This window comes from Silene latifolia, chromosome Y, assembly GCF_048544455.1.
Source record: "Silene latifolia isolate original U9 population chromosome Y, ASM4854445v1, whole genome shotgun sequence".
Lineage (NCBI taxonomy): Eukaryota > Viridiplantae > Streptophyta > Magnoliopsida > Caryophyllales > Caryophyllaceae > Silene > Silene latifolia.
Genome location: NC_133538.1, coordinates 174,196,619 through 174,268,707, shown reverse-complemented (window position 1 = coordinate 174,268,707; position 72,089 = coordinate 174,196,619). Strand labels below are relative to the sequence as shown.

The 72,089-nt window shown below is 37.6% G+C and overlaps 3 protein-coding genes across 3 annotated transcripts; all 3 read right to left on the bottom strand.

Annotated features, from left to right (window-relative positions):
* Positions 1-39,949: 39,949 nt before the first annotated feature.
* Positions 39,950-40,687, bottom strand: LOC141629462 (uncharacterized). Its single transcript, XM_074442461.1, has one exon. It carries the CDS (start codon positions 40,685-40,687, stop codon positions 39,950-39,952), a length of 738 nt encoding a protein of 245 aa, XP_074298562.1.
* Positions 40,688-46,690: 6,003 nt separating this feature from the next.
* On the bottom strand, positions 46,691-50,466 carry LOC141629461 (uncharacterized). Its single transcript, XM_074442460.1, has 6 exons — positions 49,887-50,466; positions 49,609-49,748; positions 48,964-49,446; positions 48,264-48,396; positions 47,030-47,227; positions 46,691-46,890 (listed from the first exon to the last, which is right to left on the bottom strand). Exons 1-6 carry the CDS (start codon positions 50,464-50,466, stop codon positions 46,691-46,693), a joined length of 1,734 nt encoding a protein of 577 aa, XP_074298561.1.
* Positions 50,467-53,778: 3,312 nt separating this feature from the next.
* On the bottom strand, positions 53,779-57,835 carry LOC141629460 (uncharacterized). The gene is made up of 8 exons (XM_074442459.1): positions 57,772-57,835; positions 56,552-57,027; positions 56,088-56,365; positions 55,302-55,809; positions 54,703-55,232; positions 54,384-54,480; positions 54,238-54,299; positions 53,779-54,100 (listed from the first exon to the last, which is right to left on the bottom strand). Exons 1-8 carry the CDS (start codon positions 57,833-57,835, stop codon positions 53,779-53,781), a joined length of 2,337 nt encoding a protein of 778 aa, XP_074298560.1.
* Between the last annotated feature and the right edge of the window lie 14,254 nt (positions 57,836-72,089).

Here is a 72,089-nt window from a genome sequence, read left to right as displayed (position 1 = left end):
GAACTTCGAACACTACTGGCTCTTTGAGAGGTGTCTTGTTCGGGATATCTTTAGCTTTCTCCACACGATACGGGCGTCCGGATCTAGTCAAATGGTTTGACTCTAGGGCATCTTGCCTCACCTTTAAGATTTCTTCTTGGGTGTGAGGAATTGTCGCACCTTTGACGAGGTAAACATCATCCTCGTCATCAGTCCAAACGCCATTGATTTCATTGCCGCTTCGGAGTATGTAAGGAGTAAAATCGACAACAAAATCCCCGAATGTAATCTCGTTTCTCGAGCTTGGTAGGAATTCGGAGCAATCTACGAATATTCTTCCGACGAAAACCCCTTTTAGACGACATGGGCGAATCAAGTGAGAGTAATCGACACTATCTTCGGTAGAGACAAAGTTAGTGTGGTCGCCAAACGGATTGGTGACGTTATTGGGCTTTATGGCCGGGATTGGGAGCGCCCGCGTTCTCAATCATATCTTGAATTTCGTGCTTTAGTCTAAAGCACCTTTCGAGATCGTGTCCCTTCCCTTGATGAAAGGCACAGAGGCATTCGGTTTGTACCATTTGCCTTGTTGTTCAACAGGTGGATCCGGAGTTGGACCAATGGGCTTCAACTTTCCTTGGGCCATGAGCCTTTGGAGAGCATAGGCGTAAGTGCACCCGATATCGGTGAATACCCTCGGAGCTTGGCGCGGAGGCCTTTTTACTTGTCCATCTAAGAGATTGACAGTTTCAACAAAGTGTGGCTGCGGGTGCTTTTGCTTTAGATGACGAAGCCCCTTGGTATCCCTTTGGCTTCTCGGCTTGAAGAATTCGGACATCGTCCTCTACCTTTATCCCGATCCTTATCAATTCTTTGAAAGAACCAAAATTTTGGTATTTTAGAGCATTACGGTAAACAGGTCGTAAATTCTTCACGAACTTATCTACCATTTCGACTTCATCAGGCTTCTTAGCTAGTTTTACGCTTTTCAGCGCCACCTTGCGAGGAATTCAAGTAAAGCCCTCTTTTTCCTTCGTGTCATCACTTCCAAAGTCCTTATGTTGGTTTGAATCTCAACATTGTCAGCATAGTGCTTACAGAACTCCACCGTAATATCTTAGAAAGTGGGGAAGTTCTTGAGGTCAAGATTATAGAACCACGCCTTTGGGTGTTCACCCAGAGATTGGGCGAAAATTTGGAGAGCATATCGCAGGTACTCCCTTCGAGTGCTAAGTACCCTTTATAGGCCTTAACATGGTGGATGGATCTTGGTGCCTTTGAACTTTGGGATGTCGGTGAGTACCATGTTCGTGGGCAACTTATCCTGAATCGGGGCATAGGCCCTAGCATTCTCATAGTGAATGTTCTTCCCCCGGGAGAGTTTCAAACGGTCTTCGATGAACTTGAACCGTTTCTCCGGATCGGTCAGAGGTGGAGGGGAATCTTCCCCGCCTTAGATTCGATTGCGTCCATTCGGGTCATCATGAGGTTCACGGCCTCAGTGAGCTTGTTAACAGCATCTTCCATTGCTTGACGTCGGGTTTTTGGCGGCCTTTCTACAAGAAAACCCCGTACTGAGTCAATATTTAAAGTAAGAGCCCCTGCACACTTAAGGACACGACCCCTACTTGACTCAAACAAAGACTCGACTTGAGATTGACTAAATAAGGGTTCGACTCACGGTTGGATCTAGACACCGGTTCATTTTAGACTCGACAAAACGACATGACTCAAACTGTCATAACTCGATTCTAAACTGGACTTGGTGTGACTAAACCCGTGATTGGGCTAACATAGCCCATGGGTTCATATGAAACGTCCATAATGGCCTAGCTTGGACGCTTCTGTGGACTATCCTAGACCAAATGGTCGACCAACATGACTCAAAGCCCAAGAGGTGAGCTTGGGTGACCCAACAAGGTCGTGTTCTAGACTCTTAGAACGAAACACACCCGGCCTAACACGGCCATGACCCGGACACGACTCGACGCATTTCATGCTTGGTTGAGGTTCGAGAGGCATTTTGGATTGGTTTTGAAAAAAACGAAAGATTGATTCGAAAATGAGATTTGAAAAGGGGCGACATGCCTACTATAAAAGCTCATTTTGGGTCGAAAATTCTAGTCCTATTTGGGCAGCATTCCGCGTTTTTAAAACCATGCTATTTTGAAAGTAAGTTGTTCAAAAGTTCGATTTTGAAAAGGACATGGGAAATTTCGAAAAAGACTCGGGAAAACAAATTGCACATTGTCATTCTCATGTTGTAAGGATGTATGCTCCTAGACATCTCTAAGTCTCGGCAAGTCTTCTATAAGAAGGTCTATGCCCTCCATCCTTTTGCGGTCTTATAGAGCAAGGTGTCTTAAGGTAGAGTACCTAGAAGATCGTCCCCACCATCAAGAACCACGCAAGGTGAAGTGGAAGCGAGCAATGTGCAGCTTCCTAGCATAGTGGGACGTCGCCCCCCACGCATCACGAAGAAACGCTGGGACGGCCCGGGCAAGTCCTTAAGGGTTTATGCATGAATCGTAGCACTATGAGTAATGTTTTACTTTCCAACACTTTCTTTTCAAGTTTCACCTCGGAGGAAAAGACCCTAGAAACAAAGTGTAACTAGTCCTCTTTTCCCAGTGAGTCGCCAAACCGTGGACAAGGCCCTCGGAGGCTGCGTCCGCGGGATCCACACTAGGCATAATCGACTCGAGGTTCTTTCGAATCGAATTAAGACATATTAGAGTCGCCACCAAGTTTTTTGGGAACTTGGAACCGTTCAAGTCAACTTTACACCTTTCATCGAAAAGCATAAAGCCAATCGACTACGAGTGATTAAAGATAAAGACTTGTACCCTATATCACTTGATTTGAATGACTCTCGTAATCCAATGGTATTTAGACGGATCCACAAACCAAAGATCTTGAGTAAGGGGTGAGGGTACGTGTTAGGAAGCCCATAACACCTAACCCCGCCCGTCGATAACGGCCTCTACTAAGTCAAGTGTCGGATTTCAAACAAGGTCATAGCTACTACGATGTATGATATGCAAACGTTGTTTTAACCCTATCATGTGACAACAATTTCTATGTCGTTTTAGATGCAACTAAACTAACTTTGTCAAAGTTGTAATTTAGCATGTGGGTTGATTGATCTAACAACATACAAAACAAAGCAAGCAAGGCTTAAGGGGGAATGGGGGAGCCGTTGGGATCTACCTATTACAAACCAGGCATTTCATGCCGACGCAACGATAAATTAAAGATACAACTCGATCTAAATACAACGCTATACACACGACGCAATACACGGCCATTCGGCCTAGAAAACCGTGCACAAAGGGGTGACTCACGGCCTACATGACACACGGCCTTGGGTCACTCCTCGTAATGCGTGCTTTCACTTAATCTCATCGAATTAGGCATAAGGCTACGCATCAAAGCATGCATTAGCATAAACCAGGCCATGTTGCTTTAAACAACATGCGGTTTACTACGCTCCTACAAGCATTGGGGAACAACCGTCTAACCAAACAAGACAAAGGTTTTTTGAAGAGGTTTTGACTCAATAAAAGTAAAACAAGCTCAAAAATTAAAACTCGATAAACAAATTACAAATTACAAGCAACGAAACAACGAGGAACCAAAGGTATAAAAAAACGAAGCAAGAAAGACAAAGAAGACGGCCAAGCTCACGGCCCAAACCACGACCACCCTCACGGCCAAGACAAGGCTATCCTAGTTCCTAGGTTAGGTTCATTGGTTAGATCGAATGATTGCGAAACGGATTAGAAAACGAGTTAGAAAACAAGTTATAAAACAGGTTGATCGATTGAGAAGAAACGCGCGAGTGTGTATTCTACACGGCCTAAAGGGTCCAATTAGGTCACAATATCATAAGATTAATGCTTACTCGTCGAGTGTTAATAGGAAGGTGCTAATCACGCACTCCTATGCTAGCGAGAAATCAAGTGATAAGAAAGATGTATTCAATTAGGTTATAGAATTGTTAATCGATTTTAAAAGCTATGTCGATGCCACCTAACATGTCTAATTAGGTTATTAAAATGATCGAATGTCGTCTAAATACGTCATATGTTAACAATCAGAGGTTAAACTAACATACAACGGATCCTAGGGTGTGTCGAGTTGGCCGAAATAACAAAGGGGTCAAAAGCGAAGAGCGAAGTTAGAAATTCGTTTTATTTATGCCCTACCTTGAACACGAGGATATGTAAATGAGACGGGGGTGTACGACCGACTGAAGTAGCGGTTTATTTTCCCATCTCAAGTCAACGCGGGTGTTCATGGTGGTACTTTAACTCATACTCGGACTAAACTAGTTTCATAGTTAATTAAACAATCGATAAACAAAAACGATAAACGAATAAAACAAACTATAAAAGAACAAGCATAAAAAACGAAATAAAAAGGGAGAAAGAGGAGGATTTGATGCACCCTCAACCTACATGTATCGTTGACACCGTCTTGGGTCGTAATCGATGGTAGATTTTATCTCGAGAGGCCGTCGTCGACGAAGAAACAAAGCAAACACGCGTTTTTTGACAAATCTGGACAGCAACTTTCAAACGATGATTACTCCCTCGTTTCACGACGAAAATTCGATAAAAGAAAAGATGTTTTGAAAACTAGAAAGAGAGGAGAACAGAGATCTTAAAGCAACCCCTGCTCGTTTTGAGTTATTGGGCACGAAAGACGAGCACAAACAGAACTGGACAGACAAGAACAAACACAAAAAAAGAGTGTATAACACTCTGTTTTTTGAGGGATTTCGTGTACTCTCAAGGGCAATTTGGCTCGTAAATCTTTGTCTAATGTGTAGATGGATGTTATGTGGTTAATTAGGAACAAGAAAATCGAGTTTTGATGGAGGTTTGAGGGAGGAACGAATTGTTTTTCGAGGAAGACACACAAACAGTTTCAGTTTGTATGTCGGTTTTGTGGAGGGATTTTGAGAGGCAATTAGGGTTTGTTTCTGAGGTTTAAAGCTTGTGAGTGATGGTAGGATGTGGGGAGAACTTAGAGGAATGAATGTATGGTGAAGGGGTGGTATTTATAAGGAGTTAAAGTAGGGTAAAAGAGAGGGAGAGGCAGTCGGGCCTGCTCACGCATAGCTGCTGTCCAGCAGCTTTTGTGAGGGTTTGAGAGGGGTTTTCTTGGTGATTAAGCTAGGGTAATATGGGTAGGATACTAGGGTATGGGTTAGGGTTAATGGGTACGGGTTTTGGTGGTATTTGGAGCGGGTTTTGGGCTCGGGATTCATCACGCAAAACAGGGGGGCTGTTTGTATGCGCGGGCTGGTTGGGGGGTGTTTGGGGATGGAATTTGGGCCGTGGATAGGGGGTTCGAACAAGGGTGGATGGGTAGAGGCTTAGGTTGGTTAGTGTACTCGATATTCGTGCCAACTCGTAAAGAAAACGGGCCCAAAAACCGAGCTAAAATCGAGCTCAAAAACATGCTTCTAAAACGAGTTTTCTTCGCTTTAAAAATCGATTTTTCAAATCAATTAACACATTAAAATAAATGATTTTTCAAATCAAATATATTCATAAATTGATTTTTCAAATCAATTATTTATTTTATTTTCAATAAAATAAACTTGGGAAAATAAATTCCAAATAAAATAAAATAAATTGAATTCACCTAAAAAACCATAATTTAAATATCATTTAAAATAATAAAATGAAATCACTAAAAAAACATTAATTTAAATATCATTTAAATTAATAAAATACTTCATCGACGACGCCCATTCTACATCGTAAAACGAACCCAAATAATGACAATGACAACTAAAGAATACATGTGTCCTATCATCATCGGGTGTTTGTCGGGTTCTCTATAAATTCCAATATCGACGGATACGGGTATCTACAGTTGGAAAATTCGACTTTTGAGGAGATTGTTTGTGTCTGACCCTTAACCCTGGTTTTGAGAGGATGTGATGTTAGAAAGACCTAGGTAATGTGATGAGACATACTTAGTGATTCTTATACCTAGTTCCTTGACAAAGTGAGTATAATCGATTGGTGGATTCTTTGTGTTAGGAATGAGTTGCCTATGTAATTAAAGTTATAGAACTTGGCTTTGTTGTTTATGTTTGGGATTTGAAAGCTTAGTAGGTAGAGCGTCGTCACCTTAGGAGTAAACATGAGATAAGTTTAGAATATGAATTTGGAAGAAAACCCATTTTTAGATGTTAACAATCCCGTATAGATTTGGAATGTGATTTGGTGTTAGTTGTTCCTTGAGAACTTTGTTGAGAAGTCTTTGTCAATTCATTCTTTGGTTTTTAAAACATTGAGGTTGGGTCGAGTGCTTGAGATAAAGAGATGCTTTTATACTTGAGTGGTAGATTTGATTTAGGGAAATCCTAATATGTGATAAGATAGGTGGAAGAAGTATCTAACTGATTTATCACCCCTTAAGCGAGCGTTTATTTTACCTTAACCCTTGTTTGGGATTTGGTCGTTTTGTCATGAAGGTACAATACCCTAATAGGCGTGACCTTCTTAGAGAGAACCTTAAGTTTTAGGAAGCGTATGGATTAAGCCTTAAAAATCCTCTTTCGTACCATTAATCGTTTTCCTCCCTTTCGTTCATACATTGGTTGGATTTGATTCTTAAGTATAAAAGTTTACTCGTTATTTCCTTGTCTTGAATACCTTCCTAATTCTAATATCTCTTCTTTTGGTTGGTAACTAGTTATCTTTATGATTCGACTTTTTTAGTCTCACATCTTGACATGTTCATATATCCCTTTTTAAATTTCCTATCATTTCCTGACCTGGTTATTACCCTTTGTTTCCTTAGTGGAGTGATGACATTGTTGTTTGATATTTGAGTATCTGGCGTTTCCTTGTTGTCTAATTTCCCTTTCTCCTTGATCATAAGCGTTACCGTTCATACCTCATTTCCTCGCTTCATCTTGATCCTCCTTTAAGTTTGACACTCGTATCTTGTGAAACTCTATCTTTGACATCCTTGTAATTTTGACTTCAATTTTTACCCTATGAAAGTCATTATAGCTCTCTTGTTGGTTAAGTTTGAGCTCTCTTAACATACTTTGTTTTTATGCTATCTAAGTTACTTTCCTTTTTGTACAACTTCTAAACTTTCAAGCTACCAATTTCGATTCATTCTTAAAAGTTTATGTCACTTCTGCAAACCTAACCTATTTTTAAAGATTTGAAAATGAAAAATTGATTTAATTCCATATTTGTTCCTTGAGTATAGACTTCTTTATCATGATTTTAATCGCTAAACCCGAGATTTCTTTAAATTTTATCCAATTTCTGTTAACTTTGATCTATTTATGACTTCTTTGTCAAAGTTTAATGTTACATTTTCAGGGATTTGACCCCCATTTGGGTTTAAAAGTGAAACCTTTATTTCTATTTTGGCTTTTTGCAAAAGAAAATTTGAGTAGATTACCTTTCTCTTATTTTGATTTTAACATTGATCGGATGTTAGAACTAGTTATTGGAGACGTTTGATAACTTGTTCTACGCTTGTCGGCGAATAGTTTTTGTTTTAAATTTGTCTCTGACTTGGAAAGTTAGCGTTCTTATGTGCACGACAAGAGCAATTCCGTTCCATGAATGAGACTTATATTTTTGAAAACTCTTCATTAATGTTTTTGAAGGTATTTTGATTTTTTGATTTATACAAATGATTTGCCTTTTGACCTTATCTTTGATTTGGAATGTGATGTTCTTGAATACGTAACGAGAACACTTCCGTTCCTCTGATGAGAGTCTGGTTCTGTCGGAAAAATTTTATTTGAAACTTTTGAAAGAATTTTGATTCTTACGATAAATAACCTTTAAAATGTTTTGGTTACCGATTCCAATTCCAGTTTTATTTTTATAACCTTTCATTTATACTTTCAAGTTTCGAGGACGAAACTTTTTAAAAGATGGGGTGATTGTAACACCCCGTATTTTATTAAGTTGGATAAAATTCTTTTAATTGCTATTTTGAATTTAATTACATCATTTAACGATTTATATATATATGCTTAGCTAATTAATTAATTTCATCATAATTCGATACGTTAATTTTAATAATCATTAATAAGTTTATTTAAAGTTAGTTGGAGTTTATTGAAGTTAGTTCGAGTTTATTTATTTAATAATTTCCGTTTCTTTACGAGTCCTTATGAAAGTTGTTTTAAGTGAACCGAGATGGATTTTGGGAACAAAACCGTCCAATTAGCTATTTTGAGCTTATTTCACTAAATTAGCAATTTTTATTAATATCCGTTAGTTTTGTAAAAATCGCTAATAATTCCGATTCAAGCTGATATTGTATTATTTACGTTAACTAGCTGAGTTTACTTTATTTTCACTCATTAAATTTATTTATTATTGATTCCGTTTTATTACTGAAACTTTTACTAAAACCGATTTTATTAACTCGAGACGGTTTTAAAAACGAGCGAAATTACTTAACGATGAAGAAAGATACGTATAATAAATAGCTAGCAAGCAAGCACGTCACTCATTCTTTCTTTTTCCCACGTCTCTTTTCTTCTTCTTCGTCCTTCTTCGTCCTTCTGTTTGTTCCTTCTTCAACTTTTGTCTATAATCCGTCCTGGTGCTCCGTTTGTCATCCGTTTTCAACTATTTTTGTTCCATAGCGCTCCTTTCGTCGTTCTCGTCAATCCGTTGTAAGTAAAATTCATTTTCGTCATGTATTTTTACAAACCCAATTTATACTTTCAGCTTTATTTATTATAAGACGGTTGTAGATGCTGAAATAGGCGGTCTTGTAGAAGATTTGTTGGTCATAAATGATTAGTTCAATCGGAAAAAGGTAACAATGATAGGTTAATCGATATTACTTATAAAATATGTTTATTTCGAATGCTGGTTAGTCTGTTTTATAGTTGAGACGGTGTATAATTATATATAGGGATCATTATGGATGTTAATTAGTCCGTTGTATAGTTGAGACGGTGTATCGATATGTGAAGATGATTGAGACGGTGTATCTTGACTGTAGGGATCATTTGGGATGCTAGCTAGTAAGTGGTATATTTAAGACGGTGTATCTTTGACATGTATGGATTGTTTTGGGATGCTATTTGGGATAAAGATGATTGTGTTAGAATAATAAAAGGAATTACGGATGGTTGCCATGTTAGGTGTAACTAATTTATAAATGGAAGAGGAGGTGGGATATGTGAGACGAAAGAGATCATGATGGATATATAAAGCTTTATACGTTGAATTGCAGAGAGATATTCATAGCCCTTGTACCGTCAGTTGATTAATGGCTTTGAGGTTCAGATTTAGACTATGGATTTGGGGTATTGTATATTAAATCGTGTTCCTGGCTGTAGCTTGGCAGTGGCCTAGGCAGTGGCCTAGCTAAGTCACGAATTTGAGGCCATGTGTAGTTGGTGGTTAGGCCGAGTTTGAGGTTGTCATAATAACTTTTGAGCCGTGTCTATAAATTGTTTTGACGCTAGTTTGGTTTATTTAAAATATAATTAAATTAATTTAAGTCTCATATTTTATATAAAGATAATTCGTTAATATCGTCCTTTCACATAATTATTTTAGGTGCCTCATATGTGGTTGAAGATGAAGAGTAATTTTGGGTTTTAGAAGCTTTCTCAAGTTATTACTTGTCTCTTTGCTAGCGTAAGGTAACTATTCCGAGTTACTCGACGAATTAATGTCACATTAGTAGTTAATGTGTGCCTGTTGTTTGTTAAGTGTTTAGGTGATTGATAATGTGTTACTTTCGTTTTTCACATGATAGAAATTAGAAATAGCATGAGAATAATATTGCGATAAAATTTGTAATTTGGGCGAAAGCAGGCCAAGACTACGAAAGTGGGCAGATTGACCGAACGAGTTTGGTCAAACTAGGTTTAAACCGGTCAGCCTCGATTTGACCGATGACCCGTCGCGGGACTCGGGTCGAGGGTTTGTCTTTGAGGTGAGATTGGTTGTTATTGGAAGTTTTATGTTATGCCTTGATATTTGTAATTATCATTTCAAATGTTGGTTGTTGGATGCTTTGGATGCCCTATGCTTGAGTCTTCTTGCCTTGTTGCCATTTTAGCTTGTTCTCATGAATTATGAGATTAACGGTTAGCTGGAATTTGGGTTATTATTGATATTGGAGATATTGTTGGATTGTCAGCTGAATATGCTCTTGCGTAGCCTTTCATATACTAGGGTGTGTATGATCTTTTGTGTGTACAAGTTTGGACTCTTTGCCCCTTTTATGGTTAATTAGGTGTCCTACTTGTCTTGTGTGGTGTGGGCTAAAGTATTCAAGCTGGGACTAGGTCCTAGGTGAGTATTTCGGCCTTCATCATAGATAGGTCATTATAGTCTTTGACGAGTGTATGTTCACTGCTTAATAGCCTCTGTGTTCCTGACTTGGTGGGTTTATATCCAAGTTGGGGCATGACCTCGTTACTTATTTTGAGAGTAAGTGGTCAGCTTAAGTACTAGCCAACCCTTTGGTGGACTCCTTAGGGTACTCATGTGGTTTTATCATGAGTCTTGGGTGCGGTGGTTTTATCCGCATTTCTCTAGGTCCTGTGAGTCTAGGATTAGGGTTGAGTCGTGTTTTGGCCATGTTTTATTCATATTAACCTCTGAGCCAAAATACTAGCTTCCCTACCTCGTGGTATAGACTCGAGTTACAAAGTGACTATTGACTGTACTAGTAACTTATGCCTGTCTCTAGAGATATTGTCCTTTCTTGTTTGATGATTCTATGAATCATAGAAGGTGAGATGCAAGCCGGCTATGGTTGATAGAGTTTGGATTCCTGGATGTTATGTGATTCACATGATAGTGTAGTATGAGTCGGTCTAGTATTCGCATGCTAGGACTATGTGTTGTTATATTGTTGTTCACATGATAAGCACGATTGTCTAGCATCTATATGCTAAGGCTATGTGTTATTCATATTCATATTCTTATGTTTACATGATATATTAATTATGACATTTCGTGGCTGGGAGAACTCGGAGTTACTCCCCACTGACTGTGGCTTTCGTATTTGTATAAAATGCGAATGACAGGTAGGTGATGCATATATGGGGTACATGGACGAGCTAGCGAGCAAAGTAACCTTGGAACCTAGATTGGCTTTATTTTATTGTGACCCTTATACACTTTTTATGTCACATACATTTTAGGGACATATGTCTCCCTTTCTCATATTTGGGTTGTATAGCTTTGTTTCGCGACTTTAGCGATGTTTCATTCATGAGATTTATTTTGGACCTTGCATGTTTGACACCTTCCAATTGGATATCTTTATAACAGGTTCAGGTTTTAAAAATTACAGGTTTTTACTAGAATGAACCTATTACAAACATATCCATGCAGTTTTTATTTAGAAATTACGTGTTTACTTTTCCGCGATATTTGAGGGTGTCACATCTCCGATAATGAGCTTTGGCTTGATTTAGTGGATGGCTTCAATAAGGGGGGGGGGGGGTATGGAACCGGAACGACAAGATAACTCTTCTACGACTGAGCTACTTCGGGAACCCCTCAAAGCCAAACATATATGCCGAGTATCGTGTCTCAACTTCAAACTACACTTGAGACCGAAAGAGAAGAAAGGAAGGCGGAAAGGGAAGCAAGGGAGGCCGCAAGGGATGAAGAATTGAAGAGAATGAAGGAGCAAATGGAGTTGATGACCACTTATTTCTCGTCTTGCAACCCGAGATGGTGTCCACAAAATCAAGACCCTAAAGATCCTTCCGGAGGAGGTGGTAGTGGAGCGGGATCTGCTTTGCCGTGTCATTGACTCATTTGTTGGTTGTTTATCCTTTTAGTTGTCGGATGTTTTTGTTAGATGCATGGGACTTTTTTATCCTTTGTTTAGTTAGACTTGGACACGTACCATCTTGTTGCGTTGGTTGTAATAACTTGAATTCAGATTTCATTTGTATGAAATGTGACGTTGTTGGCCATCCTGTGCGTTGTGTATGCTGCTGGGTTGTAATTTTAATTGCAGGTTCAAATTGTAGCAATTTGGCTCGAGCTAAATGAAAATTTCAGGTCCAATCAATACAAAAATAGCGACTGAAATCGGCTCATTAGCGACCGAAATCAGTCGCTAAAATGGCGACTACAACGGCCTGTCGCCAAATTGGCGACCAAAATAGCGACCACCCCCGTCGCAAACCCCCTGATCATATTTTTTTGTTTTTGCAACATAGCGACGAATTTGGCGACAGAACACATGCGTTGCCAAAATAGCGACCAAAATAGCGACCACAATCCGTCGCTATTTTGGGGACTAACCAGGTACCCGTCGCCATTTTGACGACTACTTTCCGTCGCTATTTTGGTCGCTAATTTGGCGACTACACTTTTATCTGTCGCCATTTTAGTCACTTAAATCCGTCGCCCGAGTGAATTTAGGCGACTAAGCGTTGCGACGACCCCTTGGCGACTGATTGTAGTCGCCCGAGAACTTTTAGCGACTATTTTCTGTCGCGTAATTCAGTCGCCCGAGAGCAGATTTCTTGTAGTGGTTCAACCAACCAAGGTTATAGTAACCTTAGTCATAACATTAACTCCAGATGCGAGGTTATAGTAACCTTGACTACAACTTCAATACATATATAACTTGAAATGATACTTACCTCAACCATAACCTTGACACGAAACTTCAAGGTTATACTAGTTTCAACCATAACCTTGAGCCATAATCTCAGGGTACGTTAGTTCCAATTATAACCTTAACTCGTATTCTAAAGTTATAGTAGTTTCAACCATAGCCTTGATTCATATTTCTAAGTTTATACCTCAAACAACCATAACTTAAGTCATAACGTAAAGTTGTATTAGCTTTAGCCATAACTTTGAGTCATATTCTCAAGGTTATACTAACTTCAGCTATAACCCTACTTACCACTCTTGGCCGCCCACTCAAGCCGCCTCTAGGGTTTCACTCATGAACCCTAGCCGCGTACAAGACACCCATATTAACACATAAACATTGTACGGCAAGCAATTTAGGCATCAATACATAAACAACATATGAAACATAATTAATCATGATGATAAACAATCTAAGAAGTACCAATTATTCAAATCAATCATTAAATCCTGTAAATTACATCAATTGGCATAAACACAATTAAAAGAGAAACACCTAGTTACCTTTTTAGCAAATAAATTTTAGAGATCGTCTTCCACGAGATAGATGTCCTCGCCAGGTGCAACTTCCATGCCTTTCACGAATTAACCACATGCCAAAGATAACGAATCTAATTAATATACTTACTATATAAATATATTAAATAAACGCGTAACCTACGAAACTTACGGCAAAAATTGGTATATCCAAGGAATAAAATCAACAAAGACACGGACGACGATGAAGAACGAAGAATAAAGGAGGCGAAAAGGGAGCACGAATCCCAAAGGTGAGAGGGATCTCACATCACCAAGAGGATAGAAGAGAGGAGAGAATTAGGTTTAGGGTTTTGTGAAAGTTATGAGAAAAAGGAAGCAAGAGTTTGGTTTCCCTTCTTATTTATACGAAAAGCTTATGGGTTTATTCCAAGCTCAGGCCCAAAACTCAACCCATTCACTCTATATACACGTGAAACCTAAGAAAAGAGCGGGTCTTCACCCGTTACGAACCCAACGAGCAAAACGACAAGAGACGGATATTTTACCGGAAAAAAATAAAATACGAAATATGGGAAAATAAAATAAAGAAATATTAAACGGAAATTAGGGGTGTTACATCAATATTTTCTGAAGGTACTCTGGTGGAAGGTAATTCTGATTTAAATCTCGATTTACAACCAATATATGACGATTACATCGATGATGAGCAACTGGATGTTGTGAGCTTCAAAGTTACAACTCCTATAAGTTTTTATGCTATCGATTTTCAAGAAGAAGAGCGTTATCAATATCCACTTGATAAATCCATTGATATTAAGCTATATGGAGGGAATTATTATTTCTTCTTGGATTCTGTTCTTATGGATGCTCAAGATGATCTTGCTATACCAAGCAAGTTTGGTTTTGAATTTGGTAAACTTATGCAAAGACGGCGGTGGGGTGGAAAGCACGAAAAAGGAAAGCATAAGAGAGAAAGGCACGAACACAAGAGGATTTTCACTTATGATGCGCGCTGCAACTACATAACTAACAAGGTGGATCGGATAAGCTAAAAATCATAGAAGATGATGAACTAAAGGAGAGATCACAAGTGTGCAAAAACAAGTTTGTCTTCTCTTTAAGCGTTCTTACCTCCAAGTTTTCCATATTTGTTTTTGATCCCGATGGCATCACATATCTTCAAAATTTGAGGTCAAATTTTCAAATAAAGGAGAGAATGATGCGGGAGCATTAGAGGATAATGAGGATGAAGTTTTACTTAGTCAAAATGTGTCCCAAATCAACGAAGAGGAGCTGATTGCCTAGTTTCCTAATTGCTCTTAGTTTCCTAATAAGTGTAAGAGAGTTCGCTTTCCTAATCTTAGATAAACTAGTTATTGTTATTTCCTAATTAGTTTGGGAAAGTTTTTTTTATTTCCTAATTAGTTTAGGAAAGTTTATTTCTTTCTACTAAGGTTAGGAGGTAATATTAGTAGTATAAATAGGGACTCTTGTAATCTTTATTATTCAGATTATATTGGAGTTTGAGAACTAATACAAGAGTTTGTTGTTGTGTACTTATTGCTTGCAAGTTATAAGTTATTTATTTCTTCCTTGCGAGGTTGAGATTTTAGTGTGATTTGATCCTTGCGAGGTGAGACCCACTATTCGTGCATGTCTTCGAATTTCTTGTGAGGAAGGAAAGTTTATTCACGTCATATCTTTACTTTTTTCGTTAATCTACATACAAAATCAAACAAAAACACAATTTATTCCGCTGCAACTTTATTTTTCTAAAATCAAACTTAATAATTCAAGTAGTTTTACATCAATTTGGTACAACTTGTGGTTATTTTATATCAGGATGTCTTGTTGTGAGTTGAAGGGGCAGAGAGAGACCCGCTAATTGTCTTCTGTCGGATATGTACTAGGATTAGTTTAAATAAAGGTCTTGTTTTAGTCACCTCCTTATTCGGGACGAGTAAAGGTTCGGTTTGGGGATATTTGATGCGGTTCAAATAAGCGCACTTTTAACCTTATTTTGAGCCCCGTTTCGCATGCTTTTTCGCAGATTTTAGGGTCATTTTGGCGTTTTTAACTTCTATTTGATTTTCGATAAGATTTTAGCCCATTTGTAGGAAAGGAAGCAAAATAGGCGAAAATCACGCATTTATGGAGCATTTAGGAGCTAAATTGACGGTATTAATGACCAAGTATGAAGAGGAGACGGAAACTAAAAGGCCGTTGCAAGATTTTGAGGCTAATGAAGTCAGTCCCCACAGCTTAGAGCCATCCCCCACAGATTATGGGGCAGTAATTGAAGAAGGGAGGAATTACCAGAGGAGTCCGGGCGAGCACCAGACCAACCCGGGCGAATAACACTCCAGCCCGGGCAGGACACTGTTTTCTTGCCTTGGGATTATAAGTATATTTACTTAATTAGCTTTGTAACCTTGTGATTAGTATAAATACCCCACATTCAATTAGGGTTTATATACATTATTATAGGGATAATTAGGAACAACTACTTTAATTAAAATGTTAATCTTTCTACAATAATTCTTAGATCTAGTCTTTGTATTGAAGAATTCTTGGGTTGTATTTGAAGAGGGTGACAATTCTTCATTAATCAAAGGGATTCTTCTATTTTTATTCATCATTATTGTTCATCTCCTTAAAGTTTTGTATCATTCCTTAATCTCTACTTTATTTTTTTGTTAATCCTTGTTATTTACTTACTTTGTTCATCATGTTTAATATTGCTATGAAGCTTGACAACAATATTTCCATGATCAACATGGGGGATTAGGGGGAATGATTAAAGGGTAGATCCATACTTCATGAGTTAGTTTGGTTGATTAAATTGCTGTTGTAAGTTCTAGCTTTATTGCACATGTTATATTTGATGAAATGCTTGATTGACAACATAGTATGATTCTCGACCTATTCAACAAAACCCGTAAGATCGGAAGTCTTAGGGATTGTTAGACCATGAATTAAGTTAGTGGGAAGACCGCGTGTACGCATATGCTAACCTGACTCGACCTATGACCGCAAGACCAAAAGTTCCGGCTCTACTATACCATGACTTTGACCAAGCCAAACTCATACTCTTTGGATTTACCATTTGATCAACCTTATGAACTCATGACACCCTAGTGCTTTTCTCTTATTGATTTCATCCTTATTTACTTTACTTGCTCTTGTTTTCATTAGTTTACATTTTATTTCAATTGTTTTAGTTTTAGTTGTTCCACTCATCTCACACCAATCCATTTGTGACACCCTTGACACTATTACAAGCACCTTACTAAACATTGAAATTCACTTGAATTAAGAGTTAACTGTCCTTTGGGTTCGACATCTACTTACTACTTGCTAAGTTGTTTGTCGAGTTACAAATATTGTTTGATAGAATTTAACGACCTGTCAGAAGTTCATTAATAAAATACCCAACCTTGTCTGTTGTAAACAATGACCTCTACTTAGTCAAACAATGGCCAATTTAATCAAACTAGTATTTGTTGATATGCAACCATTCATGTTAACCCTATCATGTGACAAACAATTCTATGTCGTGTTTAAGGCAAATTGACTTTTTTCAAAGTTATTTAACATGTGAGACCATTTACTAAACTAGCAAACAAACAAGCAAAGAGAAGGAGAAAAAACTTTTTACTCAAGCGCGGTAGACAAACATGGGTTAGATTACAATAATAATTGTAATAAAAACCGTAAACAAGCAAGCGTAGTCAAAGCACAAAAGCAATGAAATATAGGACACTAGGCCGAGACTTATATTAATCATATCCGAATTAATTAATTTAACATGTGAAAACTTGAACCAATTTAAATCATACAAAAATGTATAATCCAAATTAAGAAAATAAGCATCATGCTCAAACATACATCCTATGATTCATGCCAATATGCAGAGTTAGAATTAAACAAATTCCTTATTTAATCTAAATTAAACATAAATTGACAATTAACATTGCAAACATGCCAAAGGTGTACACTTTAATTATAAGACATACTAATTAGACATAAAAAGCATGTTATAATTTCATATCTCAAGCATTAACATAAAATTAAACATGGATCTAATCATACAAAAAATACGCCTAGCATATTTAACGATAAACATACGAAAACAATTCATATGACAACATAAACCGTCTAAGTCCTATCAGAAGACAAAATTACAACACACAAAGGCCATCCATCGGCCATCAATCATCATACTTATTCTCATTCGCCTCCATAATTATCGACAACAAAATAAAAATTGCATAAATAGCATAATCGATAGGATAAATATGAAAAAAATGATAATTAAAACGATAAATTGAATAGGGAAAAGGAGTGTTTTTTGGCACCCTCAACTTACATGTATCTCTAACAATATTCCTAGAATATCAGGAAGTAAGCTTTAGGGTACGTGTACGATGGTTTTCAAGCAATTTCGAAATCAACGAACACGAACAAAGGGTGTTTCACGCAACAAACTTCAAACGGGTATTCAGACTTCAATTCTTGACCAAAACACATTTTGAAAAATGTTTTGGAATCAAGGGACAACAAATTTTTTATCTTTAACAAAAGATCTGACTCAAAATGCTTTTAAAACAATTAAAACTGTGACATTGTACTGCTGGACAAAATGCGAGACCACAAGAGAAAGAGAGTGAAATTAACGCTCTAATTATCGTATAATCTGTTGCAACAAAACATGATTAAACCAAGGGAACTACCTAGATTGTCTATATCAAATTTCATGAATTATGGTGGTGATTTGTGGTGGTTGCGAAGGCTATTTTCGAAGGCTACACTGGTGCTCTGTTTCTCTGAGTTCGGGTGTTTCGAGGAAGAAGATGAGGTTATTATTGCTTTTATATGTGCGTAAGGCTATGGATGAATTAGTATATCATAGTAGGGGATTAGGGAAGCTTATATAAGCTTAGGGAACTAGGGTTTCGAGTTGTTTAGAGAATAGGAAACTTAGAGACGGTTTTTGGAAAGATATTTCACTCAAATCATTTCTCTAACTTTTCTAATATTTTCTGGCTGTCAAGGGAAGGGTAAAATATATGGGATATATGTTTCATGATGGGCAAGGAGAAGAGTGTCGGTTTGGGGTGCTTGGACCTCAAGAAACGAGCTTTAAAACTCGCCAAAACAAGGCACGGGAAAGGGCTCGGGGCAGCCTTGTTCGTGGCTCGTGGGGGCTTGGATCATGGCTTAGGCTTGACTAGGTATGAACTAGGGTCATGGGCTAGGTGTAGTAAATAAGCTAGGCTATATTGGTGTTGGGTTGGGTGGTTGGGTTTGAGTCGTGTTTGGCTTAGGAAGAAGGAAGAAATTTGGGTGCTTGGGTAGGGGTTCGAGCCTGGGATAATAGGAGAAGGTAACGGGTTCTAAATTACCTTGAGAATCGTGCCAAACATGGCCAAAACTCACTTCAAAATCGCATTGCAAACGGGCTCAAAAATCGCTTTAAAAACTCGTGCTTTCGAATTTAACTAAAGCGATAAATAAAAAACCATCACAAAAAAAACCACATTTTTTATTTTTCAAATCAAAATAAACTTATTTAAATTAAAATTCAAATTAAAACTTTTAAAACAATTTATAACGATAAATCATGAAAAAAAAGCTCGAAACACGAATTAAATTCAAAATGAATGAAATAAATTTTATTTACCTCAAAAATCATTAAAATGTTAACAAATGAAATAAAAACTTTTATTTCATAAATTATCAAAACATAAATGTAGAGAAATAAATAACTATTTTTTCAAAACATTTCAAAAATGTCAATTTAAATAACTATTTAAATTAACTAAAACCGTCAACGTAACCTTGCTTGACATCCATATGACGCATCCGTTTTAAGAGTATCATCATTTCAGCATACATGTGTCCTATCATCATCGAGTGTTTGGCGGGAATTGTATATATGCCAGTATTGACAAATACGGGTATCTACAGAGCCCTGAGATAGCGAGTCATTGTTCACTCAATCAAACACATTTATAATCCAACTAAGAACTAGAAAGTGGTAAGTCGGAGTCAATCCATATGACGGTGTGCTTTGGTTTCTATGTCTATGTATCTCAATTTATGGAAGTGTCACAATTGTGAAGGTTTTAAGTTTATCATTATATAAACTAATGAAACAAAAGAACAATAACTTGAATGTAAACAAAGGCGATAAAAATCAAAACAAAGCACTAGGTTGTCATGGGTTTATAGGAGTAATCAAAGATCTCTACACATGTGAGTCTAAATTGGGTCAATGTTATAGTCAGACTATGGATCGAGGATCTCGATCTTACGGCCCTACCTAGGTTGAGTCTGGTTAACTCTCGCGTACGTCCGTTCTACCCACCAACATAGTGCATGGTCTAACAACTCTTAAGGCTCTCGATCTTATAGGAATGTTGAATAGATAAAGATTCATACAAGTTTGTCAAACAAGTATTTCATCAAACACTTAATATGCATAGTTTAAACCACAACAATTAATCCATTTGGAAGACTCAACAAGCATGAATTCTACCCTTTAATCATCCCTTACTCTCCTATTAACCCTAGCAAGATTACTACTCACTAGTTATCATGAGAACTATACTAATAGCAATAACAAACAAAAAGACTATATAAATAGACGAAGGATTATTATTTGGGGGACTCACTGTAGATTAGATTAGAACAATTTCATATTTATCTTTATAGGGTGTTTCTTGTTGTAATTATATAGGGTGTTTGACAAATCGAACTTGGATAACTTGATGATCACGTAATATATCGTTTTCCTTAGAAAGTATTTCTACCCTATTACGTCTTTGGGTTACAAGAAATCTTCCGTGGGATAATACACCAAATTTCCCTCTTGTTCTAAGGCAAAAACAAGAGAAAACTTTATGAAGTTTTTATTTGTTTGTTATGCAAAAATCTGAATAATAAAGTTTGTTTTATTATTTTTCTAACCTTTTCTCATGCATTTCTTGTATATATATACACTAATGCAATGCATTCAAAAAGAGAAAGGTAGTTATCATCCAAAAGGAACATAAAGATAAGTATGAAACAATGTAACACGGTTTATAGCAATTAATTACAAAACCCGATAAACATCACTCACCCCTATCGAGGTTAGTGTCCCCGATCGGGGACGTAGCTTTCCCAATTTATGTAAATTAAACTTGTTGAATTTTGGCTAAGCATCATCAACTCCGAAGGGGGTTAGCAACCCCAATAGGGGTTAGCCAACTCTTCATATTCGAGCTTTATAATTCATGCCCAAATACTTATCGAGGTCCATATAACATCGACTAATTTGCATTGTAACTTTATTCTTTAAAACCGCACATTCAAACTCGTTTATATGAGCGTGTACTCCACACTCTCTAACTCATATTATAACGGTCAAACTTGCTTTGATTTTTGGACAAATCCCGATTGCATTCAAATGATATCGTGATTAACTTAAATCACCAACATTCCTCCCCCATTTAAATGCAATCCTTGATTCAAAACAACAAACCAAACCAAATTTATACATAAAACGAAAATGTCACGAAGATTGAATTTTCATCTTAGTGAATTATACATTCTGCATTCGAGTATCGGGGTGTCTCAATGGATTGAACCCTTCAAAGTCATTTGAATACATGAAGATAAAACACATATAAATTTATTACAACTTCATAAGCTTATTAACCGACACTATATTACATGGCCTAGTGTCCCTATCCATTCACGAGTGCTTAAAAGCCAAGCCCGAGCTTCTTGAAGCGGCCAACTTGACACTCACATAGGTAGACTCTTTTCCTCATGCTCCTACAAAAGCAATTTTTCAAAAGATCCATTAAGAAGAGAAACTTCATCCTAACATATCATGTAGGTCTAAGCACATACCTTTGGCATTATCTAAACTTGTGCTTCAACTTTAAATAATAGGCTTTCCACATTGAATTCTACCTCTAATGTCATATTAGAGGGGAATTGGGTGTCCTACCACCATAAGTTAAAATGGCTTTAAACCCATCCCGATCATTGACTTGTACACCAATTCCCTAGCCAATCCCTTGGTTAAATGATCAACTAGATTTTGTTGAGATCTCACGAAACTAACCGATATCACCCCTTGAGTGATCAACTCTCGTACCGCGCTATGTCTAACGCTTAGGTGTCGCGACTTACCATTATATACTTAAATATATGCCTTAGCCAAAGTAGGTTCATTATCACAAAGAATAGCAATTGGTGATATAGGTTTAGGCCACAACGGAATCTCATAAATTAAATTCCGTAACCATTCCGCCTCTTTTCCGGCTGAAGCCAAGGCTATGAATTCCGACTCCATTGTCGAACTTGTAATGCAAGTTTGCTTCTTAGAAGCCCACGAAATGGCACCTCCACCAAGCAAGAATACCCATCCACTTGTAGAAGAATGATCTTCCACATTGGAGATCCAACTTGCATCCGAATATCCTTCTATTACCGATGGATGTCCCATATATGTCAAACCATAGTTCATGGTTTTCTTTAAGTATTGCAATACACGTTTACCGCCACCCAATGATGAGTACTTGGGTTACTTGTGTATCTACTTTATCTCCTACTGCATAGCAATATCCGGTCTTGTACTCGTCATTGCATACATTAAACAGCCAATTACTTACGAGTACTCAAGTTGTGAAATTGCATCACCCGTATTGGGCATAAGTTTCACTCCTGGATACATAGGGGTACTAACCGGAGAACAATTATCACACTTAAATCTTTAAGTACATTTTCAATGTAATGAGATTGAGATAATGAAATTCCTTTGTTCTTCCTTATAATCTTTATACCAAGTATAACATCCGCCTCCCCCATGTCTTTCATTTCGAAACTTCATGATAAAAAGGCCTTTGTGAGGCCTACTTGATTTTGGTCGGTATCAAATATCATCATATCATCTACATATAGACAAATTATAACACCATTTCCGGCATCATCAAATTTACTATATACACACTTGTCGGATTGGTTTAGCTAATAACCATTTGACAAAACCACTTCATCAAATTTATTATGCCATTGCTTAGGAGCTTGTTTGAGTCCATAAAAGGATTTAACAAGCTTACACACCTTATGCTCATTTCCCGGCATAACAAATCCTTCCGGTTATCTCATATATATTTCCTCATCTAAGTCCCCATTTAAGAATGTGGTCTTAATATCCATTTGATGGATCACTAAATTATTAATTGCCGCTAGTGCAATCAATAATCTAATAGTAAAAATTTGAGCAACTGAAGCATAGGTATCAAAACAATCAATACCTTCCTTTTGTCTAAAACCTTGGATTACAAACCTTGCTTTGAACTTGTCGATTGAGCCATCGACTTTCATCTTCTTTTTGAAGATCCATTTGCAGCCCAAAGGTTTGCATCCATGAGGTAGATCCGTTAGGACCCAAGTATTATTTCCCATGATGGAATCCATCTCATCATTTATGGCTTCCTTCCAAAAGGCAACATCTTGAGACTTCATAGCCTCACCAAATGTCTTAGGATCTTCATCAACATGGTAGCAATACTCATATTGACATCCTATCTCCTCTCTTGATCCTTCTACCAAATGGGTTTGAAAATCTGGACCAAAAGACTTTCTTTTCCTAATCCTTGTACCTCTACGGAGTTCGGGTGACTCATCTTGAGATTCAACATTTATGCTTTCCTCATTTATTCCATTATTTAATGAAACAATGTCCTTTGGTCTCGGTAATGAAGAAAATATATTTTCATAAAATATTGCATCTCTAGATTCAATTACGGTATTTACCGCAATTGATCTATTAGAATCTATAACATAGAACCTATATGCCTTGCAATGCATACCATATCCTATTAAGATGCATTCAATGCCTTTTCCACCCAATGTTCTAATTTTGGGTTCCGGTAATCTTACTACCACCCGACATCCCCAAACTCGAATATAATTCAAGTTTGGTGTCTTCTTGTACCAAAGTTCATATGGGGTTACGTTATTGTTCCTTTTGTTAGGAACTCTATTTAATAAATAACAAGCTGTCAACATAGCTTCACCCCAAAATCCATCACTCAAACCCGAGTAGGATAACATAGAATTAACCATCTCCTTTAGAGTACGATTTTTCCTCTCCGCTATACCATTTAATTGTGGTGTATGTGGTGGAGTAACCTCATGCACAATGCCACATGAGTTAAAGAACATAGGATCATAATACTCTCTACCTCGATCGGTGCGCAATCTTTTGATCATAATAGATTGTTGTAATTCGACCTCACTTTTAAATATTTTAAACTTTTCAAGGGCCTCATCTTTAGTTTTCAAAAGATATATATATAACAAAATCTAGAGTAATCATCTATGAAAGTTACAACATAGTTTTTATTCCCTAAAGATGGTGAAGATTTAAAATCACACAAATCACTATGAATTAAATCCAAGACAAGTGAACAACTATGAATAGTCTTAAAAGGTTGTCTTGTAATTTTATTCATCATGCAAGTTTTACACTTTTGAACATTAGAATCAAAAGGTGGAATTAAACCAAGTTTAGACATATTAATCATCCTTTTAAAGTGAACATGTCCAAGTCTAGTATGCCAAAGATATGGAACATTTTCATTATGACAAACTGTTGGGCCCAGAATTACCCTGCCTGACTCGACAAGAATCAGGCAATGTCCAAGGCCAAAATCTGAACAAGACATACTTAAAGCCAGACATTTGGACTGCCTGGACAGGCACCAAGCAGGAGAGAAACTTAGGATAAACAACTACTAGGCCTGGCCTGAAAAGACACCAGATCAGGCACAAGGGTAGTATCATCAAAGCTGGATAGGATCAGGCCATATAAACAAAATCCTTATAAATAAGGAAGACATATTCAAAGGAAGAACATAGAGGAAAGGATCAAGGACAACGGCTGGAATGAAGAATGGGTCAATCAACCACTTTCGGGTAAATAGGCATGAGTCATATATACCAGGAAACCCTAAACAAACTTGAGGAGATCGTTTTGAAGCTACTATAAATAGAAGAGAAGACTAGAGAAGAGACAGAGATACTCACCCACTCGTATACCCACACTACTACTCTCATTTCTATATTCAACATATAATTGAGCAACACTCTTAGCCTGTCACGCCTGACATACAAATTCCCTGCCAGGCTACTTAAAATCATAGTGAAAATCCCTCCTGGCTTGGTGCCCGTGGTTTTTTCCCTTATTCCCAGTGTTTTTCCACGTATAAATCTTTGTGTCTTTACTTTTTGTTCATTTTTTTATTTAGAAACATCAATCAGGCGAGTTAAATTGAGTTAGATCAGCCCTCAAATCTTCCCTAGCAGGACGTTCTTATTCAGTAAAATCCTGCTAAAATGATTGGCGCCCACCGTGGGGCATCTAGCTCAAAAATAATCAAAACCCAAAACCAAACAGCAGAAAAATTCAAAAAATGATTGGAGACAGCATTGAACAACAATGTGCCGCCGCCCATGTGATTGTTGGAAATGGAGCAGCAAACAGAAAATTGTCTGGTCAAGTCAAGTCGCAAAACTAAAGGAATCAGAGTCCAGCTTGAAAGTTAGGCTAGGAGACAAAGCTTCAGGATCAAAATTGAAGGTTCAACCTGGCACGCCATTCTCCTCAATCATCAGGAACATTGATTTCTCCAACTTTGGTACTCCTACTCCATCAAAGTCCAGAGCAGGATAAGATACAGACTCAGAAGAAATTCCTAATGAAGAAGCTGTACCAGATCAAACCAACACAGCAATCATGATGGCCATGCTCCAGGAAATTCATAAACTCCATGAAAAATTCGAAAAGATCCCTGGAGTACCCACTCCCCTTGAAGAGACAAATCCAGAAAGCTATGCTGACTCACCCTTTGTGGATGAGATAGCAAGGATAGATTTGCCAAAGAAATTTGTGGTTCTTTCGATGAGAATCTATGATGGGACTACAGATCCACAAAATCATGTAGCCTACTACAAACAAAGGATGTTGGCAGCTTCTATCCCCAGTGAACTATGACAAGTCTGCATGTGCAAGGGATTTGGAACAACCCTGAATGGGCCTGCCCTACAATGGTACATAAACTTGCCAAATGGAAGCATCAAATCCTTTGCTGACCTGGTCAACTCCTTCAACCATCAGTTTGCCAACAGTAGGGAACTTGAGAAGAGATCCAGTGATCTGTACAGAATCAAGCAAAATCCTGGTGAATCAATTAGATCCTACATAACGAGATTTAACAAAGAAAAGGTGTAAATCCCCATATGTGATGTTGGAACAGCCGTGGAAGTTTTCAGGCAAGGGCTACCCCTGGACAGTGACTTCTACGATGCAATGACTATGAAGCCCTGTCATACCTTTGAAGATGTCCAGGCATTAGCCATAGGCTATATTCGGCTGGAAGAAGATAAGGGCTTCAAAGTAGACAACACTGACAATAACTCAGGATATGACAAAGTCAACAGAAAAAGTTCCAACCACAGAGGGAGCAGTTCCAGGCCATCTCCTTATACAAGGCCTGACAGATCTGAAGTCAACTATATGCACAAGAACAACGAGGTAATTCGTATACTTATCCCCTTATCCAAGAATATAACTTCCCTGTTGATATTGCAGGATTGATCAAAAGACTTGACAACATGGGAGACATTTTCAAACGGCCAAAGAGGACAGAGAACCCCAACTCAAGGAAAGACACTACAAGATGGTGTGAATTCCACTTGGACATAGGGGACACAACAGAAGAATGTTTGGGATTGCGCAGGTAAGTAGCCTACCTACTAAAGAAGGGATATCTGAAAGACCTGATGCCATCAAAAAACAGAGAAGATGATGGAGTAAGAAATAATCAAGAAAGGCGACAACGTGACCTGCCCCCAGCACCACCCATCTATGAGGTCAAATTCATCAATGGAGGATCAGGGATCTATGGCCTGACCAGTTCAGCTGCAAAGAAAATTGCCAGGGAGTCAAAAATGAAATCTCCTTTTAAATCTAGAAATTTACCTCAAATTACTTTTGATGACACTGATATGCAGGGAATTCCTGACCTACACCATGATAGCCTGGTTATCATCATGCAAATAGGAACTGCACGTGTGCTGCGAATTCTAGTAGATGGAGGCAGCTCAGTAAACCTGATCATGCTTTACGTCCTTAAAGCAATGAAGATTGATGAAAGCCAAATCATAAAGAAATTAAATGTCCTAGTGGGATTCAGTGGAGAGACAAAGAACACGCTAGGAGAAATATATCTGCCAACATATGTGGAAGGAGTCTCCTCGTATGAGAGATTTGGAGTCTTGGACTGCCTGTCATCCTACAATGCTATCCTAGGAAGACCATGGATCCATAATGTCAAGGCTATACCTTCCACCTACCACCAATGTGTCAAGATACCGACAGAATAGGGAGTAGCAACCATAAAAGGTGAACAAAAATCTGCCCAGGAATGTTACACTGAATCGTTGAAACCTTCTAAGACAGGTAAGTCTCTCGCCTAGCAACTATAGTACCCTGCCAGGACCACTTATGTGGCAGAAACCAAAATGGAAACAGATCAAGTTGTTTTAGACCCTGAGTATCCTGACAGGCATGTACTAGCGGGATCTGATGTCCCTGACAATATCAGACCAGAATTAGTAAGCTTTCTTAAGAGTAAATCTTCATGTTTTGCCTGGTCTCATCTTGATATGACTGGTATAGATGCTAGCATCATCACACATAAACTCAACATTGACAAATCTTATAAGCCTGTGCAACAGAAAAGAAGAAAATTTGCCTCTGAACGCAATACCATTATTAATGAAGAAGTAGACAAATTGCTAGACAAGGGAATGATAAGAGAGGTCATGTACCCTGAGTGGCTGGCAAATGTGGTGGTAGTACAAAAGAAGAATGACAAGTGGAGACTTTGTGTAGACTACACAGACCTCAACAAAGCCTACCCAAAAGACCCATTCCCACTCCCTCATATAGATGCAATGGTAGACGCCACAGCAGGACACGAACTCCTAACATTTATGGATGCCTCAAGTGGATTCAACGGATCAAGATGCACCCATCGACCGGGAACACCGCATTCATCACGAGAAAAGAGGCATATACTGCTACACAGCAATGCTCTTTGGCCTGAAGAATGCAGGGGCAACATACCAACGCCTGGTCGACATGATGTTTAAAGATCAAATAGGGGATACAATGGAGGTCTATATTGATGACATGGTGGTCAAATAAAAAAAAGGCTGAAGATCATGTCAGGGATCTAGAAGTAGCTTTCAAGATCCTGGAAGAATTTAATATGAAGCTCAACCCTTCCAAATGCCATTTTGGAGTTTCTTCAGGCAAATTTCTGGGATACATGGTAACCAAAAGAGGAATAGAAGCCAGCCCAGAATAGATAAAAGCCATCCTGGAACTAGAATCTCCCAAATCAGTCAAAGACATCTAAAAGTTAACAAGAAGAGTTGCAGCCCTGAACAGATTTATATCCAGATCATCAGAAAGATGCAGACCCTTCTATGACCTCCTCGGGAAGAACAAGCCATTCAAATGGTTGCCTGAACACTAAGCAGCCTTTTAGGACTTAAAAGCATAACTGACCACCCCTCCACTATTGGCTAAACCAAACAAAGGAGAACCCTTGGCGGTTTACCTATCTGTCACTGACACAGCAGTGAGTGGAGTTCTAACTAAAGAAATTGAGGGCCAACAGCACCCTGTCTACTATGTAAGTAAAAGTCTCCTGGATGCAGAAATAAGGTATGGTTTACTTGAAAAATATGTACTTGCTTTAATTATATCTTGCACCAAACTTAGACCTTACTTTGAAAGTCACCCAATAATTTTCAGGACTAACATGCCTATCAAATCTGTCCTGAGAAAACCTGAGCTCTCAGGCAGAATGGCAAAATGGTCAGTACAACTAAGCACGTATGACATAACCTTTGAACCTATGACAACAATTAAATCTCAGGCATTAGCAGACTTTGTGGCTGAATTCAGTCCCAACCTAGAACCAGACCTCATAAAAGAGGTCAACCATCTAGACACCCGCAAATCAGGCCAGGAATGGACCTTACACGTAGATGGAGCAACAAATATGAGAGGAACTGGCCAAGGACTAGTATTGAAATCACCACAGGGATACCTAATTGCTCAGGCTATTAGTTGTGAGTTCAAAGCAACAAACAATGAAGCTGAATATGAAGCCCTGATAGCTGGACTAAAGGTATGTATAGAACTTGGTGTGACAAATCTCAAGGTAAAAACTGACTCCCTTTTAATTTCTAATCAAGTCAAAGGAATATATGCTGCAAAGGATTCAAAAATGATTCTCTATTTAGACTACGTCAAAAACCTTTGCAAAAAATGTAGTTCATTTGACATTGATGAAATACCAAGAGACCTGAACACCCAGGCTGATGCTCTGGCTAGCCTGGGACACTACTACAAATGAGCACTTAGGCCACGGCTAAATTCGTGGCGCAAGTGCTAAATTTCCGTGACTAAATCATTTTGCCACGGGAATACCTTCCGTGGAGCAAGTGGCCGTGGCAAAGAGATAGCCACGGAAAAAACAAGAACGTGGCTATTATTGAATTTTTGGCCACAGACTGTCTCGTGGCTAATAAATCCCGTGGGCAAATAAATTTCTCGTGGCGAAAAAATAATTCCCGTGGCAAACAATATATATGAAAATTAAATAAATAAATCGTAAAATAATTTATTTATTTTTCACAATGGGTATTTTATCATATACGGAACCGTGACAATCTAGGTAATTGTTTCGCTAGTTAACTTGATTCATTTGAACATTATTTCGTTTCATGAGTCATGCATTCGTGACATCAGAGAGGCTTCCCGGGAGGTCACCCATCCCAATACTACTCTCACCTAAGCACGCTTAACCGTAGAGTTCTTTTGATGTGCCACCGAAATTGAATGTTACCTTGTTGATATAATTAGCACTTTGAATCCTTTTAAGTTTATTTTTTTATTTCAAATCTTACCTTTAGTACTATTTAATTACATAAATTTTACGTGTTTTACAAATTTTTGCGGGAAAAACATTATTTGGCCGAAACAACTAAATTTTCGACATTAACCTCTTGATTAATGATTTTGACATCATTTTTTTTGCCCAAGTCAATAAAACATTTTCTCCAAAAAGTAAAATTAATTATGTTTTCCTAACATTATTTTATTTATTTTGTTGATCGACATACTTATTTTCATTTCTCATGTACTCAATTTTTCGTATATTTTTCTACGCAAATTATATTGTATAACCGTCGTATTTGCGATATGAAAAATGAGACCATTTTTTGGTAAAATAATGACCGCTTTTTATAACTAAATGTCATTTTTCCCCAAAGTGATCACTATTAACCAAAAAGTAGTCACTTTTTTACCCAAAAAACACGAAAAAGACTATTGTACAAAAGAATCGCTTATTTTCCTAAACTGAATTCTCTTTGTTATGATTTATCGTTTCTTTTCTCAAATTTTCACATTATTTACACATGTGACTTTATATTATTATAATTTATATGTTTTTCCGTGTGATGCGCTCATTTTCAGTGAAAAAAAGTTTCCAAATTTTTTTTCTCAACAACTTAAATTTTACGTAAATTTTTCATGGTACCCTCGAATTTTGATAGATTACACATGGTACCCTTTGTAAAAGTTTTTGTATATGGTACCCCTGTATTTACGTTTTTCAGTCCCAGAATACCCTTTGACAAACTTCCGTCATAACGCCGCTACTCATATGCCTTGTGACGCCTTTTTTTTGTTATGTAATACACTATCAATTCATCATCAAATAATACCTAAATCATTATTTTATCTAATAAACTAACATTTAGTACCTAAATAATATAACAATAACAACATAACATACTCAATTACTAATCAAATTACTTATAGGAGTAACGACGTTATGACGGAATTTCCCCAAAGAGTATTCTGGGAATGAAAAAGATAAACATAAGAGCAACATATGTAGAAACTTAAAATAAGGGGTACCATGTGTAATATGGCGAAGTTCGAGGGTACCATGGGAAATTTCCGTAAATTTTATATCAAATTCAAATTTTTCTATAAATATCATACAAATAAAGTTGGACAGCAAATTTTGAATGAAATAGTTTAACAATATATTAATTTTAGATTTCTCAAAGATAGATGGTAAATAACTTTTTTATTCAATTTGATATGCTATATCTTTAAATATGATACGATCATTTAAGATTGTTATTCAAGATTATAAAGTTTAATTTAAATAAGTAAAAGAAATTCACGACTTTAATAAACAGAGTTATATATTAAAACAAAATTTTTAAATTATCAATATTTTGAAAAACCTACAAAACATAAATGTGATTTGTAAAAAAATCAAAAAATTAGACGATAAACTTTTCTTAGCTTGCATATAAGTTTATAAAATTTTAAAATTTCTTATTAAAGTAAATAAAACAATAAAAATTTTTAATTAAATTAATCAAAGTGTTTCTAAAATTTTATATTCAAATATATTTTCATAATATTATATTTGATTAAATTTCATTCAGATTTAAGTTGGAAAAGATACTCGCCACGGGTGTATGTTTGTTCGTGGCTAAAAAATTATTTGCCATGGAACATTTCGTGACTAAATAAAATTTTGCCACGGGAGTGACATAGCCCGTGGCTAAAATGATTACTTGCCACGGGTGTAGCCTAATTCGTGGCGGAAGTGACTTTTTGCCACGGAAAAAGTTATCCCGTGGCATAAATTTTTTTCCAAAATAATGAATAAGTTTTTCCCGTGGCTAAGCAAATTTTAGCCACGAATTATGAATTCCCGTGGCATAATTCGTGGTGCAAGTGATGATTTGTTGTAGTGGGATCAAATTTCAGCCCTGCCGTATTTGATAAAATACCCATTGTCCACCTGTTGGAACCAACCATAGAAAAATCTGATCAAACTTGTCCTATCCATGAGGACACAACTTCTTGGACCAAACCATACAATGATTGGTTCTTACAAGGAATACTCCCTAATGATAAGAACGAAGGAAGGGCCCTAAAAATCAAAGCCCCTACCTATACCATTATCAATAACATGTTGTTCAAAAAGTCACAGGCTGGACCTTATCTGCGCTACCTGGAACCTCATGAAGCTAAACAGGTCATAGAGGATATACACGATGGATATTGTGGAAATCACAAAGGCGCCAGAAGCCTGGCTAGTAAAGTTCTAAGAACAGGCTACTTTTGGCCAACCCTGAGAGCTTACTGCATAACCTACAGCTCCAAATATGAAGCCTGTCAAATCCACTCCCCTTATATCCACCAACCTTCAGAGCTACTACAGTCAATCTCAGCTCCCTGGCCATTCATGAAATGGGGCATGGACATAATAGGCAAATTACCTCAGGCACCTGGACAGAAAGTTTTCATGCTAGCAATGACTGACTACTTTTCCAAATGGATAGAAGTAGATTCATACAGGCAAGTCAAAGAGAAGGATGTCATATCATTCATTAAACGTAATATCATATGTAGATATTGGATACCTTCAGAAATAGTCTGTGATAATGGTACACAGTTTGTGGAAAAGAGGACAACAACTTTATGTGCACAATGGAATATTAACCTGGTAACATCCACACCAGGCTACCCAAAAGCCAATGGTCAGGCAGAGTCTAGTAACAAAGTAGTAATTAACTGCCTGAAGAAGAAGTTAAAAAAAAAAAAAAAAGGCACATGGGCTGAAGAACTCCTCTTTGTCCTCTGGGCCGATAGAACTACACCTAAAACAGCTACAAACCAAACTCCCTACCCCCTAGTCTATGGCCGTGAAGCAGTAATCCCAGCAGAAATTCATGTACCAACCACCAGAAGCAGCCTGAATACCATAGAGGAAATCATGCCACTATTACAAGACACCCTGATCCTAACTGAAGAACTGAGAGATGCAGCCAAAATCAGGATAGCCTCCTACCAGCAAACAGTAGCCAGAAGTTACAATAAGAATGTCAACATTAGGGTGTTTAGGGAAGGAGACCTGGTCCTAAGAAAAGTCTTCCCTAACACCAAGGACAAAAATGCTGGCAAGCTAGCTCCCACATGGCAAGGGCCATACCTAATTGACTCAAAAGTAGGACAAGGAGCTTACAGACTGTAAACTTTGGATGGAGAAATGATCCCCAAATCTTGGAACATTTCCCACCTAAAGTTATTTCATGTCTAAATTAAGGTAAATCTATCAACTCTATATGTGCCTGACTAAGTTTTATATATAGCAAACCCCAAAATAAAATCATGCGACCTTAGCAAATTATGTTTTCCTGCTACCTGCTATCTTGCCTGGATATTTGCCTATTTTCTTTTACACAAACTCTATCATGTCTGCCTATTTAAATCCTAATATGTTGAATTCTTAAAACTTGTTTTACGCCATTTTTGCATTAGTTATACATTACACACAGGCTTAAAAAAATATTCAGGATTGAGGGCCACTCCACCCAACCTGAACAGCATCCCAAAAATGCTTTCTTCAAAAACTAGGCACCTGCCTGCTTGACACAAAGAACACACATAAAAAACTGAGCTCAGTACAAAAAAATAAAAGACAAGTATGATGGTGGAATAGACCAAACCACTTGTCTAACAAGCCCTCCTGACAGGCTGAGGGCCATAAGCCCTCCTGACTGGAAACTGCCCCTTCGTTTTAGAAGCCCTCCTGACAGGCAACAAAGTCATCATTTCCTAAATATGGAATGAGGGCCATAAGCCCTCCTGACATGCATCATTCTAACAAAACACATCAAAATGCATTATTTACAGGTATAAATAAAGTCGCTCAAAGGAATCAAGAGAAAAGAGGATTCAATTTATACCAATACAATGAAGTTGTCCAGGGAAAACCCCTCCTGGATAGAGCAAAACATTCTCAAAAATAAAAAAACAAAAAACAAAATGTTTGTCCAGGGAACATCCCTCCCTGGATGGGCCAAAACAAGAAAACAACTACTTCAAAAATACAAACCAGAAACAACTAGCCTGCCCTGGAAGCAGTATCAGAGCTGATCCTCTCACCAACAGGCTCTTCCTCTTCCTCATCATCCTCCCCATCACCAGCCTCACTGTAATACTCCGTATTTATAAGTCTCTGGGTACTCTATCGAGTAGGCCTTACTCTGTCGAGTAAGGGTGAGTTGCGTTTTAAAATAGTTTCTGACCTGTTGGGTGCTCGATCGAGTAACTATGATACTCGATCGAGTAAGGGGGTACTTGATCGAGTACCTTAGCTACTCGATCGAGTAGCCGGATTTCGGGGAGTTATTTCTCGGGTTTTGTTAATTATGAGATTAAGGTATATAATCTTTTCCGTCATTGTTCTAAACACTTTTCAAAACCTAAATTATTGTCAAGAGAGAAAGCAAAGTACGTTCATCACGTTAATCGCATTGTTAGCAAATCCCGGAGTTTGGAAAGTCGGATTTCACCTTTCTTTATACCGTTGTGATCCTTGCGTCAAGGGTAAGACCTATATACCATTTTTATAATGTTTCTTTAAAGTTGGTTAAACCCTAATTTGGGAATTCGGGGTTTTGTAGTATGTTATGCTTGGTAGTGATTATATGTTTTTATGTTAGGAGGAGGATTCGTAGAGGAAGCTTTTTGATATCAGCTGTGAGATCGTCTAATTGTTGTGCTTTCCAGGTAGGGTTTCCCTACTCAGTATTAGTTATATAATGTGTGGTGATTATGCTGTAATTAGTGCTTGTTGATTGGTTTCGTGACGGTTGTTGATTGATTGTTGTTGATGGATGTGATTGTTTGTCTATGGTTCTCGAGATGCGTTCTCGGCTATGTGGAGTCACTTGCGGGAGTGGCTTCACGCCCTAGTTTCGCTCTTCGTGGAACCCGCCACAAAAGGGGATGTGCACATTAATGGGACAGGGTTATCGCTCGGTATGATGAGCGGGGCTTAGGTGGGAAAGGCTGCGGTCCCCCGGGCGGTGGTCCAGTGGACGATCGGAGACGGAGTTGATTGGAGTGGGTGATTGTGTGTGATTTATTTAAGCTGTGTTGTTTCTTTGTCAGACCGTTGATTATATAAATTGTGTCAAGAGCATCGACCCGGTTTATTGTTTCTAAAACTGCGGTGATCCATTCGGGGATGGTGAGCGGATATTGAGCTTGAGTATGAGATGAGAAATCTTGGGATAGTTTGGGATGTGCCACGATATGATGATGGAAGTCTTCCGCTGTAGCTTAGTAGTTTTCATAACATTTCGATTAGATCGATAATGCATGATCGGTTTAAGAACATGTATTTGTACTTTTGGTTTTGGTTTCGAGATTGTAACCTTTCACTAAGTATTTCTATTTAAACGTTGTTTCTTTATTGTTTATTTGATTATCATTGCCTCGGGTAACCGAGATGGTAACATCCTTATACCTGGGTGGTCCTAGTAAGGCACTTGGAGTATAGGGGTGTTACACTTACCACCCTTTTCCTTGGACGGAGGAGAATCTACCACCTCATCCGCATGCAGCTTGCAAAGCTCAAGGTAAGTGGCATTAAGTTTAGCTATCTTCTGGTCAGGATCTCAGAAAGGCCTGACTTCAACAGGCTCCTTCATAGCATCCACACGACCCCTACCAAAGAAGTAAAGAGCAACATCCTTATACCTGCCCTGTACCAAATCCCTCTCAACAGCCAATTCCTCATTTACCTTTAGTTGCTCCTGCATAGCCTGCTTCTCAGCCTTTAACTCCTCCTGGACAATATCAAATTTAGCCTGAAGAGCTTTCAGAGCATCTTGAGCAGAATTCAACTTGGATGACTCCACCACCAACCGAGCCTTCCCGCCTCATTGTCCTCTTTCAAACAATGATTCTCAGCCTTTGTTGCTTCCAACTCAGCCTTAAACTTCACAGCATCTTTCTTTAGAATTTGCACCTCCCAATCCAAGGTATCTTTGAGGTTGTTAATAGAATCCAGCTGGCAGGCACCCCTCAACATATCATTTACATTATGACAAGAAATATATCCCCATTTAAGCCACATAAAACAAAAAATAAATACCAACACAAAAACAGACAAAAAGGAAAATACCTCCTAAAGCATAGTGATCAGATTGGCAGCATAATCCCTGGTGCGGTACATGGCAGCCAAAGCACGAGCAGAAGAATCCTCTGCCTGATACTTATAATAAGGATCATCAACCATAAAGGATTGAGCCTGGATCTGTTCCTTAGCAAACTGAACCTCATCCAGCCGAGCCCTAACCTCATAACCTCATGAACCCCTCCTGACGATTCATCTACCCTTTTTCTCTTTTCAGCCCGACCAGCCTCATCCACAACCTTCTCAGGGGATACCATCTGTACCTCCTGAACAAGTTCTTGAATTTGCACCGCACTATCACTCCCCGTAGCCTCGCTACTCTTGGATTCTCCCCTGTAATCTGAGAAATGCATGCCTTCACCAGGGATAAACCAAAACTAACTATCCTAGTAGAAGCCCTAGTAGTTGCACGACGAGATTCTACATCAGTAATATAAACACAGGATCAAACAAAAAAAAATCTACAAAACAAAGGCAACAAAACTTACTGCCTGATAAAGAAGCCCCTGAAGCTTTAGCATCCTTCATAGGTTTGTAAGTGCTCAGTTTAGCTTTCTTGAAGCGAGGCATAGGTGCCTGCCCCAGACAGGCATGCCATGTCCTTTCTTCTTCAGGCAACACCATAAAGGCAGCAATCCTGTCAGCCGACCCCTCAACATTAGGATTATTTGCCTAATCAGTCACTATAAAATCAAGTAAGCATATTTTCAAAAAAGTATAAATCATCTCTAACCAGAATACAATGCAGGAAATGAAAAATTACCTCCCTCAACGGCAGGGTAATGGAGATAATCCAGATCAGGGGTAATAGAGTCAGCTCTGATGAACATATAGGTCTGGGCCCATCCTTTATCATCTCCTGAATCGAAGTTGGTAATCAGATGAGCCATCTTCGACCTGACTCAATGATTAAACCGACCAGGGCAATGACTCTTCAAGTGATAGACGTTCTTGAAATCTTCCAGCGTGATGACCAACTTGTGTTTAGTACAAAATTGCTCAACTGAATGGACGATCTTCCAAACCATTGGCATGAGTTGAAATGTAGGAACCCTAACAGCCCTGATAACCTCAGCCATGAAGGGAGAAAGTGGAAACTGACATCCACCCTTAAACGCCCATTCAAAGATGCAAAACCAGCCTAGACTACTCCAATTGGCCCTGACTGGGCCGCTCTCAGGGATCCAAACCTCAGCTTTAGTAGGAATAAGAGCCCTGCATTTCAGATAATGTTCAAAGGTCAGCTTCAACTGGTTAGCCTCATGAAAAGAAGCAGACAAAGCCTTCACAAGAGTATATTCAACCCCCTTGTATGACATAGACAAAATTTCTGGAGGAGCAGGAACCTCCATAACCTCCATAACCTCATCCTCAGGGATTATCTCTAGAACATCAACAACAACAGGAGTTTTCTCAACCCCAGCAGTAGCTTTAAATGCAGCCGTCTTTCTTCTCCCCCCTAGCCATTGTTTTAGATTTAATTGAAGGATTGATTTTTTTTGGTTTCAAAGAAAGGTTGATTTCACAAGAGAATTTTGGAAGAGATAGAAATTATAGAGAGTTGAAAAATAAGAATGTGAAAGCAAAACGGACGTTGCAAGGGTTTTATAGCCGCAAAAGCACAACAGTTAGCACAAGTGGACAAATCCAATCATGACTCTCCTAGGGTTTGATGAACCTACCTCATTAATGAGTACTGGCCGTTATAGAAGTTGAAAAGAACTCAAACTCTTTTCCGGTAAAATATTCTTATACATTTCTTGCCTGGCCCAAATTTTTTATCTCCTTATCCCTGGCCCCATCTTATATTAAATGGAAAAGTCTAGATTATATTAAAAGTGCTCGTTCCCAGATCCACTGGGAATAAGAAGATAAGGGGAAATTATTAGGCCCAGAATTACCCTGCCTGACTAGACAAGAATCAGGCAATGTCCAAAGCCAAAATCTAAACAAGACATACTTAAAGCCAGGCATTTAGACTGCCTGGACAGGCACCAAGCTGGAGAGAAACTCAGGATAAACAACTACTAGGCCTGGCCTGAAAAGACACCACATCAGGCACAAGGGTAGTATCATTAAAGCTGGACAGGAGATAAGATAAACACGATCAGGCCATATAAACAAAATCCATATAAACAAGGAAGACCTATTCAAAGGAAGAACATAGAGGAAAGGATCAAGGGCAACGGCTGGAATGAAGAATGGGTCAATCAACCACTTCCGGGTAAATAGGGCACGAGTCCTATTTACCAGGAAACACTAAACAAACTTGAGGAGACCATTTTGAAGCTACTATAAATAGAAGAGAAGACTAGAGAAGAGACATAGATACTCACCCACTCGTATACCCACACTACTACTCTTATTCTTGTATTCAACATATAATTGAGCAACACTCTTAGCCTGTCATACCTGACATACAAATTCCCTGTCAGGATACTTAAAATCATAGTGAAAATCCCTCCTGGCTTGGTGCCCGTGGTTTTTTCCCTTATTCCCAGGGTTTTTCCACGTATAAATCTTTGTGTCTTTACTTTTTGTTCATTTGTTTATTTAGATACATCAGTCAGGCGAGTTAAATTGAGTTAGATCACCCCTCAAATCTTCCCTGGCAGGACGTTCTTATTCAGTAAAATCCTGCTAAATCACAAACCATGAAATTAGAAGGATCATCATGCATTTTATTCATAATATTTAACATAAACATCCCATTACATAAATATCCAAATCCTACAAATGTACCACATTTGCTTATTACATATTTATCCGACTCATACACTTGCCTATAACCATACTTTGACAAGAGACCGCCGGAAACTAAGTTTTTCCTTATTCTGGGTACATGAAGAACGTCATAAAGATGAATAGATTTTCTGGAACTAAATATTAACACTACTACGCCACGACCAAGTATTGAAGTTGTTTATTCGTTGCCCATATAAAGAATTGAACCATCATTAACCGGTTCATAAGTCTTGAACCATCTACGATCGTTGCACACATGCTTTGTAGCACCCGAATCAATCCACCATGCAATCTCATCATCCTGCACATAGAATGCCTTAGAAATTAGTGGTATATAATTTACAATATGCTTAATACCATTGTCAAAATTCTGACCTTAATGAGTAGGAGGGCCTTTGTCCTTAGACACTTACCCGGATTTGTTCTTATAATTAGAACCCTTCTTGATCTTCTTCAACCGACAATCATTTTTAAAGTGACCGGTCTTACCATATATCCAACTAGCACCCTTGAGTTTCTTGTTAGTGTCATCATTGGTGTAAGGCATGGGGCGTTTTTTCCCCTTGAATCCCTTAGAACTTTCACCTAATTCCATCATATTGATTGAAGATTGTTCCATAGTTTCCTTGCCCTTGCCCTTAGTACCCTCTTACGCTCTAAGAGACTCCTCTATGCATAAGTGCCCCTCTATTTATACAATAGACAACTCCTCTTTCTTATGCTTGGGCATATGCTTGAAATCCTTCGAAGATGGAGCCAATTTGTCAATTATACTTGACACCGAAATGGACTCATCCATTTCCATCTTGTGTTGGGCAAATTGTCCCAATAACCGGAGCAATTCATTATATTGCTCCATTACTGGCTTTGAGTGCGTCATCTTATAGTTCATGAAATTGCCTACAAGAAACTTCTTACTAGAAGCATCTTCTGCCATGTATTTAAACTCTAATTCATTCCAAAGTTCTTTTGTTGACTCATAATTTTGATAGACATCAAATAAAGAATCAGACATACCATTTAGAATGTGTCCCCGACAAATGTAATCATCATTTTCCCACTTAAGACGATTGCGAGCTTCCTCCATTGTTTCATCATCTCGATGCTCCGGCATTGGGGTACTTAGGACATACACAACCTTGAAGGTGGTGAGTAGGAATGCATTTTATTTTTCCATCTCCTAAAATCAACCCCTTCAAATTTCTCAAGTTTTCTGAACTTAGATCTCATTTCCTTAACATTCGACATTGTCAAAATTCAGAAAATACTTTCGAAGAATGTTGTAGTTATATAGGATGTTTGACAAATCGAACTTGGATAACTTGATGATCACGTAATATATCGTTTTCCTTAGAAATTATTTCTACCCTATTACGCCTTTGGGTTAAAAGAAATCTTCCGTAGGATAATACACCAAATTTCCCTCTTGTTCTAAGGCAAAAACAAGGGAAAACTTTATGAAGTTTTTATTTGTTTGTTATACAAAAATCTTAATAATAAAGTTTGTTTTATTATTTTTCTAACCTTTTCTCATGCATTTCTTGTATATATATACTAATACAATGCATTCAGAAAGAGAAAGGTAGTTATCATCCAAAAGAAACATAAAGATAAGTATGAAACAATGCAACACGGTTTATAGAAATTAATTGCAAAACCCGAAAAACATCACTCACCCCTATCGGGGTTAGTGTCCCCGATCGGGGACGTAGCTTTCCCAATTTACGTAAATTAAACTTGTTGAATTTTGGCTAAGCATCATCAACTCCGATCGGGGTTAGCAACCCCTATAGTGGTTAGCCAACTTTTTTTTTTTTTGTGAAATATGAAAAATATATTAAATTAGGGCTTAAAAGCCAAAGTTTTTACACTGATCATAATTACAAATGTTTAAGCAAGCAAAAACAGTACAATCAACTAGACTTGGACAGTAGCCTGCTGCAGATCAAATGCCCATGGCTTGCTTCGACACCTTACACAAATTTCCTCTTTGATTCTCTTGACAAGTGACCAGGGAGCTTCTATCTTGGCTTCCACCCTGCAAACATTCCATGCATACCACAAGTGATAAATCAAAGTCATGATTGACGCCATAACAACCTGTTTCTTAAGTAAGGACTTGCATCTCCACCTGATACACCATGTAATCAGATTGTGAACTGGGAAAGTCATGCCCAGCCACTGTTGGAGCAGCTGCCAACACCTCATACTGTACTCACATTGATAGAGTATATGCTCATGAGTTTCCTGTTTGTCTAGGCAGAATTCATAAAGGCCATTAGTAACCATACCAAAGGAGAGCATCCTATCTTTAGTGTAAAGTCTTCCCTGAACAGTTAGCCATCCTATGAAGGAATGCTTTGGAATAATCAATCTGCTCCATATCAGAGGATACCAAGGAACTTTTAGGTGAACTCCCTTCATCCAGTTATAGCCTGTAGAAACAGAGTATGGACCTGGGGAACCAGTCCAGACACCATTAGTAAACCCAGGTTTAAGCAACTCCTTCACCTGACAGATTTTCCTCCATGTCCAACTGGTATTACAAGGTGTATAATCCATCAAGTGTTTGCCCTTGATATAAATATGGTTGACCCATCTGATCCAAAGATGATCAGACTTCTCAGCCAGCCACCAGACAAATTTACCTATCATAGCTAAATTCCAGGTACGACAATCCACAATTCCTAGACCCCCATGCTTCTTCTCCTTACAAATTTTCTCCTAGGCAACAGAAGGGGACCTAAGGTATTGATCAGATCCTGCCCAGAGGTAGTTCCTACATATGCCTGCAATTCTTTCAATGACAGTAGCAGGATGACAAAAATTCTTGCCCAAAAAGAATGTAAGTGAGAGAGGACAGCCTGAATTAGGATCAATCTCCCTGCATAGCTCAATTTCCTTGCCCCCCACCCCCTGATTCTATACACCACTTTCTCAAACAACCTTGTACAATCCTCTGTAGCCATCCTCTTGTAAGATATAAGTACTCCTAGGTATCTAAAGGGAAAAGTACCTTGAAGAGTCTATATAACGATATACTCAAGAGGGGGGGGGGGGGGTGAATTGAGTATGTAAAACTCTTGCCCACTTTTTCGACTTATTGATAATTTATTAATTACTCGAAGTTTATTAATTAAACTCGACTAATTAATTTATCGTATGTGTGAAAATGAAATAATAAATGCGTAAATAAAGGTGACACACGAAGTTTTGAAGTGGTTCAGTTTCACAAGTCGAAACCTACGTCCACTATTCTCGATTAATAACTTTAGTAGCTTACTACGGATTACAAAATTATCAATCTAACTCGTACAACTAAATATAGTTGTAACTCAATTTGAGTATCGTTAAATACTCAATTTCTATCTTACGTTAATAAGAAAGTACTACTAGATTCTACTAGTGTTCACGTTAATGAACGAGTATGAATACAATGAGTACTATTATCCTATTAATGAAACAAACAAGAATGATTGACTTAATGAGGCACACGGTTTTAGCTTTAGACACAATTAGGTTTTCGAAAATAATTTGCAAATATGAAAAGATCGAATTTGAAATATGCTTAATATTTTTGCAAAGGTTTTTCTCAAATTAGTGTCTATCTTTTTCTAATGAAATGCTTTGGTATTTATAGGAGTAGAAAAACCTAAAACTAGGTTAAAAGCTCGAAACCCTAGCCGCCTCCTTAGGTTCGAAAATCCTTGACGTGGGCTAGGTCAAATTCTTTATCTTTATCTACAAAATACCTTTTATTCAAAGACCCTAATTACTACTAGGATATTTTCGACTAGAAGGTGATATGGCCCTAATCCATTTCACTCTAATTGAAACCCTAACAATAATTAGTTTTAATTTATAAAACCAAGATAATGTGATTAGAAACCCTAGATTACATAACAACCCATAAGTTGTATGATAAATCAGTAGGATTAATATAATCTATATTATCAATTTAGTTTAGAAAAGATGTACTATAAATATCATTTTGATTTTCGAAACACTAAGTAAATTTAAAACTTAGATTGTGCTCTCTTAAGTCGTTCATGCTTATAGGTCAAATGGCTATAACCAAGAACTTTGATAGGTAAGGTTAGAGATGAAATAACTATAACCATACTTTCTCAAAAACCATTTTGTTCAGACCATTAGTAGAATGAAATCCTATATCCCTAATCTTCATGAGATCTTCAAATATAGGTTTATTTCTTCTACTTGATCTAGAAGCTCTTCATCTTGAGCTTCCATCAAATAATATATCGTTTTACTTGATTTAGTCTTCTGAGGTTATGAGAAAAACAATCATAACCAAACTTGATTGCCAAGCTTCAATTTATCATGAGAATTCTATCATATGCTATAACCATAATTAGTCTTCACGGAAATTGTCAACTAAAATGTGCACCATTGAACAAACAATTACATGCACAAGTGTATAACATATTACAAATCATAATACTTGTCATTATCAAAACTTATATGAATACGGTCCAACAAATTCCCCCTTTTTGATGATGGCAAGTCTCTTATGATTTGTGACTAAGGTCAAGTTCCCTCTCAACATGCTACTACCTAAGTTATAGTAAGTTGATCGCAAGAACACGCTATTTGTATTCAAAGTTATAGCATGGAACCCCTTAAGAGATTAAAGATCTTGACAAGGAGCAAGCTTAGGCAATAATTCAAGTCATACGATTTCTTCCCCCTCTTGACATCATCGAAAAGACAAGAACAAGACATAAAACAACTAGAATAATATAAGTTAAGGAAAGAGATAGTCATGCAAACACAAATTAAGAAAACGAGAATAATTTGTCTAAGCACACAACATAAGATTACCCAAAACAAACCATATGGGCCGAAAAAGAGAAGCCACAATGGGCCAAATAAACAAAAGCCAAAATGGGCCGAATGGTGAAGCATTCAAAATAAAGTACTTAGGAAAACAAAAGGAAAAGGAAGATGGGCTTATGGGTGTTGGACTTGGGTAGGGTCAACACAACCGGGTCGAGTCCGGTACTCGAGAGAATCAAAACGATCAAGACATGAGCGCACATTATTTGCCTGAGCCACCAAGCAAATGTCGAAGTTGGTCATTTTCAAAGTCAAAGCCCAAGTAACTTCATAAAGTTGGCCCATTTCTTCCCTCATTTCACGTCCAATTTGCAACAAGGCTCCGCCTTGAGTTGCAATATCCGCAACCGTGTTTGATTGACGATCCGTAGCTTTGAGAGTCACGGCCAATTTTGTTTCAAAGGCCTTTAGTCTTGCAAACAAGTCATCATTTCTAACACCCGAGCTAGACGACCCAACATCCTTTCCCATTGCAATTCCCGAGACCAAGCTCTCAACCAATTTGGATTGAGCTTCCAATTTTTCATTAACCGACATCATAAAGGCATCAAGCTTTTTGTCCATGGCCTCCAAACCCTCCAATTTCTCATCTGTGTTACCCTTTGCTAGAAATACCAATTCCGGACCACAAGCGGAAATTTTCGTCAATTTGAAATGAGTATCACTCATCTCATCCCTAGCACTTACACCATAACTAGTCTTACTAACCACCCCCTTATTCTCCAAAAGCCGAGACACCCACATACCGTAAGGCAAGTCAATAGTTGTATAAACCTTGTTCTCGGTTACTAGCATAGCGGTTTGTATGATACGGTGAAAGACTAACAACGGGAGACTCACTTTATTTCCCTCCATCCAATGATAGGCCACAACCATCTCATAGGTCGACAATTTATCCCGACCACCACAGCGAGGCACGACGGTATTCCATAAATAATTAAGGAGGAATTTCAATTTTGGTGACAAATTACCCGCCAACAAACGACTGCCACCCTTAGCATCAACCTCAAAATAATTATTAACAACCTCCTTCTCACCCTCGGTCAAGGTACCCCATTCTGCACTCGGATTAATTTCGGCCCCATCATCAGGAACCAAAAACAGAGCACAAAAATCATCAATGGAGACCTTGACTTCAGTCCCACTCACAACCGCACACAGACATCCATTCTTAATAGACACAGTTGCATAAAATTGAATGACTTCAATAGGGTAAACAGGACCCAAAAACTCCCTGATTGTAACCCACCCTTGAAAATTCAAGAAAGTATCAAAGAACTTTAAGGCTTCGTACTTACCATACCATTTTTTGGAATAAGAACGTCCGGCATGAATGTCGTAGCCGGATTCATGATGAACCAGTTCCCGTTCCTCCTTGGCAAGGCGAAGACGATCAAGACCCATAACAGTAGCTTTCGGCATAGAGTGTCGAAACAGGGTCCTCTTAGCACCGTCACGAGTTATTACTTCTTGAATTTCTTCCACATCGTTTTCCTCAACATGTGCCTTATTTTTACCCTTGCTTAATCTCTTTTTCTTGCTCTCGACTTCCGGCTGACTCCGGTTTTGGTTGGGATTGAGCGGTTTCGGGTTGGCAGAGGGAGATGAATGAGGAGATAGGGCATTGGAAGTGTTGCATGTGGGTTTGGATGAGTGTGTTTTAGTGTTTGATCGGGTTGTGGGTCGCATGGTTGATGATGGTGATGACCGAAAAGAGGAAGATGAAGGTGGAGTGTTTTGGTGTTTGAGAAGTGATTGTGATGTGAGATGAGGGAGGTAAAGGCTTTTATGGGATTTCATGAATAAGACTTGTGGTAGGTTATAATTACTAGGGTGCCGTGTGAAATGAGATTGTTTCCCTTTTTTTAAAAAAAAAATAAATAAAAAGGAAATCTAATAAGAAGATTTGAAGAGTCTAAATTTAGGGAATAACATGATAGGGTAAATCTTTTGAGAAAGATATGGTAAGATATAGTGAAGATATTGCTTAAATTTTACCAAGTTTAAAGGATGCAAGATAAAATAAAGTTTTTTAATTGTTTTTCGGTCAAAGTAGAACAAGAAAATATTGTGTCGATATTTTATGGTTTGCATATGGATAAAAATATATTATACACAAAGATATAAAATTCACGTATTATAATAAGATATTTAACATAAATATTCTTGCGACAAAATATACGGACACAGTCATACAATCTTGTCTATTTCTAGTCAGTCATTTGAGATAATAAAATAGGTATGACGAATTTAACTGCCACCGATTAAACCAATTTCCAATCGCAAAATCTCAAAACGTTTTCTAGCTAAAGCCTTTGTCAAAATATCCGCCCATTGATTTTCCGTACTACAAAATTCTAGTTTTATGTTGCCTTTATCAACATGGTTACGTAGAAAATGGTGTCTAATATCAATATGTTTGGTACGAGAATGTTGTGCGGGATTTTTAGATATAATAATAGCACTCGTATTATCACATAAACTAGGAATACATCCTACATCTATACCATAATCACATAATTGTTGCTTAAGCCACAGTAATTGAGAACATACCAGTCCGGCAGCAATATATTCAGCTTCAGCAGTAGACAAGGCAACTGAATTTTGTTTCTTTGAACCCCATGTTATGATGCAAGGTCCAACAAATGTAGCGAATCCTGACGTACTTTTCCTATCTAGAGAGCATTCTGCATAATCTGCGTCTGAATATCCAATTAAATTGAAATTGCAATCAAGTGGATACCATAAGTACAGATTTTGTGTACCAATTAAATATCTTAGAATCCGTTTAACTGCAACCATATGTGATTCCTTGGGACACGACTAAAATCGTGCACACACACATACACTAAACATTATATCCGGACGACTTACAGTTACATACCTCGGTAAGTGGTTTCATCCACACACTTACCATCTTTATCCAGGGTTAGTTTCTTATCAGTAACCATTGGAGTATCCATGGGATTGGCATCTTGCATTCCAAATTTCTTGATTAATTCTTTGATGTATTTTTGTTGATGTATCATGATCCCTTCATTTGTTTGTTGAATCTGAAGTCCTAAAAAGAACTTTAATTCACCCATCATGCACATCTCAAATTCTGATGTCATCAAATCTGAAAAATACTTACAAAGTTTGTTATTGGTTGAGCCAAAAATGATATCATCAACATAAATTTGAACAACTAATAAATCAGAACCTTCTGACTTTAGAAACAAGGTTTTATCGATTGACTCTCTTTTAAAGTTACTTTGAAGTAAAAATTTGGATAGTCTATCGTACCAAGCCCTTGGGGCTTGTTTCAAGCCATATAAAGCTTTGTCAAGCTTGTATACATGATTTTGAAACTTGTGATCTAGAAAGCCAGGAGGTTGCTCTACAAAAACCTCTTCATTCAGATAGCCGTTAAGGAATGCAGCCTTAACGTCCATTTGAAATAACTTCATCTTCTTGTGTGCTGCAAAGGCAATTAAGAGACGAATTGCTTCTACCCTTGCCACTGGGGCAAATGTCTCATCATAGTCGATTCCTTCTTGTTTGTTGTAACCTTGTACCACCAATCTTGCTTTATTTCGAACTATAATCCCTGTATCATCAAATTTGTTTCTAAAAACCCTGGCCATCTGGTTCCAATGATTGAACGATTTTTAGGTCTTGGTACTAAATGCCAAACTTTATTACGTTCAAATTGTTGAAGTTCTTCTTGCATTGCTATAACCCAGTCAGAGTCTGCAAGAGCTTCTTTAATATTAGAAGGTTCAATGGTGGATAGGAAGGAGTAAAATGAACAAAAGTTGTTCAACTTTCTTCGAGTTTGAACTCCTTGGTCCAAACTTCCAAGTATACTTTCCATAGGATGTGATCCTTTGTATTTCCACTTTTTGGAATTTTCAGGTACATTATCATGTGAACTTGGTTTCCTTCTTCAAACGAGTTAGAAATGGTTCCCCCTGAATCCAGCCCTTGTGTTGTAGTAAATTCAGGTGTAACCGTAGGATCTATATTTGTGGTTATAGCTTCATCAGTTATAACCGTAGATTCCAATTTTTTTGTTGAGAAGAATCAATAGTATCATCAACTATTGTTTCAGTTCTGTTATTTTTCTCATTTGAAGGGTCCATAATTCATCATTAGTACCTTCGATTTCTTTTTCTTCTTCTTCTAGCTCTGGAGGATCATCTCTAGAAAGATGAAAGTCAAGTTCATTCATATCTTCTTCTTCATCCTGTTCAGCCTTATCAAACATATTATTTTCATATACATAGAGTTCTTTTGTTGAAAACTTTGTATGCCTTGCTATGATTAGAGTAACCAACAAATATCGCTTCATCGCTTCTAGGATCAAATTTAGTTAAACGATTTTTGCCATTATTATGGACATAACATTTTCTCCCAAAGCAACGAAAATGTGATATATTTGGCTTACGTCCTCTGAGTAATTCATAAGGAGTTTTCTTAATGATTGGTCTAATCATAGCACGGTTGTGTACATAACATGCAGTACTAACAACTTCTGCCCAAAAGCTTCTAGGCAAACCACTACATAATAACATGGTTCGTGCCATATCTTCCAGTGTTCTATTCATACGTTCAACAACACCATTTTGTTGTGGGGTTCATGGTGCAGAAAAATTATGTTCTATACCATTCTCCCTACAATATTCAATAAATGCTTGGTTATCAAATTTAGTGCCATGATCCGTACGAATAGAACCCAGATTGTGTTTATATTTGTTTTGAGCAAGCTTCATTAGTACAACAAATTCATCAAAAGTCTCATCTTTAGAACTTAAGAAGATAGGCCAAACATACCTCGAGTAATCATCTACCAGAACAAATACGTACCTTGATCCGCCTCTACTTCTTACTTTCATTGGTCCACATAGATCCATGTGTACCAATTCCAAAGGATTTCTTGTGCTAATCACCTTGTTAGGCTTAAAAGATGATCTTACATGTTTACAACGAGCACAAGAGTCACATAAGCTCTCTTGATCGAACTTGATTGTGGGTAAACCCTCTACCAAGTCCCATCTTTTGAGTTTGTTTAAAATGGTTGAACTTATGTGTGCAAACCTCTTATGCCATAAACATGGATCATTTAAAGTTACTTTCATACATGTAAAAGAGTTAATAGGAATAGCATTTAAATCAATCATGTATACATTTCTCTTTCTTTGTCCTTCAAGGATGACATTACTAGTTCCCTCAATTATGATTCGACAACCATATGAATGAAATACGACTTTGTTGCCTTTATCACATAATTGTGAGATACTTAGTAGGTTATGTTTTAGACCCTCTACAAGGTATACTTCACTAATTGCATGAGAAGGAGAAATACCTATTTTGCCAATTCCTACTACTTTACCTTTCTTATTATCTCCAAAGGTAACCTTGCCGCCATTAAAGGGTTTGAGTGAAAGAAATAGATTTTTGTCTCCAGTCATATGTATTGAGCATCCGCTGTCGAGATACCACTGATTGTTTTCTTTCACCACGACCTGCAAAATAATTTAAAGGCAGTTTTTAGGTACCCACGCTAAGTTGGGTCCTTTGATGTTAGTTTCTCTATAAACTAGGTCTCTCCGAACCCAAACTTGTCTAACGGTTTTTTTCTTCTGAGGCATTCTATGATAAGATCTAGGCTTCTTAACATCATTCGTTTGAGTTTTAGATGTTTCATTTGTGTTTTGTTTAGGGACATTATTTTTGCTTTGAAAATCAAAACTCATATCATAAAACCATTGAAACTCATTATTTCGTTCTTCATTATCGTTCGGTTCATCAACGGTAGAGTAATCTTCTTCAACAATTACCTCACATGCTTTGTGGGCCTCGACATTTTTACGAATATCATGTGAATGTTTTACACAATTAAATTTTATGTGACCTTTATCGCCACAGTAAGTACAAATTAAATACTCGGGTAAATCAGCGTACTTTCGTTTTCTAAAATCTCGATCTGAGGGAGTAGCCTTGCATTTAGAATGATCCCTGCGACCATAACATTCATGCCCTAATCCCATTTTTATATTGTTATCGGATTGTTCTGTTAAGAAATTTAATACCTTTGTACTTCCTTCCCATTTATCATGAACCTTACGGGCATGAAGAAGTAGTTCTCTTAAGGATTGAATTTCTTCATTGCATTTTGTATGATCAATCTTAATCTCCGTAGAAGAGCTACCTTCACGGAGATTTTTTAATACATCAATTTTCTCTTCATATTGTTTTGAGATATTTGTTTGATTAATCTCCTTTTCATTTAGTTGCTTATTAAGAAAATCAATTTCCTTCTTATGATCTGAGATTGTACCATTTTTGGCTGAAATCTCGGATTTTTGAAGTTCATTAAGTTTCTTCAATTCTATGGTTATAGCTTCATTGGCTATAACCTTGTCTTGAAGTTGCTTAATGTTGAGTTTCAGCTCTTTGATTATAGGTTCATTAGCTATAACCTTAGATTCAAGAGCCTTCTTCTCATTTGCCATTGAATTCAAAGCTTCAATATCATCAACTGTAGCCTTAGATTTCAATTTTTTGGCCTTTGCCTTAAGCAATTGATTTTCTTCAGCAATGTCCATAATTTGCTCTTTTAATTATTTTAACTCAAGACTTTGCTCATGACAATGATCCAACGATTGTTCAAAATATTTAACTAAAGCACTTTTAGATAATTTCTTAACTTGTTTCTTAAGTTCAAGATAACTTACCTCATCTTCGTCTTCATCAAAATCAGATTCTCCCATGAGACAGAATTCTGAATTTGAATCATTGTCAATATCTAAACTTATATTGCTTAAGCATAGATTTGCAACTTCTTCATCTTCGGATTCTTCATCGACCTCTGTGTCTAGATCTCCCCAGCATGAAGCCATCATGACTTGCTTGAATTCTTTCTTTGTTTTGTCTCTTTGGGTTTTGTCTTTTATTTTCTTCCATGTGGGGCAATCTTTGATCATGTGATCAGAATCACCACACTTGAAGCAACCTCTATTTGCAAAAGAATTTTTTGAATCAGAAGACTTTTTGTTTGAAGACTTATTGTTGTTGAAAGTTTTATTTTGTTTAAAATTGAAAAACTTCTTTCTAAACCGTTTGGCAAACAACACAGTTTCATCCTCTAGATCGGACTCATTGTTTTCACTTGCGAGCGCCATACTCTTTCGAGTGCTCGTTTCTGCTTCATCAGAATTTAAAGTGAGTTCATGAGCCATTAGGGCTCCAATGAGTTCTTGATATGAGAGGTTAGTGAGGTCACGACATTCCTCCATAACAGTGACCTTAGGACGCCATTTTTTTGTTAAACTTCTAAGAACTTTTCTAGCTATGTCTTCAGTCGGAAAAGTGCGACCTAGATTTTTTAGTTCATTTATAATACTTAAAAATCGTGTTGACATGCTATCAAGTGTCTCATTAGGCGCCATAGAAAATAGTTCGTATTTTTGTATCAAAAGATCAATACGATTTTTCTTAACAATAGACGTTCCTTCATAGGCTAATTCCAATCCATCCCATATCTCCTTGGCAGTCGTACAAGAAGAAAATCGATCAAATTCAGTTGAAGTCATACCATTTTATAGTAGACTTATCGCTTTTGAATTTTTTTCTGCCTTCTTGTAGTCAGCCTCGATATAGTCTTCTTCTTTTTTCTCATAGGAAGGACCTTCAGTCGTTCCTACCAAAATTTTGATAGGACCATTCTGAACAATTCTCCAACATTCCCAATCAATACCTTTAATGTAGTGTGTCATCATGTTTTTCCATAAACCATAATTCTTCCCATCAAAGACGGGACATTTTAGGTATTTGGAATCCATTTCACACGTATATAGCAGCGGAAATAAAGAGACGAAAAAGTAGATAAACCCCTAGCTATTAGGCTATCAAGAGCACGAGGCTCTGATACCAATTGAAGAGTCTATATAACGATATACTCAAGAGGGGGGTGAATTGAGTATGTAAAACTCTTGCCCCCTTTTTCGACTTATTGATAATTTATTAATTACTCGAATTTTATTAATTAAACTCGACTAATTAATTTATCATATGTGTGAAAATGAAATAATAAATGCGTAAATAAAGGTGACACACGAAGTTTTGAAGTGGTTCAGTTTCACAAGTCGAAACCTACGCCCACTATTCTCGATTAATAACTTTAGTACCTTACTACGGATTACAAAATTATCAATCTAACTTGTACAACTAACTATAGTTGTAACTCAATTTGAGTATCGTTAAATACTCAATTTCTATCTTACGTTAATAAGAAAGTACTATTAGATTCTACTAGTGTTCACGTTAATGAACGAGTAGTTTTTTGTCAAATTAGTGTCTATCTCTTTCTAATGAAATGCTTTGGTATTTATAGGAGTAGAAAAACCTAAAACTAGGTTAAAAGCTCGAAACCCTAGCCGCCTCCTTAGGTTCGAAAATCCTTGAGGTGGGCTAGGTCAAATTCTTTATCTTTATCTACAAAATACCTTTTATTCAAAAACCCTAATTACTACTAGGATATTTTCGACTAGAAGGTGATATGGCCATAATCCATTTCACTCTAATTGAAACCCTAACAATAATTAGTTTTAATTTATAAAACTAAGATAATATGATTAGAAACCCTAGATTACATAACAACCCATAAGTTGTATGATAAATCAGTAGGATTAATATAATCTATATTATCAATTTCATTTAGAAAAGATGTAGTATAAATATCATTTTGATTTTCGAAACACTAAGTAAATTTAAAACTTAGATTGTGCTCTCTTAAGACCCTGTTCTTTCTGGCTTTTTAGAGCTGAATTGAACTAAACTGAACTGAATGGAGCTAAGCCGAATCGAACGAATGAATCAATCGAATGGAGTTGAATCAATCGAATCGAATTTAGTTGAGTGGACTAAACCGAATGAATAGAATGAGTGAATCGAATGAATAAAGTGAATTGAAATTTGAAATGAATGAAAAAATCATATTAATATTAATAATATTAATAATAATAATATTTAATAATATTGTTATTATCAACTATAATAATACTAATATTCATAATATAATACTATTTATACTAATACTAAAAATTTTAAGAAAAAAATTATAATATTATATATGAATAATCATAAATTATAATAATGAAAAAAAATAGTAATTTTTTACTAATAATATTCTTAATAACAATATTAAATAATAATGTCAATATTAATAATGATATTAGTAAAAATAGTTGTTTCGAATAAAAACACTCAAGTAAGCGTTGCTCGAATCCGGGTCGGGTCAACGCGCTCCTCTCAGACGATGGCACCTCAAACCTATGCTTGCTCTCTCCGGGTGGATCTTTTACGCGTAACAAATAGGGCCTCGAAGGGTTCGCATTAGGTCCTTCTCTGATGCCTTACGGTACTGGTGGATAGTTGAGACCTTGCTTGAAGCTAAGGTCTCCGTGCCCTCTCATAGTAGCTCGAGTAGTCTTACTTCTAGAGAGAGGAAGTTGTTGGTGAGAAGTATTTTACCATTGATTGGTCAATAATGAGGTATTTATAGGTTTCTACGTGTACCTCAAATGATGGCTTGGAAATCATGGTTACCATATTCGCTATGAATACGCCTTACCGATTTGCGATTCGCTTATAGAAAATGTGTTATATGTATTTTCAGTAATCAATTTGATAGAATTCGCTTTTAACGATTCGTGATTCATAGGGTATCAAGCGAATCTGTAACCATGTTTGCAAGCGTGTTGACTTGTATGACCCCGTATTGGCTAGTGGGTCAAGTCGGTTGAGCATGCCCCATCAATAATATTAATAATAAATGTTATTAATTTTAATAATAATACCAATAATAATTATAATAATAATAATAATAATAATAATAATAATAATAATAATAATAATAATAATAATAATAATAATAATAATAATAATAATAATAATAATAATAATAATAATAATAATATCATTAATAACATTATTATTCACAACAACAACAACAACAACAACAACAACAACAACAACAACAACAACAACAACAACAACAACAACAACAACAACAACAACAACAACAACAACAACAACAACAACAACAACAACAACAATAACATTATTATTCATTTTAATAATAATATTCATAATAATAATAGTAATTATAATAAATAAATTATTATTAACATTATTATTAACAATATTATTAAATATAATAATAATAATAAAGAATAATAATATTAAAAAAAATAGTATTATTGATAACAAAATTAATAATAACTATTAAATTTAAGATGAGTAAAGCTGAAATGAAATTTGAACTTAATGGAGTGAATCGAATCGAATTGAATGAATGGAGTGAGTGAACTAAATGAATGGAGTGAATGAATCTGAATGAAAGATAATGAAGTCGAATCGAATCGAATGAGTGAATCGAACTAAATAGAGTGATTTGAATCGAAATGGGCTGAAAATAAGCCAGAAAGAACAGGGCCTAAGTTGTTCATGGTTATAGGTCAAATGGCTATAACCAAGAACTTTGACAGGTAAGGTTAGAGATGAAATAACTATAACCATACTTTCTCAAAAACCATTTTGTTCATACCATTAGTAGAATGAAATCCTATATCCCTAATCTTCATGAGATCTTCAAATATAGGTTTCTTTCTTCATCTTGATCTAGAAGCTCTTCATCTTGAGCTTCCATCAAATAATATATCGTTTTGCTTGATTTAGTCTTCTGTGGTTATGAGCAAAACAATCATAACCAAACTTGATTGCCAAGCTTCAATTTCATCATGAGAATTCCATCATATGTTATAACCATAATTAGTCTTCACGGAAATTGTCAACTAAAATGTGCACCATTGAACAAACAATTACACGCACAAGTGTATAACATATTACAAATCATAATACTTGTCATTATCAAAACTTATATGAATACGGTCCAACATACCTAATTTAAACCCAGACAAGTGCAGAATGCTGGTAATCACATCCCGAGGTACCCCATTAAAATAAATGTCAGACTTCTCACAATTCATATCAAGGCCAGAAGCTGATGAGAAAGTTGCAAAAGCCCTGAGGATAACAATAATAGATCTCCTATCACCTCTACAGAACAGTAGAAGGTCATCAGCAAAACTCAAATGAGTTAACTTTAAAGGTCTGCATAGAGGATGATAGTTGAAATCCATTCTCTCAGTAACCTCAGTGAGGACCCTACTCAAGTATTCCATACAGATTGTAAAAATCAAACGAGAAATAGGATCCCCCTGTCTAATACCTCTTTTTCCTTGAAAGTACCCAAAATTATTACCATTTAAAGAGATAGTGAACCAAGGAGTAGAGATACACACCATGATCCACTTAACCATCTTATCAGGAAACCAAGAGCAGATAACATGTATTTCACAAACTCCTATTCAATAGAGTCATAAGCTTTTTTAAGATCCACTTTCATGATGCATCTAGGGGAACAAGCCTTCCTATTATACAGTCTCACAAGGTCATGACAAATTAAAATGTTATCAATAATGTCCCTTCCTTTGATAAAAGCACTCTGTTTATCACTGATTGTAGTAGGGAGGACTTGGACAAGCCTATTACAAATTCTTTTAGAAATAATTTTATAAACCACATTGCAACATGCAATAGGTCTAAAATCAGTAACAGAATGGGGCCTATCTTTTTTTGGAATAAGGGTGAGGATAGTAGCATTGAGTTGCTTCAGAATCTTACCAGACTGAAAGAACTCCTTGACAGCACCCACAATATGTTCACCAATCAGTTCATAGGTAGCCTTAAGAAACTAGGAGGAGTACCCATCAGGGCCAGGAGCGTTGTTATCAGGGATAGAGAATAGGGCTGCCTTCACTTTATCACTAGTAAACTCCTTCACTAGCTGCTGACATTGTTCAGAACTAACCATTCTCCCTTTCCTAACAGTGGGATAGTAAATATTGGTAAATCTTTTGTTTATCCCCAACAGATGCACATAATACTCAACAAATGCATCTTCAATTGCCTGAGGAGTGACACATCTATTACCAAGCATATCATGAATAGAGAGTACCCTATTGCCCATTCTTCTCCCCTTAAGAACACTGTGAAAATACTTAGTGTTGTCATCCCCATCTTCTAGCCATTGAGCTTTAGCTTTCTGAGCTAAAAAACTCCTTCTTGCCATCTCTAACTCCTTATAGCTAATACTAGCCTCCCTTTCTGCTTGTTGGAGGTCAATATTAGTAGGATCACCATGTAACTGCTTTTGAACATTCATCATATACAGTTTAGCCGCATTAGCAGAGGTCTCAATGTTGGCAAAAGCAGACCCATTCAATTGTTTCAGAGCCTGTTTAAGGTGTTTAAGTTTTTGAACCACTTGAAACATCTTAATGCCATACATATGCTACCCCCAAACCTCCTTAACAATAGCCATAAACTCAGGGTCCTTACTCCATATATTAAAGTATTTAAAGCTACCTTTTTTCCTCTCCACAGTAGGACACAGAGTAATAGTGCAAGGACAATGATTAAAGAGTCCCTCTGGGTGAAAAACTGTAGAAGTGTCAGGGTACACATTCAACCACTCATCATTAGCCATTGCTATATTAATTCTACTAAACACCATAGAGCCAGGTTTCTGCTTATTTGTCCAAGTGAAAAAAGCATATTCGAGAGGCAAATCCATAATCCCACATTCATCCACACAATCCTGAAACCCCTTCATTTCAGAAGCAGTCACAACAGATCCTACTCTCTCATTCATAGCAAGAACATTATTAAAATCCCCCATAACTACCCAAGGTCCAGAAGCCATGTGTTTCATAGACTCCAAAGACTGCCAGAGAGGAATCCTTTCTACCACCCTATTAAACCCATAAACCATAAACAGCCACCATACACATCCAGAAGGCAAAAAGACCACCCTACAGTTAATAATCTAAGCTTCACAACTCAACACAGTCACATCATAGTTGCCAGGGTCCCATAATAACCAAATTCCCCCCCTCCTCTTGAGCCTTAATATTAGTAGTCAGGCTCCACTGTGATCCAAATCCATGATGCACTTTATTAATAGAAGACCTCCTAACTCTAGTCTCAGTTAAACCAAAAAGACCTACATTATTTGTGTGCAGAAACCATCTAACATCTTTCTGCTTATTCTCACTATTTAACCCCCTAACATTCCAAAACCCTATACTACCCATTTTCAATTGCAACAGAATCACCCTCCATGTCAGCCTCTAACACCCTCCTATAATGGACTGAGTGCTCAAGGACTTCCATAAAAGTTCTTCTCTCACTGCCAAAATAAATACCTCTGTGTCTGGTCAGCTTAGTGATTATTCTGGCAGGAGAAAAGGACCTAACAACTCCAGGCATAGGTGTTATCATACCACTAGGATCAATACCCCCAGTTCCCCCAGCTGGAATGATGGCCTGATCAGACATAACTGGATTAGGAGGGACAACCCAAGCAGGCTTTTATTCAAGAACTTCAAGACACACAGGAGTATTAGCAGGACCCCTGGCTTTCTTTGGCACCCAAACTTTCCTCACCGAAGCTTGCTTCTCATGTTTCCTACAATCCCTAGCCAAATGCCCCAACCCTTTATAGTCAAGACATTTCACAGGCTTCCATTCATAATGCACTATCTACCTATGTACCACGTCTAACTCATCAATAAACTGAATGACATCAGGCAAGTCAGCACCAATCTGCACCTCAATCATAACCCGAGCATGTCCCAGAAAGGTTTTTAGGTGAGTATTGCTATCACACCTAACAGGCTTACCAATCAATCCAGCAATTTTCATAAGAGCATTACCCCAGAACTTGAGAGGAAGACCATAGAATATGATCCAAATTGGAACCATATCCACAGCCTCCTTCACAAGCTTGATATCAGGAGTCCACTCCTTGACTATCACTGGCTTATTATCAAAAAACACGGGTCCTGCTTGTAACACACGTAATTTCATCTCTTCTGACTTAACACGTTTAACAAACCCCTCAATGACCTTGAATGGAGGGTTCGCACCCAACACATAGCAATAAACTGTCGTAGACCAGTAATTCAACTCAGTTTCAACATCACTACTAGTAAGTTGTAAGGGTCTTACCCGTGGCGATGTATCAGAACCTGAAGAATTACCACGCCTTGATACTTCCACCTAGTCAGACTCTTCATCTGTTGCTTCCTCTGAAATAAAATCTATACCATTGCTCAAATTGAAAGGACAAATTATTGAATTCAGTTCCTCAACCAAATTCCCCAAATCCAGTAATTCATCATCATTATTATTTAAATTTGAAAACCTGGATCCAGAAGGATTATTATGTGGCGTACTAGTATTATTATTGTGATTTTTTGTATTATTTGAAGCTATTAATTTTAGTAATCTACTAGATTTAGGAGCTGCTTTCTGTTGACGAGCTATTGCTTAATCGCAGAAAAGAAGAACCCTAAATCGCGTTTCTCTCTCTAAGTTTCATCTCTCTCTGTTAGTAGTGATTAAATTAGCCAACTCTTCATATTCGAGCTTTATAATTCATGCCCAAGTACTTATCGAGGTCCATATAACATCGACTAATTTGCATTGTAACTTTATTCTTTAAAACCGCACATTCACACTCATTTATATGAGCGTGTACTCCACACTCCCTAACCTATATTATAACGGTCTAACTTGCTTCGATTTTTGGCCAAATCTCAATTGCATTCAAATGATATCGTGATTAACTTAAATCACCAACATTTCTTTAATTTTCCTCTCCTTTATTCTAGTTTAGCTTAGAGTAATTTTAGTTAATTATTGGTAGATCTACTGTTGGGTTTGTAAGAATTTGGTACTACAAGCTTTAATTCAAGGTTCTTCATTTTTACCCATGTTCTTCATAGTTGGTAATTTCTTCACATCTTTCTCTTCCTCGTTGTTCTTAGTTTTCATCTTAAATTTATTTTTCATCTTACTTAGTTAGTTAATTTGCTGTTTATTTATTGTTAATCTAGTGTTAATTAGTCATCATCTTAGTAGATCTAATTCTCCCTTAGTTAAAGTTTAATTCTTTACTATTTTAAAATGTTCAAATTCAAGTTTTCCTTCTTCCTTACTTTTATTAATGTTGTTAGTGTAAAATCTATTATGTGTGAATAGTTTCTTAGTTAGGGGAGGAGATTAAGGTCCTTAAACTAGTTTCACAATAGGATGACTTTGTTCCTACCCTTTACTATGTTGAGGGGTTTAGATTTAATCTTTTAATAGCATTGGTGAATTAGTCGGTAAAGGTGACGACTTGACCCGATTAGTTATAATTTCGACCTATGTGAGAAATTCCTAGGCTGGCACCTTACTTTAGATGACTTACTTGACTTATGAAAATGGGTCAAGGGATAAATGGACTTTGTCGGATCTAAAGACCATCTCGACCTTTATCTTACCCTCTATCGTGGCTTAGGTGGCCGTAATCTCACCCTAGAATCTAGCGTTTGGACCCGACTCCCTAACTCCCTTAGTTAGCCATTTTATATTTACTTTTACTTTTTGTTTGTTTATTGGCTTCATTAATTAGTTTAAATGCTCTTAGAATATTCAAACCTCTAACTTTTGATGGACTAGACTAAACCAAACGAAAACCAATATACGATTCTAACCGACTTTGTGGATCGACCTCATTACCCTACTACACTAGTAGGTAATGAGCTTTATAAATATTGTTTGATGCGGGGTGGGCGACAATCCCGCTATAAGTATGCTTTCCTTCACCTTTGCTTTAATTATCAACATGTTTACTTGTGTTAGAATTAATATGAGTGAGTAGTATCCCTTTAGGGTTTAGGGAGATCCTTAGTGGGTTTGTTTGGGTTAATTAAGGTTGAGATTGTTTGGGTATTTGTTGTGAAATGGGTCTTTCATTCATGCATAAGAAGTGTTTGTTAGAATGCTGAGTGAACCTTTCATTACCTTGTTTGCTTGTCTTGTTGAAAAACCTCTACTTATTATTATACCTTGTAAGAAAGGTTTGGTTTTTGGTTAGTTTAAGAGACCACTTGACTAGTCTTGGCCTAAGGACCGACTTACAACCAAAACCCTTATCTAATCACGACTTAAAGCGACCCAACACCACTTTGGTGAACCGGACTACCCTAGTTTCTCCTTAATTGATTAAATTACCTTTCATCTAGTTTAATTTGCATCTAGTTATATCTTAGTTTAATTCATCATCAAATCTACTTCTTATTTGACTAAACTAGGACTCTATTCGACCTAAACATTAACCCACACCATCTTCGCATTTGACCCTGACTTATACTACTTATTTTTGTTGGGTTATTACAAATTGTTTTTTATTGGGTTTGACGACCAAAACCCACATCATCCACATATGCATCTCCGATCCACCAATTAAAATATATCAGCATAGTCATACTTGTATTTTTTTGGTGGAAACTATTTGGTTATAGTCGTACTCATATTTTAAGTGCTATTTAGTTATTTGTTCATAACTCTTATAGTCAACAAACTTCGCATTATCGATTACGCTACATACTTTTTTTTTTTGTTTTACTCTGTTTAAATCATTTTCTTTCATTTTTTTTTGGTTTCTATGTAGTCCTATTTATGATTCCCTTATACACAGGGTGCATAAGCTTTCTTTTGAGTTAAACTCTCTAAATTGAATTAAACTGAATTGAACTTAATGGATCTGAACTGAAGTGAACTAAACTTATTAATAAACCTGGACTAAACTGAACTAAACTGAAATAATAATAATAATAATAATAATAATAATAATAATAATATAATAATAATAATATAATAATAATAATAATGATAATGATAATAAAAATAATAATGGTAATAACAATAATAACAATAACAACAACAACAATAATAATAATAATCTAATGAGATATGTAAAAAATAAATTAGTAAAATAAATGATAACAATATTAATAATAATATTGTTGGGCCAAGATTTGTCCTGCCTGATCAGGCAAAGAAATACCTAGTCTAGCCTAAACAACATATTATACCCAGGCAGGTGCCAGCCAGGAGGGAAAGACAGGTCAGGCCATCTATCCAGGCCAGACCTGAAGGAATAACTCACCAGCCGTATATTGGGCACAACTAGAACAAGTCAGGCAACAACCAAAGCACAACTAAAGCCTAGAAAGACAGCTCCTACTTTCATGGACGACCTATTCAACCGAATTAACGAAGATTGTGGAGCTGTAAACTAAGCAAAGATAACGGCAGACGATTTCTGGAGTCAAACACCTACCTTCGGGTAAATAGGGCACGAGGCCTATTACCTAGGAACGTCCAAAACAAACGTTAGAGAGCCATTGCAAACAAGATGAAAGTACTATAAATAGAAAGAAGGAGAAAGAAGAAGGATCATCTACTATTCACTCATTTTTACCCTCATTTCATTATTGTAATCACTCTGAGTAAATCTACAAAGCATTTACACTTTATCTCTAGCCTGACATACAAATTCCCTATCAGGATACACTAAAAGATAGTAATAATCCCTCCTGGCTTGGTACCCGTGGTTTTTTCCCTTATCCCCGGGTTTTCCACGTACAAATCTCTGTCTTTCACTTTGTTGTTTATTCTTTAAGTTATTCATCGTACTAGACAGGCATAATTATTTGTGTTAGATTACCCTGCAATTAAATCCCTGTCAAGACTTTCCTTCCGTGTGAAATCTTGCTAAAATAATTGGCGCCCACCGTCGGGCATCTAGCTCAAAAATAATCAAAACCTAATCCCAAACAACACAAAAACTCTTCCAAAAATGACTGGAGACAGTATAGAACAACAACTAGCTGCCGCCAAACAACAACTCATGGAGATGGAGCAACTGAAGCAAAAAATGTCCCAGGCTGAAGCTGAAGTCCAGAAACTGAAAGAATTAAAGTCCAACCTGAAGCAAAAGCTAGGAGATAAAGCTTCAGGATCAAAATTGAAGATTCAGCCTGGAACACCATTTTCTTCAATCATTAGGAATATTGACTTCTCCAACTTTGGTACTCCAACTCCATAAAAAACCAAAGTAGGGGATCTCGATTCAGATTCAAAAGAAATCCCAAACGAAGAGACTATCCCACATCAAACCAATGTAGCCATAATGATGGCCATGGTCTAGGAAATCCAGAAACTCCATGAGAAATTTGAGAAGAACCCTGGAATACCTACAAGCATTGAGGAAGCCAACCCTGAAAGCTATGCTGACTCTCCCTTCGTGGATGAGATAGCTAAGATAGATCTGCCAAAAATGTTTGTGGTACCATCAATGAGAATCAATGATGGAACTACAGATCCTCAAAACCATGTAGCCTACTACAAACAGAGAATGTTGGCAGCCTCTATACCCAGTGAGCTACGATAAGTGTGTATGTGCAAAGGCTTTGGAACAACCCTGACCGGGTCTGCCCTTCAATGGTACATAAACCTGCCAAATTGAAGCATTAAGTCCATTGCAGATCTGATAAACTCGTTCAACCACCAGTTTGTCAGTAGCAGGGAGCTAGAAAAGAGATTCAGTGACCTGTACAGAATCAAGCAAAAGCCAGGCGAGACAATCAGAGCATTCCTGACCAGATTCAACAAAAAGAAAGTCTCAGTCCCCAGATGTGATGTTGGAACAGTCGTGGAAGCTTTCAGGCAGGGGCTACCACTGGATAGCGATTTCTATGACGAGCTGACCATGAAACCTTGCCTAACTTTTGAAGACATTCAGGCAAAGGCACTTGGCTACATCAGGCTGGAAGAAGATAAAAGCTTCAAGGCTAAAACCACTGACAGTGTTTCAAGATATGAAAGGTCTAACAGGAAAAGTTCTAATCACGAGGGAAGCAGCTCCAGGCTATCTCCCTATACCAGGCCTGACAGATCAGAAGTCAACTATGCTCATAAGCAACGAGGTAACTCTTATACTTATCCACCTATTCAAGAATATAACTTCTCTATTGATACTTCAGGACTCATCAAAAGGCTTGAGAACATGGGAGACATTGTCAAGTGGCCCAAAAAGACGGACAATCCCTAATCAAGGAAAGACAGAACAAGATGGTGTGAATTTCACATGAACATATGACACACCACAGAAAAATGCCTGGGTCTACTCAGACAAGTGGCTTATCTGCTAAAGAAAGGCTACTTGAAGGATCTAATGCCATCAAAGAACAGGGAAGACAACGGATCAAGGAAAGATCAGGAAAGACCACAACGTGATCTGCCTCCGGCACCACCAATCTATGAAGTCAAATTCATAAATGGAGGATCTGAGATTTGTGGCCTGACTAACTCAACTACAAAGAAAATAGTCAGGGAGTCAAAAATGAAATCTCCTTTTAAACCTAGAAACTTACCTCAAATTATTTTTGATGATACTGATATGCAGGGAATCCCAGACATCCATCATGATGGCCTGGTCATTACTATGCAAATTGGCACTGCACGTGTCCTAAGAATCCTAGTAGATGGTGGCAGCTCAGTCAATTTAATTATGCTTGGTGTCCTGAAAGCCATGAAGATCGATGAGAACCAGATCATAAAGAAGTCAAATGTCTTGGTAGGATTCAGTGGTGAAACCAAGAACACTCTAGAAGAGATCTACCTGCCAACCTACGTCGAAGGAGTCTCATCATATGAAAGATTTTGAGTCCTAGACTGCCTCTCATCCTACAATGCAATCTTAGGCAGACCTTGGATCCATAATGTCAGAGCCATTCCTTCAACCTACCACTAGTGCGTCAAAATACCAATAGAATCGGGAATAACAACCATCAAAGGTGAACAAAAATCTGCCCAGGAATGTTAGTAACCTTCCAAGGCAGGTAAGTCTCTCGCTTAGCAATTACAGTACCCTGTCAGGAGCACTTATGTGGCATAAACCCAAATAGAAATAGATCAAGTAGTACTAGACCCTAAGTACCCTGATAGGTATGTACTGGTGGGATCTGATGTCCCTGATAACGTCAGACCAGAACTAGTAAGCTTTCTTAAAAATAAGTCTACATGTTTTGCCTGGTCACACTTTGATATGACTGGCATAGATGCTAATATTATTACCCATAAAGTCAATATTGACACTTCTTTTAAGCCTGTATAATAGAAAAGGAGAAAATTTGCCCCTGAACGCAACACAATCATTAACGAAGAGGTGGACAAATTCCTAGACATGGGAATGATCAGGAAAGTAATATACCCTAAATGACTGGCCAATGTGGTCGTAGTGCAAAAGAAGAATGGCAAGTGGAGAATCCGTGTAGACTACACAGATCTCAACAAAGCCTGTCCAAAAGACCCATTCCCACTCCCTCACATTGATGCAATGGCAGATGCTACAGCTGGGCACGAGCTACCGACGTTCATGGATGCCTCAAGTGGATTTGACCAAATCAAAATGCATCCACCTGATCAGGAAAATACTTCATTCATCACGGAATGGGGCATATATTGCTACACAGCAATGCTCTTTGGCCTGAAAAATGCAGGGGAAATATACCAACGCCTGGTTAATATGATGTTCAAAGACCAAATTGGTGACACAATGGAGAGGTCTACGTAGACGACATGGTGGTCAAATCAAAGAAGGTTGAAGATCATGTGAAGGACTTGGAAGTAGCCTTCAAAACCCTGTAAGAACTCAATATGAAGCTTAATCCCTCCAAATGCCACTTTGGAGTATCATCAGGCAAATTCTTACGGTACATGGTGACAAAAAGAGGGATTGAGGCCAGCCTAGAACAAATAAAAGCCATCCTGGAGTTGGAATCTCCTAAGTCAGTCTAAGATATCTAGAGATTGATAAGAAGAGTTGCAGCCCTGAACAGATTCATATCCAGATCTTCTGAAAGATGCAGATTGTTTTAGCAGGATTTTCCCTGAAAGAATCCGGCTTGATTATAAAGTAATTAGGGTATCTAGTTCTGCAAATTAGGGATAAGATTATAGAAGAATTATAGATGGAGATTGAATATAGGTAGTGTTATTGTATTTCTTTGATAAGCCGATTACAAATCTTGTATGTAAGTATGAGTATTCAGTAGAGAATAATGAGAATAATGTATATCCTTTACAAATGTTAAATAATGCTATTTATACTCTTCAAAAATTAACGTTGGATGCCACCCAACGTTCTTCTTGACCGTTTTCAGTTGTTAGCTAGAAAATAGGGCACATTTCCTATTTATTCGCTTGACCCAGTCTTCTTCAACAAACTTCGGCTTATATTCCTTTGCATGATCTGGTACGTGGAAACATACTATTCTTAGAGTTGGACTAGGTCTTCTGTGATAATAGGGCATGTGTATAACTGTCTTGCTTGTTTGCTGATCCGCCGTCTTGCTGGAGAGTTCTATCAAGCTACTTTAATATCATTATCAGGCTTTTCTTCCTGGACCTTAACAGCTTATTTATCCTCTGGTGTTCTTCTCCTGTCAAATAATAAATGTACTTGCCCAGACTTTGGTTGCCCCAATCAGCCTAATAAGGCCAGGCTAGGTTACAATCAGACCAGGCTAATTTGGGCCTAACACAGATCATTTTATGACCCTCTCAGGAAGAACAAGTCGTTCAAATGGATGCCTGAACATTAAACAGCCTTCCAAGAGTTAAAGAATTACCTGGCCACTTCTCCACTACTGGCCAAACCTAACAAAGGAGAACCCCTGACGGTCTACCTGTCAGTCACTGAGACAGTAGTAAGTGGAGTCTTGATCAAGGAGATTGAAGGCCAACAACATCCCGTCTACTATGTAAATAAAAGTCTCTTGGATGCAGAAACAAGGTAGGGATTACTTGAAAAATATGTACTTGCATTAATTGTATCCTGCACAAAACTCAGACCTTACTTTGAGAGTCACCCAATAATTGTCAGGACCAATCTGCCTATCAAATCTGTCCTCAGAAAACCTGAACTTTCAGGCAGAATGGCAAAGTGGTCAGTACAACTTAGTACTTATGACATAACCTTTGAACCTAGAACAGAAATTAAATCCTAGGCTTTAGCAGACTTTGTGGCTGATTTCAGTCCCAACCTAGAACTTGACCTCATAAAAGAGGTCAATCAACTAGACACCCAAAAATCAGGCCAAGAATGGACCTTACACGTAGATGGAGCAACCAATATGAGAGGAAACTGCCTAGGACTAGTACTCAAATCACGACAAGGGGATTTAATAACTCAGGCTGTCAGTTGTGAATTTAAAGCAATAAACAATGAAGCTGAATATGAAGCCCTGATAGATGGACTCAAGGTATGTATAGATCTTGGCATTCAAAATCTCAAGGTAAAAACTGACTCACTTTTAATTTCCAATCAAGTCAAAGGAACCTACGCTGTAAAGGACTCAAAAATGGTTCTTTATTTAGACTATGTCAAAAACCTTTGCAAAAATTTTAGTTCATTTGACATTGATCACATACCAAGAGACTTAAACACCCAGGCTGATGCCCTAGCCAGCCTGGGATCAAATTTCAGCCCTGCTATATTTGATAAGATACCCATTGTTCACCTGCTCGAACCAACCATTACAAAACCTGACCAAACTTGTCCCATCATTGAGGAGACAAAATCCTGGACCAAACCATATTATGATTGGTTCTTACAGGGGATCCTACCCAAAGACAGGCATGAAGCAAGGGCCGTTAGAATTAAAGCTTCCACCTAAACCATTATAAATAACACTTTGTTTAAAAAGTCTCAGGCTAGACCCTACCTATGATGCCTGGAGCCACATGAGGCCAAACAAGTTATTGAGGACATACATAATGGATACTGTGGAAACCACAAAGGAGGCAGAAGCCTGGCAAGCAAAGTTCTAAGGAAAGGCTACTTTTGGCTAACTTTAAAGGCTGATTGCCTAGCTTACAGCTCAAAGTGTGAAGCCTGTCAGCTTCACTCCCCGTTCATTCATCAACCATCTGAGCTACTATATTCCATTTCAGCCCCCTGGCTATTCATGAAGTGGGGAATGGATATTGTAGGCAAGCTACCCCAAGACAAAAAGCGTACATGCTTGCTTGACTGACTACTTTTCAAAATGGATAGAGGCAGACTCATACTGACTAGTTAAGGAGAAGGATATCATATAATTCATTAAGAGAAACATCATATGTAAATATGGCATCCCCTCGGAAATAGTTTGTGACAACGGTACTCAATTTGTGGGAAAAAGAACAATGGCCTTCTGTGCACAATGGAATATTAACCCGGTGACCTCCACACCAAGTTATCCAAAAGCCAACGGCCAGGCTGAATCCAGCAACAAAGTGGTAATCAGCTGTCTGAAGAAAAAAAACTAAAGTAAAGAAAAGGCGGATGGGCTGAAAAACTCCCTCTAGTCATCTGGGCTGACAAAACTACACCTAAAACATCCATATGCTAGACCACTTACTCCCTGGTCTATGGTTGTGAAGCAGTGATCCCAGCAGAAATCCATGTACCAACTACCAGATGCAGCCTGAACACCGTGGAGGAAAACCAGCCACTAATGCAAGACAGCCTGACCTTGGCTGAAGAGCTGAGAGATGCAGCCAAGATCAGAATAGGCTCCTACCAACAAACAGTAGCCAGAAGATATAATAAAAATGTGAACATCAGAGTATTCAAGGAAGGGGACTTAGTCCTACGTAAAGTCTTCCCAAATACAAAAGACAAGAATGCTGGCAAACCTGCTTCTGCATGGGAAGTGATACGTGCATTTTATATAGTCTTTTTAGCCTATTTTATGCACGTATTTCTATGCTTTTATCGTGGTTTTATGCTATGAATTGCCCCGAATATGCTACTTTGGGTTATTTTGTCTTATTTGCAGGAATGGACCATAAAGTAGTAGATTCATGCCATTTACCGTCCGTTTTGCATGCATTTGGAGGAAGAGATAATTTGGAGCGAGAAATATAGCTGTCTTGGGATGCGTGAAGGTGTTTCGGGAGCTAAAAGGACAAGTCAAAGTCAACTAACGTGAATTAATGAGCTGCTGAAGTTAGTTTCCCTCGATCGAGTGCTTTTCTAGTCGATCGAGTGGTTTTAGGATGAATAAATAGTCGATCGAGTGGTTTTTCTGGTCGATCGACCAGTTCCTTATGTGTGTTCAGTCGATCGAGTAACTAATCTGGTCGATCGACTGGTTTTTGGCTCAGTTTGCTCGATCGAGTGGTTTTATTCCACTCGATCGAGTGGATTTGCTATGGGCTGGGCTTTTTACTTAATTTCCGTCATTAGGTTTAACTATACTCCTATTTTCTTATAAATAGGAGTTAGGACGTCATTTGTAATCATCCGAGGATCATCGTACGTTACTTTTCGTCTGTCATTTTCACTGTTACTTTTGTTCTTCAATTCCGGATCAATAATTCAGTATTAATTCTTCCCCTTTCTTTTCTTCTTTAATTATTGTTTATATTCATTGTTATTTCTTTATTTCTCGTTCTTACTATAATTATGTCTAGCTAATTCCGTAGTATGTTAGGATTAGGGAAGCCGTGGTAGCATGTTTTAATTGACTTGAATAGACTAGTCTTGCGATAAGAATTGTATTAGGCAATTTAATTGTTATCAGGTTGAATGAATGCATGCAGGAGACCAAATTTATCTAGTTAACCCCGACCTGGATCGAAAGATTGGAAGGGAAGGCTTGCTTAATTACAATAGGTGATACCTAATTAGGGCGAAAGCTAAGTTAGGAGACCCTAGGGCGGTTTAAGGACCGAAAGGTGACGACCATAGCTCTTCTTATCAATAGTTTAATCATCTCAGTAAACCCGATAGTGTAGCTGCCACGGTAGACCGACTCTTAGCATATTTCCTTTCTCTTATTGTTAATTTCCTTTATCCTTTTTCTCTTGCCTTTAGCTCCAGTAGTTTAGTTAGTCCAAATCAATCAAACCCCCAGCATTGTGACATTAGATAGATAAATAGACAAATAGATAGTAAACCGCCTCCCTGTGGAGATCGACCCTACTTACCGCTGACTTCTGTTAGTAGTATCTAGGTATTTTATTTTTGGTACGAAACGACAGTATCAAATTTTGGCGCCGTTGCCGGGGAGGCATCTATTTATTTATTTGTTTCATTTTATCTGTTTTTAGCCTCAGGGGATTTTTCCCTTGAGGCCGTTCTAATCTTTTTCTTTGAGTGCTGTTTTGATAGGCCTTACAGATACTACCTAGACAGTTCTAGGTGAAAGATCGTCAAAGGGAAGGCTTAAGTACCTTTGACCCGTCACCTATGTCCTATTATATGGAACAGCCGGTGATTTGCTGCGGGAGATGTGGTGCTGCTGGGCATGATGCAGTTTTTTGTCTGGCAGAGAATGACGAAGTTTACGCGTTCAAGCAGCGTAGACGAGCTAGTCAAGCAGCTGTAGTTGTGCCGCCACATCCACCCTATCAATGGCCACCGCAACAAGATCTTCCTGATATACAGAAAGAAGAAATTGCAGAGCTGAAATCTTTAATGGAGACATTCGTATCTCAAATGCAAGATTATGATCGAGTGAGGCAAGAGAGTGATAGACGTATGGATGCTCAAATCATTGAGCTGGAGTCTTGAATTGCTGGGCTAGCAGCTGAGTCGGATTATTGGCAACCAGAAGAGGTATACCTTGCTGAGAGCGGTTTTTCCCCTGAGGAAACCGTGTTGCCCAATGCTGAGGATGACTTTTATGACTCGGATGACGAGTTTCTATCATATTTCACTGCCTTACACGAAGATTTCAGCCCTGTACAGGAGGATTCACTCGATCGAGTGACTAATATTAGTCGATCGAGTGAATTTCCAAGAGAAAGTGCTCGATCGAGTGAAATTTCTACTCGATCGAGTAAAACGCAGGAGGAAATTGGTCGATCGAGTGATTATTCTTCTCGATCGACTGAATTGGCCATTGGGAGCTTTGATTCGTCATATGGGTTTGATTTTGATGACGATTTTGATGATGATAATGGATACGGTGAATCCCCTCTATTCAAAGCCGAGCTGGATGCGCTTGAGGCTGAGATTTACGGGATGAAATCCATTGAGGAGGTTAATGAAGAAGCAGCTGAGTCGGTAATCACTCATAGTACGGAAGAGGTAATAAATTCTTTTATCTATGATTCCGTCATTGAGAGTGATCAACCTGAGGTAGTAAACGATAATCTTATTATTGTTTGTTTTAATAGTATTTTGCCTCATTTGATTCGTGCTTCTTCCTTTAAAGCTATACCTCCTCATATGTGGGCGAATAAATTAGCGAGTTCTCACCATCCTTGTCGTTTTAATTTTGTTAACCTGAAATGGAACCCCACTTTATCGTCTATTGCTCCCGCGCTGCTACATTTTGTGGATAAATTTAGGAGCTCGCATAGGAAATTTGTTAGCTTTAAATGTTTACATACTTTTATTTCCTATTTCTTTATTCCACTTAGGTGCTACTTATGCTTCTGTGTAGCACATGCGCAGATTTATGATTTATTGCTGCGCGGTTTGAGCTGTTTCGATTGTGATTAATTAGAGAGGCTCGAAGAAAAGAAGGTCGAGCTGGGACCTGACTGAAGCTAGCGCTACCCGGGAGGCAACCCGGAGAATTTTATTTTGCATTTTATTTAATTTCAGTTGTAATAAATGGATTTTATACCATAGACTATCTCAGTATGCTTGTTTAGTTAGTTTGCGGGCTGTTTTATTTGCATTTTGCAGGAACACGCTGAGAATCACTCGATCGAGTATTTTTTCTACTCGATCGAGCACTTTAGCTGATGGATTCACTCGATCGGGTGATTAATTTACTCGATCGACCACCTGCAGAATAGAGAACTACTCGATCGACTGCCTTTCCTTTCGATCGAGCAGTTTTTGGATGCCCATTCACTCGTTTGACTTGGATTAGCTTCCTGAGACGGTTTTCCGGGCCCTTAGCAACCTCCCATGTTCATGGTCGGTTTGGGGAGGTCCCTTTATTCGCGCATTTTGTGAGTTTTTCCGTATTTACTCTCTTTCTCCTTCAGTTTACATTTCCTTTCCATGTTTTGGTACAATGGGGGCATTGTACGGTTTGGTTTGGGGAGGTTATACATCCATATCTGTGTCTGCATATTGTTTTTATTTGCATTTCTGTTATCACGTTTAATTTTTGTATTGCATTGTTGTTTATTTTTATTAAAAATTCAAAAATTCCATAAAAATTGAATAAATTGTTAAAAATTCAAAAAAAAAATTCACGTTTATTTTTGCATATAGGTTGAGTCGGAACGGTAGATTTCAATGATGAAATTGCACTATAACTGTCTTTTTGCTTAAGCCTTGCATTAAACTGATATCTTTCTAGCTTTGTCTTTTGCATGTCTACGAATTAATGTTTACAAATTTAGCTGAACGAATAGACTTGACCTGAAATTTTGGCAACCTACTTATAATTTCTAAGGAATTAGAGCCTTATAAACTGGTGTCATTTGTGACCGGTTTCATGTAGGATTGTGAGTAGTTACTCCTTGCCTATAATGTATCATTAATTTGCACATATATGAAATTCAATTGCTTTTTGCCTTCATACATTCGGGTTAGTGGCCGGTTGGTGTCACATGCAGGGAGGTGCTTACAATTTCCTTTTCTTTCATTTTTACCCATTTAACTCCGCATTAGCCAAATTTGCCTGTTGACCCTTAGCTACATCCCAAATTTAGCCTGCCTTGTCAAGCTAGTTTAGTGTATATTTTGCGGTATATATTTCATTGTGCCAAGTTTGGCTCGTATTCTGTTGATTCGGAGTTGGTAATCTATGAAGAAAGGGAGGATGATGAAAAAAGACGTGAAAAAGAAAAAAAGACATGAAAAATGAAAAAAAAGGAATTCGAAAAAAAAAAAAAAGAAACCGAAAAAAAAAGAAAAATAAGAAAAGAAAAAAAAAAGAAGATGTTGATTGGATGAGACGGTTTCTGCTCCTATGTTTTATCTGTATCTTTTGAGGAGTATTTTCACTTCGGTTTGGTGAGTTTTGTGCCAAATGAAGGGCATATGTGCTTAATTCATAATTGAGTTGGAAACGGATGTTGATATATGGTTTTGTTTAGGTACTAGCTTGGCCGCCTATACCTCCACATTTCCATAAAATGTTTTGCCTTTTCTTACCCATTGCCTCACTTTACCATATTTTTGTAAGCCCTCGGCTGTGACAGGACCTTGTTTGGTTGGAATGTGTGTACGGTAGCTAGAATTGTCTATCATATTAGTTGCATGCATATTTATGTGGGTCGTAGTCTAGGTGAGCGACTATTTGTCTTTCTCTCTTACATATATATGTTCACCCTTTGCTTCATGAGAGAAGAGTGACCTGTGAGAGTCCATTATTAAAGGTCTTGCAAGGTCGACGGTTCAGCTACTTTCATAAACATCCTATAACTCGTTTGCATTTGACTGTTTGCTATAAGTGCTAGTTTGCTTGCATTAAATCGGCTTAAGTGGGCATTTGTAGCTAGCTCTGAGTTATCTTTCCCGTTCCTATAGTTGCATTTTAGTTTACTCGAGGACGAGTAAAGGTTTGATTTGGGGAGATTTGATACGTGCATTTTATATAGTCTTTTTAGCCTATTTTATGCACGTATTTCTATGCTTTTATCGTGGTTTTATGCTACGAATTGCCCCGAATATGCTACTTTGGATTATTTTCTCTTATTTGCAGGAATGGACCATAAAGTAGTAGATTCATGCCATTTACCGTCCGTTTTGCATGCATTTGGAGGAAGAGATAATTTGGAGCGGGAAATATAGCTGTCTTGGGATACGTGAAGGTGTTTCGGGAGCTAAAAGGACAAGTCAAAGTCAACTAACGTGAATTAATGAGCTGCTGAAGTTAGTTTCCACTCGATCGAGTGCTTTTCTAGTCGATCGAGTGGTTTTAGGATGAATAAATAGTCGATCGAGTGGTTTTTCTGGTCGATCGACCAGTTCCTTATGTGTGTTCAGTCGATCGAGTAACAAATCTGGTCGATCGACTGGTTTTTGGCTCAGTTTGCTCGATCGAGTGGTTTTATTCCACTCGATCGAGTGGATTTGCTATGGGCTGGGCTTTTTACTTAATTTCCGTCATTAGGTTTAACTATACTCCTATTTTCTTATAAATAGGAGTTAGGACGTCATTTGTAATCATCCGGGGATCATCGCACGTTACTTTTCGTCTGTCACTTTCACTGTTACTTTTGTTCTTCAATT

Bases quoted from the DNA above. Each gene is read 5' to 3' on its own strand.
- LOC141629462 (XM_074442461.1), bottom strand. From the start codon at position 40,687: ATGATAGGTAAATTTGTCTGGTGGCTGGCTGAGAAGTCTGATCATCTT.
- LOC141629460 (XM_074442459.1), bottom strand. From the start codon at position 57,835: ATGAAAACTAAGAACAACGAGGAAGAGAAAGATGTGAAGAAATTACCA. The intron at 56,366-56,551 runs GTACATAGGTAG...CTTGAATAAAAG, and splicing joins TTATTGATGAGTTAGACGTG to CCTGCTTGGGTTGTCCCTCC. The intron at 54,481-54,702 runs GTACTCCTCCTA...AATTTGTAATAG, and splicing joins AACGCTCCTGGCCCTGATGG to GCTTGTCCAAGTCCTCCCTA.
- LOC141629461 (XM_074442460.1), bottom strand. From the start codon at position 50,466: ATGACTTCAACTGAATTTGATCGATTTTCTTCTTGTACGACTGCCAAG. The intron at 47,228-48,263 runs GTAAAGTAGTAG...ATTTGATCCTAG, and splicing joins CTTTGGAGATAATAAGAAAG to AAGCGATGAAGCGATATTTG. The intron at 46,891-47,029 runs GTACTAATGATG...CCACAAATATAG, and splicing joins AGAAGAAAAAGAAATCGAAG to ATCCTACGGTTACACCTGAA.